The sequence below is a fragment of the Neomonachus schauinslandi genome, chromosome 5, assembly GCF_002201575.2.
Source record: "Neomonachus schauinslandi chromosome 5, ASM220157v2, whole genome shotgun sequence".
In the NCBI taxonomy this organism is placed as follows: Eukaryota; Metazoa; Chordata; class Mammalia; order Carnivora; family Phocidae; genus Neomonachus; species Neomonachus schauinslandi.
Window position 1 is genome coordinate 129,167,585 of NC_058407.1, and position 72,089 is coordinate 129,239,673.

Sequence of the window (72,089 nt, forward strand, 5' to 3'; positions counted from 1 at the left end):
CTTAAAGAAGATTGCTATTAATTCACAGTTTTCTTTCTTTCTTTTTTTTTTTTTTTAAGTAGTGGGATGGGTTTTTTTCTTTTTCTTTTTTGGTCTTTGATTTTTGTTTTTTGGGGGTTTTTGTTTTGTTTTTTGTTTTTTGTTTTTTGTTTTGGCTTATGCTCTCTCCCTCACTTTTGTTCTACATCTTTTGTCTCATTTTGTTTCATCGTGCATCTGTTTTTCAGTTTCTTGCTCTGGTGACAAATTTTAATTTATATTTATTTTTTATTTCCAGAGTATTTATTCTATTTGTACCCACTGACTCCCCAGCCAGGATGGTGATTGTTATACAGTAGTTTACTTTTAAAAGAAATAAGACTGCTCAAGCAGCTAATACGGGAAGATGTATCACCAGCCTGAATAATTGTGACAACCATAGACCGTATCAGTGTCTGTTTGTTTGCACAATACCCTCCTGCATTAAGAAAGCCGTCCCAGCTGTCTTGGGCTCCAGAGCCACCCATTTCATCACTTGACACTGCGGCAGATGTTATGGATTGATAACAGACTTCACTTCATTCACTCCACATCTAAGATTACCTCTGGAAAAAAAAAAATCTAATACATTATAACCCTCCCAGCCATTTGTTAAAAAAAGAAAAGAAAAGGAAGATCAGCAATTTACTCCCCCTTTTTAGCATTAAATTGTGTTTTTTTTTTTTCTCTTTGAATGCACATATTATTTAAAAATGGCCATTTAACACATTCATCGCATGGTTTTCTGTAGGCAGGAATATCAGTGGAGACGAGAATGTAATGATTTAATTGAATTAGGACCAGATCAGATTTAGGGTTGATGACTCACATTCCCATTATATAAGAAAGATGCTCTTTGCCTTTAATGATAGAGATATGTGCTGCATTCACAGGTTTGTTAGAAAGAAGTGCTTCTTGGTTTCTGGAAAACTGAAAAAAAAGAGCTCAGTCTGGGATTGAAAGGGAGGTATAAAATCTGTATTAAGTTGAACAGATTTCTCCGCTAAGCAGCAGATTCTCCTCTTTAGTTTGGGAAATTTAAGAATTTCTGTAAACGTAACACAAATAGGATTGACCATTGCTTAAAGATCACTCAATGAAACAGACTTAAAAGTGGGCATTTCCTACACTCAAAGAGATTTTATGGAAAAACGTGGATAAAAATAAATAAAAAACGTACAGTGGGCCTTTTTCTTAGATGTGAAAATGCTTTGTGCACGAATAGCATGATTTTATTGTTCAGGGTGCAGAATAGCATGGGATTGAAGTGCATTTAGAAATTAAGTGTGGCAGGAGAGGGTACGCGGATCAAGGACACCGCGTTGACTCCCAGCCTTGAACTGGCGTGTGGAGCTTCAGGTCTGTACTGTACATTCAGGTGATGTCACTGTTTTATTACCTCTCTTTCTACCCTAAAATTAGCTCCTCAGGGGCCACTGTGAGTGTGCAGATCTGGCCCGTACCCATACACTACTGCCCATAGGCAAGGTCAACAAATCCAGAAGCAGGCAGAGGTGCTCAGAGCATGGCAGCCCCAGAAGAAGAGGGATGGAGAGTGGACGCCATATGACAGGAGAGCTTCCCTTAGAATGATCATTCCTGGGCACCTGGGTGGCTCAGTTGGTTAAGCATCTGCCTTCAGCTCAGGTCATGATCTCAGGGTCCTGGGATCAAGCCCCGCATCGGGCTCCCTGCTCAACGGGGAGTCTGCTTCTCCCTCTCCCTCTGTCCTCCCCCCCGCTCACGCTTGCTCTCTTTCTCTCAAATAAATAACTGAAAAATCTTAAAAAAAAAAATGATCATTCCTTTTCCTGCTCAGGTGTGTAGCATTTTAAAGTTCACAAAGGTCTTTTGTGTTTATTATGTCACTTTTGTTTGGATCCTTCAGAACACGAGAATGATGCACACAGGGCAGGTATCAACCTCCCGTCAATGGGGGGAAACTGAGTCTCGGAGATATTGGAAGACCAGTATAAGGTCTCTCAGCTGGTCAATGACAATGCCAGCCCACATCTTTCAGGGCCAATCATGCGCATTCCTTCTCCATTCTGGTGGGCTGTAAGTGAGAATGACAAACATCATTTAAACAAAATGCATTCACTACATCTCCCATTTCCCTGAGACTGGGATGAGGAACAAAGAACAGTTGCCCTGGTTGCTCTGTCTTTCTCCCTTGTCTCGCTGAGGCTCAGTCAGACACTGGCTGGGCTGATGGCAGTTCAGAGGCTCAGGCAGCCAATGGGGAGAAGGGACGTCTGCAAGCCCAGTTAGATGACAACCATAAGGTTCATGCACCACATCAGTCTAAGCCGATGCAAGAGATTTTTGTGCTGGCAGCTGAGTTTGGAATCCACACTCAACATAAAACATTAAACCATTAGTTAGAGGAGACTGGTCCTGGGAGTCTGAATGTGTGCAGGACAGATGAGCTTTTTGTTTATCTTGTTGATGTTGAATCTCTGAGTTGACTCAACTCATGATGTTGAATCATGAGTTCTGAACCTCATGTTGATGGGCTAGGAGAGACATTCTTCTGGTCAGGCCAGCCATCAGGTCTCCTAAAAGACGGATTATTTTAAATCTAGAAATACACAGCCTAGCCTTGCTGGGAGTATTTCCGATTTCAAGGACGGCGCTGGAGAAGAGTTGATCCCTGACACGAGAATCCCGCAAAACAGCATAGGAACTGAGGAGGCAGATCGACCACAGCTTTGATTCCGAGAGGTGCTGATCTCCTGGATGAGAGAATAGGAGATAGAAACACCGGGACCACAAATGGTTCTCTTCAGAGCAGCGCAGGTCAAGTTCAGAGTCTTTCCAGCGCTCAGGCTGAAGGAACTAGCAAGAGCCACGTGAATTCCAGGCTTCCCACCAAGTCATGGACTGAACACTGTGTCCTCCAAAATTCATATGTTGAACCCCTGCCCCCAATGCAATGATTCGTAGGTGGGGCCTCAAGGAGCTAATTCAAGTTAGTTGAGGTCCTGTGGGTGTGGGCCTCAAGATCGGATTGGTGCCCTTATAAGAGTTCCAAGGGCGCTGGCTTTCTCTCTGTGCTGTCGGCCATGTGAGGATACAAGGAGAAGCTCCCAGTCTGCACCACAGAAGAGGACCTTCCCCAGAACCTCCCTGGTCCAGAACTTCCAGCCTCCGGACCTGGGAGAAGCAAATGTCTGCTGTTCATAAGCCACCCAGTTTCTGTTAGAGCCACTTGTACAAAGTAGGACTGCAGTCTAGGCTTTCACAATCCTACAGCCAGGAAGAGGCTGGCAAGCCAAGTGGGAACATACACAGACGTAAAGTTGTCCAAAAGGAGGCAGCCCTGTGATCAGTTAGGGGAATCAATGACCTCTCAGGATGTAGATTCCAGGCACAAGCCCTATTTATGGAAACCAGGTTTACTAGGATCCTGCAACCAGTAGGGGCAGGAATCACAATGTGCTCCCAGTTGGGGTAAGGTCACTTTAGAAATCAGAGAAGGCTCATAATAAAAGTGGCAATTGTCAAGCTGATCCAAGGCTCTGTACCCTACAAACATAGTAGGAATCCTAGCATTTGTGCATTGCAAGCCAGAAAATATTTGCCGCCACATATCATCACTTCTGTATGACCAATGCTCTCACATTTTAACATCTTTGAAATGAGAGTACCTCTCAGAATAACTAGTGGTGTTTTTACTTTCTTTAATAACAAAACAGAATTGTGCTTGTTGCAATAGAAGGTGTCTAAAATGTGATCAAGTGATTATCAGGTGCCTGCTATTAAGTAAGTAACAAAAGAGAAAAGAAGAAGAAAAAGAAAGAAAAGAAAAAAAGAAAGAAAAACAAGGAAGGAAGGGAGGGAAGGAGGAAAGAAAGAAAGAAAGAAAGAAAGAAAGAAAGAAAGAAAGAAAGAAAGAAAGAAAGAAAGAAAGAAAGAAAGAAAGAAAGAAAGGAAGGAAGAAAGAAAGAAAGAAAGAAAGAAAGAGAAAGAAAGAAAGAAAAGAAAGAGGGAAGGAGGGAGGGAGGGAAAAAAAAAAGGAGAAAAGAAAAGAAAGAGAAAAGACGAAAAACAAAAAAAAAAAAACACCTCAAGTGAAATACCTAGATCCAGTAGAAAAGAATCAAGGACCTCTAATGACAATGGGTCAAAAAGGGAGACCCTTTTTATTACCTTAGGGTGATAATCAAATACAAATAAAAGGATTTTGCTAAAAGAATAATGCAGTATTTGAGTAAGATGGATACTTATAAATTGTCTCTCAATCTATAATTTGTACCCATAGGATTATTAGCATTGAAAAGCACATTTTCATTTCAATTATGCACAATGGAGGAAGGATACAAACTGGAGAGTGAGGGCAGACTAGAGACCCAGAGTGCTGGTGTTCATAGGAGAAGTATTTCAATCCGTTGAATATGAAGGTGGGTGGGAGCTCAAGAGGCATCACAGACACATTCTGTTTGAATATATCCTTATGTTAAGGGAAACTCAGCATGAAAACTTGTATTTGTTTTCTATCTGCTTCAGATGGCTTTTCTACTTTATAAAATTATGCGTGTTCCTGAAAAGTCCTATGCCACATCGATAAAATTTTAAAGACTGTGAGATTTAATAAGGCCTAGACAGATCTCTTTTGTAAAATGAATAAATGCTCTCTGTTTATCTATCCTATAAATTTGAGTTGCCAAGTTGATACACACCTACACTTAAAATGGTAATGATGGTGATGATATAAAACCACTAATTAGCTCTAGGCCTGTGATCAGTCTTGTATAGAACATATTCAAAGATAAAACCCTTGGCCTTAAGGAGTTTGCATTGTAAGACAGAGATAAAATAGAGCGAGAGTTTGCGCTCTCTCAAGATACCAGATCTGGAATGACTTGGAGATGAAAGTGAAAATATTTTCTGAGTTGGCTTGAGAGGAAGGCAGTCATATTTTCCTTTGTGTCATGAAAATCTAATGTTTAATCCTCCCAACTAAGTTCTAAGGTTTCCCATGCTCTTCTTAGGAACACTGTGATCTTTTCTTTCCTGCTCCCTTGCCAGTGAATGAACAGTGACAGCAAAGAGGGCTTCCCTCTCTGGGATTTTAGCGTTACCTACAAAGTCTCTGGTCCCTTTAGGGAGTGGCCTCATCTTCCCAACATATGAGTTGTGTCTTGTCCTGAGTGTGACACCATGATCATCCTTATTGCTGAAGAACTATAGGGGGGATATGCAGGTGGACTGAATTATTCTCATTGTTTTTGGTTTTGTTTTTTTCCTTGGGAGAAGGCAGATACTTGTTCTAGGAGAAACTGGGAGCTAAGGATCCTCATTTCCATATTATAGCCCAGAGGAAATGTTTTTCCATTTACTTCCTCCTCGATGTACACAGATCAAAACTGTTATGCTTTCTACTACTTGATATCATTCCACTATGTGAATGACCTGACTTATATGAGTGTGAGGGAGTTGAGAAAAATGCATAGACAAAGGAAAATTACAACCCTAGTTAAGGGTCTCCATGACCTAAGGTGGCTAGTAGATCCAACTGGATTGGAATGAAGAGTCAGATGGCAACTTTGACAAAAAAGAAAATGTAATAAAAGTGATCAAGTGGATGCATTTAGCCCCTCCTCCCCCCCTGCACACAATTACTTTTTGGAAAAGTAAAGAGACATTTTCAAGTTTAAAAAGTTTGTAGAGAAACTGGGGGAAAAAAGAAAAGATGTCTGTCAAGTTACAAGATAAAGTAAAATAAATCTTCACAACACAAAGCAAACACACAAGAAGCAAAAGAGATGGGGAGCATAAGGAAAAGAAAGTAATTTGGAAGAGAGGTCCAGGAAGTGCAGCACAGGAGTGAAGGGCTCATAAAGAAAAGCAAGTAAAATAGTACAGTCCAAGTTCTAATATGATAATATGCCTTTAGCAAAAAAAAAAAAAAATCAGAACTAAAAGCATGGAAACAGCACAAATACCCATTGTAGGAGAGTAGTGAACAACTTGAGATGTTCACTAAATGAAACATCATTCAACAATCAGAATAAATGAACTAAAGAAACACAGTAATTTAAATAACAGAAGCAATATAAGCTACAGATCTCTACATCATATGACATTCTTTTTATAAATGTAGAAAGACATAAAACTTTAAATACATATATTTGAAATAATGTATATTGATACAATAAAAGTTTATAAAAAGGGAGAGCAAGGAAAAAAAAACACAGATTCAAGATCATGCTGCCTTGGGTGGGGAGAAGTAGGGAGATGGGTTGATAAGAGAACAATGTCACTAAATACACATTAGTGCCAAGATCTTAGCTTTTATTTTTCATAGTAGTTTTGCAAGTTCTTCTTGCTTTGTTATTTTTTTTAAATAGACAATGTCAGTATGCTATGAAGCAAAGATAAAAATTAAGCTAATTTTTTGCAACTGACATCTCATTCCCCCCAAATTTTAATTTTTAAAAGATTTTTTAAAGATTTTATTTATTTATTTATTTGAGAGAAAGAGAGTGAGAGCAGAGGGGGAGAGTGAGAGAGAGAAGCAGACTACCTGCTGGGCAGGGAGCCCAATGCAGGGCTCATTCCCAGGACCCTGAGATCATGACCTGAGCCTAAGGCAGATGCTTGACCAACTGAGCCACCCAGACACCCCTCCCCCCAAATTTTTAAGTAAGAATTGGAATAGATTATATTAGCAAATGTAAATGAAAAAAGACATAGGGATTGGCAGAATATGAAAAGTCAGGAAATAGAATCCATGCTCAGAAGCATTAAAGAGGACCAAGAAGACAATCACATATGATAATTACCACCACTCACCATGACAATGGAATCATAAACTTTTGTGCACCAAACAACAAAGGAAAATACATATGGAAAGTAATCCTAAAGACTGATGGAGAATTTAACTATAAAAGTATAGAGGAAGATGGCAATGTTTTTCTTTTCAAATGAACAGATTAAAAAAAATGAGACAAGATTTAAATAATACTACCAACAAGCTCAACATAATAAATAATTACATAGAAGATAATGTAACAAGCAAAGAAAGAATATTTTTTTCTTAGGGCAAATGGAAGATTTGCAAGAATTGCTCATGTACTTAGGCTCCAAGAAAACTTCAATAAATTCCACAAAGTAGAGTTTAAGACCCACATGGCATGAATGTAATCCCAGATATAAGAAATAAACAACAAAAATAACTTAAAACTCTTAACTGCTTGGATTTGAAACAGGTCTCCAAAAGAATCCCCAGACAAAGAGGAAGTCACCAAATCACAAAATATTTTTTGGGAAAAAGTAATGGGAAAAGAATGCTTCACACCAATCTTGGCATCACACAAGAGCGTGCAAATAAATGAAGCCTATGGGATGTCAATGTCACCAAAGGAATCAATGTAAACTAAGTCTGGACATCAGTTAAGGGGTGGTTTAGTGGCAGTCCTGTCACTTGGTATTGCTTCAGGGGGAAAATTGTAGGAAAAGTTGTCAAGGTTCTAGAAAAAAAACCCAGCTTTTTAAAGCCATCCTCAGAAGTGTTTAAAACAGCTCAAAAGGAGAAACATGAGAACTGTTGGAGGAGAGCCTAGAAGACCTGAAGCCACCTTGGAAATGTGGGTGAGATGACAGGTCGCCGTAAAATGTTAGATCCCAGGATTCTGGGAACGACAGAAAACCTTTCATGGGCCAGGTTGTCATATCTCTCTGCATCTGCTGACTGCTATTTTTTTCAAAGCCTCCAGAGCATGACCACGAGATAGCAGAATGTTCACAATCTTTTTCTCTCTACTTTTCCTTCTTTTTAATGAACAGTGGGGCGGGGACAAGCTGGTTGGGAAGGGGACAATAACAAGAAACAAACAAGAAAAGCTGCACCATGGGAGGCTGTGTAAGAAGGAGATGCTTCCGTTTTTCAAAAAAAAATGTATATATATGCCTTCCCTTCATTTGCTGAACGCTACAGTTGAAGGACACTTGGAAAAGAAACTCCACTTTGACTATTTCGATCTGTAGCAGTTTCTTTTTTGATACCACTGCTGCGGAGGTGTATTGTTGCGTCTGATAAAAGGTTGTTATTGGAACAAAAAAATGTGTTTTTTTTCCTTCCCATGTAATATGTAATAAAACTACTCTATGAAGTCTCAATGAACTCTCTCAATTGAGAAAAATACAGACAATTTTCATTATAAGTGAATGTCTCCAATTCATTCCTTTTCTATGGAAGGAAGACATGCAGCAGTAACTTACTGTAGGCCACATTTCATAAGATATAATCTATTCCATTATTCTTGTGTATGTTTCATATGAAAAATGTTATGAAGTTTTCTCCCCTCACAAAAATACATATTCCCTTATCTCATTAAGCCCTATCTCACACAACACCCATTCCCCTTGCTGCTGCCCAGTCCCCACCCCCGCACCCCGCCAAGGTCTCCCCAGATTGCATTGCTATTTAAAAGGTATAAAAGAAATGCATGCATTTCCTCCACACACACTCCATTATTCAATTTAAAATCTCAGGCAAGTCTGGATGAAATCCTGAGAATGAAATGAACCTGGGTTTGGTTGACTGGTGAGATTTGGCATTATTTACCAAATGTTCTGGCTGGTGTTTCTTCCTTGTATGTAGAATGTAATATTTGTTTTTATCGATTGTAGTATTTTAGCCCAGAGATGACCACATGCTGGTCAGAGCTGCCTATTTTTCATTCCCATTCATCTAGTGCTGGGTACTCACATGAGAAAAGTCAACCTGAGAGAGTATTACAGCCCTGAAAACTGCATTTTATCCAATACATTCAATGTTTTTGTGCCCTTAGATTTTGTGTTTGATTATAAAATTAATGCATGTATATTTGTGAAAATCGAACACTTTAGAATACATAAACCAAAAATTAATGGTTTTCTACTTCATCTCTTTTCTACCAGTCAGTTCACTCCTATATATCCACTGTTAAAAGTTTGGCATGAATCCTTTACACATACACATGCGCATACACACACACACAAATATTCACATATAATTTGTATACTTTCTCTTCTAATAAAATAATATTGTACATGTTGATCTGCAAATAGAATTTCTGCTTAAAATTTATGAATTTGTATGTCACAACCTGTAGATCTATTTCCTTTTTTAAAATAGCTATATAGTTTTTTTGTGCTGAAAATCAGGGCGGCAATAAACATCATTTTACAAAAATATTTAACTGTTGGATTAACAAGTATGTATTTTTTTTCAAATTTTGATAAAGTATGCATTTTGAAATGAGATAAAATTTTACTTTAAAAATGTTTAAATGCCCTATAAAATTATACCAACTTACATTCTCTGATAACTACTCTCCTCACATTACCAATGAGTAAAGTAAAATTCTATTCCCTATGACTCACATAATATGGATTTCTTAGTGCCCTGGGCAAAAAAAATGTGGACTGCCTCCTTTTAATAAGCCCTGATGCAATGGATTTTAGTCATAGCTCTGCCGATTACTTACCTGCACATATGACAATGGACACATTACTTAATCTCAACGTCCATGTTGTTCTAATGAAGGTTGGAGCACACGTCCTAGGTACTCACAAAATTGCAATAAGTGTAAAAAGACAAACATGCAGAGACTATATAGTCAATTAAGAGTACAACCAATGGGCACCTGGGTGGCTCAGTCGGTTAAGCGTCTGCCTCCGGCTCTCAGGTCATGATCCCGGAGTCCCAGGATCGAGCCCCGCATCAGGCTTCCTGATCAGTGGGGAGTCTGCTTCTCCCTCTGTCCCTCACCCTGCTCTCTCTCTTTCTCAAATAAATAAACAAAATCTAAAAAAAAAAAAAAAAGAGTACAACCGAAAAAAACTCATCTAGCTACATGTAACACACATACCAACACACACACATAGAAATGAGATAATACATTATAAATAAGATCAAACGAGACCAAACTCATCAGTATCAGCTCACACGTATTAAGGGTGAGCTAAAGAAACTACATTCTGTTTTCTCATTATTCGCAATACTTAAAGATTTCACACCTTACCTGACATATGTTGGCCATTGAGACATGAAGGAGTGATAAAGTATATGTAAGAGTCAGTGACTGCACAGACCATAGTATAATTAAAAGGTTACAGCTGTGCTCATAAGTCAGGGTCATTTTCATGTGCAAAAGGCAGATGTTACTGATTTTATATGACAACCCCCTGATGCCTTAATGCATATGTTTACCTGGGAAACTTTGGTGCAGGAAATAAGATTTAAGAAAAAGACATATTTCAGTAAGGCAGGAGTTCGAGCCCCGTGTTGGGTGTAGTGATTACTTAAAAATAAAATCTTAAAGGGGCGCCTGGGTGGCTCAGTTGGTTAAGCAACTGCCTTTGGCTCAGGTCATGATCCTGGAGTCCTGGGATCAAGTCCCGGATCGGGCTCCCTGCTCGGCAGGGAGTCTACTTCTCCCTCTGACCCTCCCCCCTCTCATGCTCTCTCTCTCTCATTCTCTCTCTCTCTCAAATAAATAAAAAATAAAAAATCTTTTAAAAAAATAAAATCTTAAAAAAAGACATATTTGCTCTAGATAATAGTACCTAATAGATGTACTATTAATTAATATAGTGGCAGGAATGCTGTGCTTTGTGAAAGAAATATATTTATTTGTATATATGTATATAATAATTCCAGACACACACATGTGTATGCATGTACATAAAATAGAAGCCATGCTATAATTCAAGAACATTTTTATTTCACTCTTAACAATCTGGATTAACCCATAGAGACATAGTGGCGTGATTTAACCGCATTTACTTTTTCATGCTAATATCAAAATAGGTTCTCTAAATGTCAGTCAACTGATATCATTCTTACATTCCTATATTTACTTTGAAAATTTTTAAAACCTAGGTGCAGGAGCAAAATGAAGTGCTTTCTTTGAGGAATCAGAAAAATCATCAAGTTAGCTCTATTGTGTATAAGAAACTCAGTAGGCTTGGGAGACCACATAGCAGTCATATAATCCTGGTAATTGAGTATCTGATGAATGTTGCTCAGCCTCATCACTGAAAATCAGGACATACCATAAGCCAGTATGTGATAGTCAGCTAGTCAACAAATAAGTTGTGAATTTCCACACATGAAGTTCAAGACAAATATATTTACCTAGCAGCTTCCTTGAGAATCTGTTATTAATCTATACTGGGTAATAAGTCTGTGTTAATGACAATAATAATAGCAAATGCTTTAGTAGCACTTACTGTAAGCCATGCACAGCTAGGAGCATTATATGTACATTAATTAATTTAATTTTCCTGAAGTTTCTTACAGGTGAGGGAAAATGAGACACAGAGAGGTTAAACAGTCTTCTCAATGCCACACAGCAAGTAAGTGACAGTCCAGATTTAAACCCAAACCATCGGACCACAGGTCCTTGCTGTTATCCAGAACACCATATACTCTTTCTTCTGTGCCTTGACAGATAGGTCAATCCTTTCAACATGTAGGTGTTAGCTAGTACCAATTTTTCAGAGAAAACAGACATACAAATGTTGGAGAGAGACACAATTTAACTGCTTTCCAGGAAAACAGTTGAATGGCTTTTTTGTTTTTACCTCACAGTTCATTAATTAAGATCATCTTTAATATAAGGGTGGATTTGCTAACTTAGTTATTAATGATGAATTGATTTTGTTTCTGATGAATATTTACGTGATATCAGAATCTATATCCTTATTAGAGAAATACAATAAAAGCTTGGAAAACCCATAGTTTAATTTGTGCAGAAAATACTGTTATAAAGAAGGAGATGATTTATACAAAATATAACAGCAATTACTCATATGCTTAGAAATATAGTCCTCTTACTTGGTATAGACACAAATCTGGAACTGTGAGGCTTATCCATGTTAATTTCCTAATGTACCCTGCAGATACTCCTATTAGATTCAAGACATTCAAGAATATCTTCAGAGTTAAGGTCACTCATATCATTATCACTTATCTTGGTAAGCTTCTTTAGAGTGTATTTTATTATGATCCATCAAAGATTGATTATTGAACCATCAGATAGGTGCTCTACCAATTAGCCAAATATTTCTCTCTAATCCATTTGCAGAATAGAAAACAATAGAGAATCAATATGCTAGGCATTATGGGTAAGCAGCAATGTCTTATTTATCTGTGTGGTCTCTGCTGTAGCACCAATTATAAGACCACATCGTGAGTATCCATTCAGTAACAGTTGCCAAACTGCATTGTAAAAAGAGGAATTTAAGATAGGATCCTGAGTTTCAGAGTGTTTATAATTTATGTGAAGTGCCAAATTTATATGAAATAATAGAAAGAAGAACTGAATGGGAAAGAAAGAGAGGCAGAGGAATGCATTCGGACAGTCAGTCCATTAAATTGCACCACGTCACAGTCAAATCAGCAAATAGCAAATCTCTGTAAGAATCCAGAAGGCCAAAGTGTAAGGCTTTCCCCCCAAAACTTCTTTTTTTTTAAGTTTTTTTTTTTTTTTTAAGATTTTATTTATTTATTTGACAGAGAGAGACACAGCGAGAGAGGGAACACAAGCAGGGAGAGTGAGAGTGGGAGAAGCAGGCTTCCCGCTGAGCAGGGAGCCTGATGCAGGGCTCAATCCCAGGACCCCGGGATCATGACCTGAGCCAAAGGCAGATGCTTATCGACTGAGCCACCCAGGCACCCCTGCCCCCCAAATTTCTTGTCTGAAATAAAGGAAACAGTGACCAGACCTGTAGATTTGAGCTCTTGCATCTTCCTCCTCTTATAGAAATTAGGGAAGAAAAGCAAGTGTACAGCGACTGGGGTCTTAATCATTGGCTCAGATCCTGTGACACACTTCATCCTAAGCCACCCTGTCAACTGTGGCATTCCTTGTCAATTGACACTCTCATATTTCTCAGCTCCATCAATGCACCATATATCTCTTTGGGTTAGTTCTTAACTCTGTTCTTTTCTTCTCACGCCATTGAAAAAATAAATGCCACTCACATGTTCACATATCCTAGGAAACAATCATGTTCAAGGTCAAAATGAAGTGAAATCACTTACATCTCTCTCTCTTTCTCTCTCTCTCTTTCTCTCTCTCCCCCCAGTTTTATAATTGAGCCCCATGAGTTCTCCTTAGAGACTTGAGAGGAGTAATTTTTTCTAATTCCTTCTGTCACATAAATAACAATTCATAGGCCCACAGATATGTATTCAAATGTATGTATATATGTGAAAAGAGAGACAGTTTACTTGATGGTGTGTGTGTGTGTGTATGTGTGAGAGAGAGAGAGAGAGAGAAAATTTTGACATCAGGTATGGATTTACTGGGTAATTCTAACTGAATGTCTGGAATATCTAAATGACTTTTACCAGAGTTACATAATTCATTTAGGTATCATTTCATTTTTTCATGCTTAGACAAAGCCTAAGGATTAGGGTCATTCTCTAGCCAGAGAATTTTCTTCTGTGGGAGTTGTAAGAACACAGTAAGGCCACCCTCACCTCTGCCTGGGAAGAAACTGTGTTCTAAAATAAGCAAGTACTTTTAGAAAGGAGAACATGGTGCTTGCAGATTTTGTTAGAACTTTGTGTTTCAGTCAACAGCAACCTAAAGACATCAGTTTCACCTGTGTACACAAGAAGTTATAATCCTTGTCTCCCCCCCTTCCTTCCCTCTTTGCTCTCCCCTCAAGCCCATTCTACTCCAGTCTGCACCTCTACAGAATAGACTGAGTTTGTCATTTGGGGAGGGCAGAAACTATGTTTCATTCATACTTCTTTGAATCTCCCCAGCTTGAAATACAATAGGTGTGTAATCATTATGTGACCAAATGAAGACTTAGATAATCATATATAGCAATGGTTTTCTGTGAAAATGCATTGTGAAGAGCTTAGGAGTAGGTACAAATTTGGTTCAGAAGACAAAGGGACAGGAAGTCACAAGATAACATATTCCACTGTGGACCTTCATCCAGTCTAGTCTGACTCTTCACTTCACCCTCTGGCCTTGTGTTTGCTAATCCCATATATTCTACACACACGATCTCTTCTAATGCTAACAACTGTACTGCAGCTAGGAATTACTATCCACATTTCACTACCAACAAAGTGCCCAGTGGATGAATTGTACTCAAAAAAAGTATCCCTCTTATCCCGCCATTAGACAGTTTTCTATTTAATCCCAACTCAAAGTGATTTCTCTGCCCACACAGGATATGTCTCAGATGTTGTTGGTATTCTTTGCATTCCCATCCAGTATTGAAAATATCTCTTCTCACCGGTCCAAGAGGTTCCCCCACAAAAAGGAAAATTGGCCTGATGTCCCAGAGTTTTAAAGGCGTGTTTCCCCATGACCCTTGATTGTGGCAGAGATACTACTTAGATACATGGATGGATGGAGAGAAATTTGCGTAAGCATAATATGGGAGGATGGAGAGAGATGGACAAAGATTTCTAAACATTTCTTCCTACACCCAGGTCCCAGTATGACTGTGGCTCCCAGTTAGATGTGTGCTTGTATTGCTTTTTGACCTCATACATTGTCACGTGAATGGTTTAATTTATATTCCCATGGTTTCCATGGGTCAGAGAAGTAAAAGCTAAAGCAGTGAGTGACCCCACATTTCAATCTACTCCATTACTCTCCCTGTACAATTTAATTCAATTATTATTCCATGCCATAGTTAAACTTTACAGAAACTCTGAATTCACCCTGGAAACACCAAAGTCTAGTTTTCTGTTTGAAGAACAAACTAAATCCAGCAAGTTCAGGAGCATGCAATGTCCCCTTGGCTTTCATGTTTCATTATTCTACTAAACCTAATTGAGGCAAATGATTTTTATATCTCTTTATGACCTAAAGAATTGCATCTCTTCTTTGTTTCATTTTGTCAAAATGTACCTGGTAATTCAATATTTCAGATGTGGAATTTTAAGAAGATTATTCCCTACGTACAAATAATGTAGAATATTTTAAAACTTCACCATAGAGATTTTAACTTGAGGTGAATATTCAGGGTGAGTTAGTGTGTATGCAGTTCAAATTCACGCAGCTGTATGATGGTCTTGTGATGTAGAATACACCTCACCTGCTGGGCTCCCCATTCACCTTTTCATCCCTCTTCTGTGTAAGTAAAATTCTGTTGTACTTTTTCAAAATAATTCAAAGAAACTGCCATCTTTAATCAGAGATTAAAGAGATTAAATTACAGTTTTATTAGGCCAAAGGTATGGGGGAAAATCATTAAGGTGTTACTTAGCAACTGCAATTACTAATTTTTAAAGTTTGATGGTGTTTCATTCTGTTAGGACACATTAACAGTCTGTAATGAATTCTATTATTAACTTTCTAACTTTCAGCTTTCTTAAGAGGCAACTCTTTACTTACAAAGGAGTCTCCTGTGGCAGGAGTGAACAAAGACATAAGTAAATCCAATTCTTAAACTTTCATATATACCTGACTTCAAACTGGACCCATTGACCATTATCTAAATATATTAAACAAAATACCCAGAAATAAATCAAAATTCTATGTTTGATTAATTTATGATGAAGAATATACAATGGGGAAAAAGAGTCTCTTCAATAAACAGTGTTGGGAAAACTGGACATCTACATGCAAAAGAAGGAAACTGGACCACTTTCTCACACCATTGCCTAAATGTAAAACCTGAAACCATAAAAGTTCTAGAAGAAAATACAGGCAGCAATTTCTTTGACATCAGCTATAGCAACATTTTTCTGGATATGTCTCCTGAGGCAAGGGAAACAAAAGCAAAAATAAACTACTGGGACCTCACCAAAATAAATTTTTGCACAGAGAAGGAAACCATCAACAAAACAAAAAGCAACCTATGGAATCAGAGAATATATTTGCAAATGACATATCCCATAAGGGATGAATATAATAAATATATAAAGACCTTATATAACAACACCAAAAATAATGATAATGATAATCATCATCAGATTAAAATGGGCAGAGGACATGAATAGACATTTCTCCATAGAAGACATACAGAGGGCCAACAGCCGCATGAAAAGATGCTCAACATCATTTATCATCAGGGAAATGCAATTGAAAACAACAGTGCAATGAGATATCACCTCGCACCTGTCAGAATGGTGAGAATAAAAAAGACAAGAAACAACAAGTGTTGGCAAGGATGTGGAGGAAAGGGTGCACTGTTGGTGAGAACGTAAGCTGGTGCAGTCACTCTGGAAAACAGTATGGAGGTTCCTCAAAAAGTTAAAAATAGAACTACTGTATGATCCAGTAGTTCCACTACAATGTATGTATTCAAAGAAAACAAAAACGGTAATTCAAAAAGAAATACGCACCCCTATGTTTATTGCAGCATCATTACAACAGCCAAGATTTGGAAGCAACACAAGTGTCTATGGATAGATAAATGGATTAAAAAAAAGATGTGGTATATACATTAAAGACATATAGATATAGACAGAGAAAGACAAATACCATATGATCACACCTATATGTGGACTCTAAAAGAACAAAACAAACGAATAAAACAAAAAGCAGAAACAGACCCATAAATATAAAAAACAAACCAATGGTTGCCAGAGGAGGAGGGGTGGAAAATACAGGCTTCCAGTTATGGAATGAGTAGGTCATAGGAATAAAAGACACAATATATGGAGTATAATCAATGACACTGTGATAGCTTTGCCTGGTGACAGATGGTAGCTACAGTTGTGGAGAGCATAGTATAATGTATAAACTTGTGGAGTGACTGTGTTGTACACCTGGAACTGATGCAACATTGTGTGTCAACTAGACTTCGATAAGAAAAAAAATTAAACAAAATGAACTGTTTAAGTATTGAACTAGTGTGAGAAAAACATGCAATAACCTAAGTGATATACATTTTCATGGATTTTTACATATGAAGTATGCTGGCTCCCTATCATCTAGTCTGTAATTCCTACATATTAGTCAACTCCCAACTTATTTTCTGCTGCAAATAGATTTATATTTAATAGACATAGTAATATTTGTGTAGCACCAGATTTACATATCTAAAATTGCCTAACGATTTCAGATAAACATATCAAATATATTTATCATTATTTTCTGGAAAAGTAAGAATTAAATTATTTGAGCAAATTACCAATCTTCATCTTTTTAAAAGACCAGCCTTAAGTCTTTGCTTTTTTTTTAAAGTTGTGATCTAGCTGAGCATTGTGAAAATAGCATAAAATTTTATGAGTTTTTAACATGGTTTCTAGGATAAGACATTTATTTTCTTTCTGATGGTACAAGATAAAGTACATTTATTAATAGCATTCATCTTTACTTCTACATTTGAAAATATGTAAACCTTAGCACATAACTGGAATTTCTTCTGTAACCCTTATAAATGTTAGCTAAAGAGACTTGCATTTTCTATCTCTGAAAAACCATTTTTAAGTTGTTGACTTTTCTTGTTTGCTATCTTATAATCTTACCTCCCTTCAAAAAACTTAATATATCTTAGTGATTTGGCATAAAGCACAGCTATAAAAATACCATACAGCTACTTTACATTGATTTTTTTTTCCCTCTAAAAAATCTGGTCAATTTTAGGGCCACAAATATTGAGAATATTATAGTAAAAAAAGTTAAGTATCACAAAATATAAATGAATGAACCAATCCTTAAGGAATGATATGTAATGAGAAGCCTGTAATTCTCAGCAGGCATCAGGAACCAAATGCAGTAACAGGAACAAGGAAGAAATTCTGTCCTTAGAAAAAATAATTATTCAAATAATTTTAATCTGTCAGTTTAGTCCTTTGTGTGGTAAAACTGTCAGTAATCTAATAACTACTGAATTAGATTGTTGTAGAAGTTTGTAAAACTCTGATGGTGATGAGTACCGTATGTATGAAAAATAATACTTAAAGGCTTTAAAAGTCACTGAAGACTTGTCTCTTCCATAAAGATCTTCTGGACATTTATATTATTCATCATATATCTCATTCTGAGATATATGATGAATAATCCTTTCCTGATACTTATTTATTACCATCTTTATTATGTAATTTATATGTATTTCTGTTACTGACATACACCAAAAATTACGTATTTGTATTTGGACTCCCAATTTTTATCATATAGCTTTAAATCCTATAATTTTATCATTCCATAGTAGTTTTTTAATGTAATTCATTCTTGTCCTCCATGAATATTTCTAACATCTCTAATAACATTTCCACATATTTTTTTTTAAGATTTTATTTATTTATTTGACAGAGAGAGACACAGCGAGAGAGGGAACACAGGCAGGGGGAGTGGGAGAGGGAGAAGCAGGCTTCCCGCCGAGCGGGGAGCCCGATGCAGGGCTTGAACCCAGGACCCTGGGATCATGACCTGAGCCGAAGGCAGATGCTTAATGACTGAGCCACCCAGGCGCCCCAACATTTCCACATATTAACCACATACATAAAGCACCCCAAAAATAGCCATGACCACTTCAAAGAGTTACTGCCTGATCAGGAAGACACACTTTGGGTTAGGAAGGCAATAATGGAATGTAGAATATGTTTATGTTAACACAGAGGAATATAGGAAATATTCTGCATATTCAGAAGGCAACATGATTCCTTGTATTGAGATAAGCAGGAAATAAAGTGGCTTCTGATTTATATTTTAAAAAGAAAATAACAATCTGGTCATGTAGAAATATTTAAAATTTAGGACCAAACAGGTAAAACAGAAGCAACCCTAAGCTTAGACATGTGGATGCCGGGACAGCAAATAATTTGGTTTAAGAATTAGGTCTTAGTAAAGGGAGAGTAAGGTGATAGAGTGCAGCAACTCAGAATGGGTGAGATTTTAAAACTTCTTACGTATGAAGATAAGAAATCTGGATTTATTTGAAGGCCAGCAGATAGCCAAGTGTTAGCTCTTTGTGCTTCTGCTGACTCTTTAAAGCTATCTGCTTTTTTGAGGGTAAAACTATAATTTTATACCCTCCATGAAGTTTGCACATAGCACTCATATACTTGGGATCCAATAATTCTGATCTTCCTCCAGTAATGTAGCTAAAATGGCTGGGGTCTTAAGGATACCAAGCCCAAGGCTAGCACACAGTATTAAGCAATAATTGTCAGGTCAAACCTCCAGTAGTTGGTATGCCTGCCAAAGATTTATCTAAATATATCCAGCCACTTTGCCCTACAAGTTAGCTTAGAAATCTTGATAGAGCAGGCTCTCTGGAAGATTGTTATTTCCTTTCTGACTTGCACAAAGCAGAATTTACTCTGAGAATGGCCTTTCACCTAGTATCTTGATATATCTACTTCTGAAACTAGGAAGTCAGTGACATGTAGAAATATGTTTTTCCCTTAAATGACAGTATGGCATTACTTAAAAATCAGAACAAAACAACTAAGTAGCCTTGCTCTTTATTTCTTTTTTATCTCTTCATCCATTCAATGTTAATTGAACATCTGCATATACATTGAAGTGACAGGATTACCACAAAGAATATGTTGGCCTCCAGGAGCTCCAGTCTGATGGACAGTAGACAGGATGAAACAGTTATAATAAATTGCAAGCAGTGCCAAAACAGATATGACATCCTTGCCGAAAGCCCAAAGAAAGTAGTTCCTACTTCTCACTGCATTTTGTATTTTAGAGAATGCTGATCCAATGCCTTTTATTTTTTCCCTTTTTTTTTTCTTCTTTTAATGATAATAATAAACAGGTCAAAGCAATTCATTCATATAAACTCCCTAATCTCTGAGTTAGTAGGGCAACAGCAATAACCATGCAGGTTCAAAACCCTTTCTGTTAAAATATAAGGTCACGTAGGGATTCAAAAGGAAACCTATATTGTCTATGCCCCGCCCCCAACCTTTCCTCTCTGTCAGTGAGATTTTACACACTGTGGTCTATGCCTTTATAATGGGCATTTGCATCAGACAAGAAAAGTGTGGGTTTATTAGCAACCTGCATTATGAATTCTGACTGCCAATGTCTATACTGTTGGGCACAGTAGTTTATACAACTGTTACTATGCATTTGCTGCAGATTTAACATACTTCATTATTTTAATGTCTGAGTCCTTGTAAAGTCTATCGTAGAATTAGCAGTCCTAAAGCAATAAGAATTTAAGTGACTTTTCCTAGGTCAAAAGGAAGTCTTTATGAAAGTGAAATTCAAAATCTTAATTCCTCTATCAGAAAATGAAGTGAAACTCAAAATTTCTAAGATTTTCCCTCATGTGTATTTCCCTACATACGAGTTTTTTTTTGTTTTTTTTTTTTGTTTTTTTTTTATTAAACTGCAGGGAGAATTTGAGTTAGGACTATAATCTTTTGCTTATTCCACGTGAGCGATCCCTAGAATTGGCAAATTCCTAATATCATGATTTTTCTTTTCTCATTGACCCTATTTGTGTGGGTCTAACACACCTTTCCACGGTTAAAAAGATAACAACTACAGAAGCTGACACACAGACTTGGAGAGATCCTTATCTCTTCTGTGGTAATATGATTCCACTGTGTGACCACCACTCTGGGAACCTTACCTCAAACCCACATATCAACAAGATACTGGATCTTGAATAACAAATGAAGGAAATGAGAGTGAAAAGCGGAGAAAGCATTCTCTTCTCTTCAATAATAGAAAATCGCTCCTCTAGAGAGGCCTGCCCTCTGTGAGCCCATGGTCCCCTATGGACCATCCCCTTTAATTTTGAGAAATGCTTTAGTTCACTGTTTCTCTCAGCAGTCAAGGTCACTTCAGAGAGACAATCTATGATCGCACGCTCTTCTGGCTACACCTTTCTGCCTTGCCATTCTAGCCAAGTCATGGGGGCAAAGCTGCTCAGAAACAGATGGGCTGCCACGTAGGGGGCTCCCCAAACCTTCCACCTTGTTAGGCGCAATTCAGGGAGTCTGTTCTCTCCTCTCAGCTCTTCTGTCTACTCTCTAACACTATTCTTTTTAACTTCCTTTTCTTTCCTGCTCTGAGAAGTTATGATTTAAGAGTGTGGAAATAGAGAAAAAGCACTCTCTGCAAAGTTTTACAGTATTTCATTGAGATTTTTCAAGCTGACTAACATAAAAGAGCTAGGAATTTATGGGTGGAATGTAGGCTCAAGTCAAAGCAAACTTAAATCCACATAGTGGTGTAAAAATAATAGTGCTCTCTAGATTCTAGCTTGACAGCATGGGATTAACATTATCACATTTCTATATGAAGAACTTAGTTCTTCAATTAAATAATAAAATTAATTAGCTCTTTAAAGGAAAAGTGACTGTAGGACAGATCAAAGCATTAAAACTTTTTGAATTTTTCTAGATAATTAAATTCCAATTTTCTAAACACATTCCATGCTTCCTATGGTAAGCTAGCATTTTATTATCAAGTAGTGTTAATACAGGTGAGTTCTAATCCAGAATTAATTTACTTAACATATCAGATTCCTGGGCATACTATCATTAATCTAATTAAAAGAAAGCTAGCTTTAGACATGAACCTATATCATAAAAGCGGGGTTTGGACTATAGGGAACATTTCTGTTTATGGCTCATGTATCTGTTCATGGCATTCCATGGACTGAAGTTCTAATGAGACATCATTTCTTCCATGTTAGGTTTCATGTTGCCTGAATCATTGAAATAATTTATAGTGTAGTTAAAGGACAGCCATACTAAATAAAATTTTTTTTTGACACAGGATCCTAGGAAAGTATATGCAAGCACCTAATATGCAATGTCAAGGCAACAAAAATAAACAAAGAGGAATATTTATTTGTAGTCACATGTTTAGCCTTTGATATATGGTATACTGGAACCATATATTTTCTATGAAATTTCTCCATCCATACACAGATAGCCTTTCTACTGCTAGTCCTGGTAGATGGAATTCTTCCCCTTAAAATATATGGCAATTTTTACACCTTTTTAAAGGAACTACTGAAAAGTATCATCCTATTAGGAATAGTTATGGAAGGGTGGAAAAAATACGGCTGGAAAAGACAAATCAGTATCCTTGAGCTTTTATCCTCATATTCTCTCCTTTTCTCTCATGACATAAATATTACATAGCATCTGTTAGTTTTCACTGGGAATGTGAAGGTAGAAGATATGGTTTTAAGAAAAATACTATTCCCAAAAGAAAGTACCGAGAAGCAATGTAAAGCCAGTCAAGGCAGGAGTCAGTACGTGATTTCCAAACCCAACATACGGAAGTCATTGCAAATAGAATGTATATAGTCATGAACAAGGGAGGTAACCTATGATGCTCAATGCATTCGCAAAACATATTATGCCAGTTGTGTAAAGGGAAATTTAATATACATTAAACTTTTCTAAAGAAAGCAGGTATAAAATCCATTTTTATTTTTTATAATGTATTTTTGATGGGACAGGGAGAGGAGATTTAAAAAAAAAAGATGTGAAATTGGAAAAATGAAGTGATCATTAAGAAGCTTTATCTTACTTTAGACTTGTCGTTTCCACTGAAGTGTAAATAAACGTGAGACATATGGCTCAGGTTAAGAGGTCACAGGAAAACAAATTTAAAGTCTTAAGGCTAAAGTCTTCAAGGCAAAAATCTTGTTGAGTTCTATGGAATTCAAAATCCTATAAAAAAGTTTTAAAAATCTGAAGGGGGCATAGAGGCAGATCACAAAAAAGCATGTTCCAGATTCCCCGTCACTGCCTGGGTGTACATAGGGGAAGGCGTTTCTGTCATTTCCTCCCAGGCCACTGGAATTTTCTGTTTGCCAGTGCTGATGGGGATCATCCGGGGGGTCAAATGGCTAGAGTCTGGGGAGCAAAAGTAGCATGTGGTAGTAGATGCTAGAGCCCCAGTCAGGCCTGACTGCATGCCATGGTTAAGAGTTTGGATTTTGTTCTGATGCAGTGGGAGCCCACTCTGGGTTTTAAGCTGGGAGGGGTGTGCGGAGAGCAACATGATTCAGTTTGCATTTTAAGAATATGGATCTTGGTGCAATGGGAGAAGTCATTAGAATGGGATAGGTTTGGAAGCTAAATGACCACTTAGGAATCTGTTTCATAGACCCTACCACAGATGCTGGGTCCTCGGAACAGGTGACAGGGAGAAGGGAAGAGAGATGTGAGACTGGAAACACAGGGATGACTTCTGGATTGGATGTAAGCGATGAAGCACAAGAGGATACAAAGATGAATCCTAGATTCTGGCTTGCGTTTCTGCCTGGGTGGTAATGCCCTTTATTGAGACGAGAGTCCCGTTGGGTAGGTGCACAGGTATGAGGACAAAAGATCAAGGAATGTGTTTGAATGTGCTCATTGGAAATGACTATGGATAATAAAAGAACAGCTAATATTATCATGTGCCTTATCATGTGCCAGTCTGAGTTTTCATCAGTTTGAATTAACATATTTATACTTACAATAACTTTGCTAAGAGTCCTATCCCCATTTTACAGATTAGAAAAGTGAAACCTAAAGACATGAAATGAAACACTCCAACGTCACACCACAAGGACGTGGCGAAACCGGAATTCACACCTGTGAGATCTGACCCCCGAATCCTTGTTTTTAAATATTTTATGTATACCACCTCTCCGTTTACCACATGATTTAGATAAGTAAACAATTCTATGTACGAGTTTGAAATTCAGAAGAGAAGGCTGTGCTGCAGACATAAATTTGGGGGCCATAATTATGAGGCCAGTTTCAGTGGAGCAATGACAACAATGTGCATTCTGGGTGGAAAGATGAGGACATAGATGCAGCAGCGTCCACGGATAATCCAACAAGTCCATCCCAGAAGGACAGCAAGGGAATGAGCTTTCTTGAAGGGCTGTGGGTATCAGGGAGGTTTTGTATTGATTTTGTTATTGGTGTCTGTTTTTAAAGTGGACAGAGCATATTTTGTATGTGAATGAGAACAATTGAGTGGAATAGAAGAGGTGTGATCTAGATGACAAAGAATAATTGAAGGAGCAAACCACTCCAAACAGCGTGCAGGTGGAGACAAGACTGAGGGCTTCTGGGTGAAGTTCGGATCTAATTGCTTTTACTTATTTATTTTAACAATGAAGGAAGCAAGTCTATAAATTGAGAGAATGGTGTGAAAGACAGATGGGATGAGATGAGAGGTAAAGAGATGAGAGGTAGGACTCTGTTTTGGCCCCACTCTCTTTACGGTGTGATTCAAGAGATCACAGTTCCTGAGATGTCATCGTGGTGATAGAATTGTATTCCACACAGTGAACACAGATACACAGACCCCCCACACACACACACACCACAATATCACAGCATGGTGAGAAGCATGGCATATTGTTACCTGTATAATGCACCACAGAAAAGCCAAAAAAATAATTTCTTAAAAGATTATCAAATTGTACTTTAAAAAAGGAGGGTTAATAACTTTTAAACACTGCAGGTCTGGCAAATCAGGTTTTTCCTGCAGCTCTAGGTACAGTATCACTGACTGAAAAATGAAAAGAACTTTCCCATCATAGAGTCCTTTCTTTTACTTTCCTCTTTCCAAAGATTTCTATCCTGTGGAGCAGAATGGATCCATTCACTTCTCAGGGTTTCCTGGAGAAGGCTTGCCTCAGCCCCCCAATGTCTCTAAGAATAATGGTGTCCCCCATGCTTTTATTCTCTAAATACATGTAGTTAGCTATCCTGGAATATTATTAGCAAAGATCTACTGGCACTATTCACCCTTCATCACCACACTAAAAATTATAAAAGGTTGATATGAGTTCTTATGATCTTACCACCTCCTGTATGCCAAGTTTGATTATCCTTGACTAGGTCACTGGGGCCTCTTGTGCATCCATATGAGCACAGGTGTGTGCAGAAAAGCACAGCTATGTTGTTTCTAAGTGGCATTGTTCAGTTTAGTGATTGCCTGGTGTGTGTGTGTGTATGTGTGTGTGTGTGTGTGTGTGAGAGAGAGAGAGAGAGAGATACATGGTAAGAGATATTTTGATTGATACTTCAACAGTGTCATGATAATCGCACTTGAAAAATATACATGGAGCTCATTATCTGGTTTTTAAAAGAAAGCAAAAAACCAACAAATCAGTTCTAATACCAGAAAAATCGACAGCTTAGAATGAGGCATGTTCAAAACTTCTCTTCATTAATTTATCCCTTTATTTGTTCGAGAATATCTTTTGGATTCTCAACAGCATTCATATTTCCTTGAATAACTTATATTATTTTAATGAATGAATAAGAGACATTTAATCATTCATTCTTTCAAGAATAGTTTGTGGAACACTTTTATGAGGCATTTATTTCCTGGGCAGGGTTTGTGGACAATTTATATTTCCACATGAATCGGATATAAACTCTGCCTCCAAATATTAACCAAAATGACAAGAGATGCTCAAAAATAATTTTAATAAGTCAAAATAAAAACACATCTACGACCATATCTTTCATCTGTTTGTTTTAGAATGTAGCTAATGCACTGAACTCTATGTCAAATGACCCATCTTGATTCCAGCTTCCACAGACTTAAAACTTCACTAAGGAGACAGTTTCTTTCTACCAATACATCCAGTTCTGACACAGTTTCTGAGAGCTGTCTTGTAATATCCAGAAGAAATTTTAGTTGTTCTCATTTATTATTTTAGGGAAACAGTCAATGAGTTGACCCTTTCAGACCTATTTTGCCTCTAGGGATAAAAGATAGAAACAGGATTTCCTCTTGATCTTGGGATCAAGCCCACCCTTCAGCTCCAATAACTGGTTTCCTGCCTTCTTTTTAGCCATGGATTCCTTTTCTCTTTGTCTTTTCATATTTTCTACAACCACCTAACTGTGGATGACTCAAGATGCTTGTAATTTCTATTCTCATGTCTATACCTCTGACCGCTTTTCAAGGAAACCACTCAGCCTTCCCATTGGTGCTACTCCTGACTGATGACAGGGGACTCTTAATGCTATTGCTCAACAGTTTCATTCTATGTTCTGGTTCAAAGTCCTCTGACATCTTCCTTATCATTGATGACAACCCTGACCTATCCTCCTGAAGGTAGCCTGATGGTCTGTCCCCTCTTACTCTCAGCCAACCATCTTCCCCTGTATTAGAACTACTCCAAATCTATCCCCACTGTTAATGATGAACTATGTAATAGAAAAAAATCTATAATAAAGGGAACTCTGCTAAAATCTCCCCCCGACACATATGCCTTGGTATTTCTATTTATTCTTAACTCTTTTCCCATCTGGGTGGAAGGCATGTTCTTACACTTGAAGTCTTACCATTTATTTTCTTGTCTCCTCCTCTAAATATGACTCCACCAATTACTTTGACTTACCCCCTTGCCAAACCTGTGTAAATACCTCTCACCTCTAAATCAAACTTTCTTAAACCTGTCTCCCTTTTAGCTGTGTCTCCGACTAATTTCTACATCATTTTTCATGTCTCAGATTTGTGACTTCTGTCCTGGGAAGTGTCACCTGACTTCTCTCTGCTCTCTCTAGAGAGACTCTGTTTCTCTCCCTCCTTCTCGATTTTCCAACTACCTCTGCTCACCCTATTACACTGAAATGATCAGGTTTTGTATCTGTATCCTTAGATAGTCCATGAATTATTAGAGAATGAGTATTCATTATTGGGTACCCATTTTTCAGTCTAAAGCACAGGACAGAAGGCATTAGTTAAGTTCTTATTAAATTGAGCTACACAATTCCCTGTGATTATTTTAAAATTTTTTCAAATGCCCAAGCTAAAACAAAGCTGAAATTGCTCTCATCCTTGTTGGTTTTATTTTCAACATTACATCAACCCCCAAGGGAAATAATTGATCCAGGGAAGCAGAAGTGACATAGCCAGAGAGAATGTCCCAACTTCAAGTAAGGAGGAAAATGAAGGAAAAGAGGAAAAACGTGTGGAAAGACATGTGTTTGAGAAATGCAAAAGTTGTAATCAAGAATTAATTTCCAAGATAAAATATTGGACACCCGAGAACTTAATCAAATAAAGACCCTAAATAGATAGAAACAGGTCAGGACCAATATGATGGGCAATTGGAATACATTTAAGGTCCAGTTACCTGAACACAAGATTAAGCCTCAAGATTAAAATAGAATTGCCCCCTTATTTGTGGTTGTTATTGTGAGTGGTACCATTATCCACCTAGTTTCCCCAACCAGGACTATGAATTCTTATATTTTCCCCACCTGTCCTCCTATATCTGATCAACTATCACATCCTATGAATCTAAATATTCCTTTTCTCCAACCCATGCTGCCACTTGAATTCAACACATATTTTATGACAACATGAAAATTTCTTGCCTAATCTCCCTCCCTCAGCTAATTCTCTCCACTGCTTCTAGAAAGGTCCTTCTAACACATACGTACAATTGTGCTCAGAAAATTCCAGCAGCAGCTCCCTAAAACCTTGTGTGTGTGTGTGTGTGTGTGTGTGTAAAATCTAAACTCTCCATAGTGACAAGCAAGATCCTTCATAATTTGACCCAGCATACTATTTGGACCCACCTCTTATCATTTCTGATCAAGTACCAGGCTCCAAATTGTACCGAGACACTTGCTGTCTCCAAAATACATTATAGGTACTCAAGCTTTCTTTCTTTTGTTCTTAATGTTCTCTCTGCATAGAATGGCTTTTCCATCTTTATCTATCCAAAAGGTTTTTAACTCAATATCAAAGTCTCCATTCAAGTTTACCACTTTCTTTAGACCTTAAATCCCAAGTGAGATGCTATATTCACTATGTTCCCTTTGACTCTTTTACATTGCCCCATGACACCACTTGGCACACTCTATTCCATTGGCCCTTCCTGTGTGTCTCCCAGACTAGATTACATGTCCTTTGAGGTTAGGGGCTCCCAAACAGTACAAGTCTATGTCTACAATGTGATTATTATTCTTGAAGAATTTCTTCTTGAAGAAAGAATGAAGGAAAGAATGAATGAATGTCTTGATAAACCTGATTCCTTTTGCATTAGAATTTTTTCCCCTCTTTCTATGAGTTCTCAGTGACAAAAGATTGATACCCAAGGCTCTACCTAGAGATTGGGCCCATTGTCTCTGTTGTTAGATACCTTTCTGGGGATAACCATTTGTCTCTCTAGATTTCTACCTATTGATTTATCCTTTAGACTCTTCCCAACTCCAGAAATAGACAGCCAGTCTAAATGGGCAGGATACTTTCCCTATATTTTCTTCTTAAGCTAGACTTCATTCCAATTCCTCTTACTTCATCCAGCCCCAAGTAACTTCCCATGTCTATTTCTCAGATCTGAGTGACCTCCTGACTATCCTCTCTCACTACCACTGTTACTTATGGTCATCACTTTAACGAGATTTTCATTCTACTGCTTCATAATGCTTTTGAATGGAAAATAGTCCAAAGAAGTAGCACTACTTTTCACACTCCCTAGTTGCTTCCCTACTAATTCAGTGGGAAGAGAAGAAATGCTCTCATTTCCTCGCTGCATCCCCCTTCCAAATGTAAAGATTCTTTCCTTGACTCCAAATACTTGTTTAACCAGTTCTTGTGCTGTTTGTGATAATTTGTGGAATGACAGCCCGGAACACAAGATGGAAAGCTTTCCAAACTGTTCTCCTGGAAAGATGCCAAAAAGGGGAAGGGTGGTAGTCCATTAAAATAATATAGTGCTGTGCTATTTAGGCAATAGTATCAATGCTGGACAGAGAAGCTAACTGGGTGTGAGGGTATATAAACAAACTGGATCAAATGTCAAAGTTATATTTAGGGATAGAATTTTTAAATATATATCCGTATTATTATTTTTGCTCTTTAAAGTAACATGTGGAATTAATCATTTGAATTATTATGACTAAGAGGAGAATAATCACAAATAGAGAATAAGATGAGTTCCTTTAACCCCTTTTAGGAAGTTAAGAAAAATATTTCATAGTTGCAGTGTAATAGAGTACATGTGGACTGGTAAATGCTAAATAATCAGTATTAAAAATCTGACATACACAATAGACTGGTTTGAATTCTCAATTAATGGCTATAGATAGCATATGTGAACAACTATCTGAAGCATTAACATGACATGAGATCCACTCATATGAAACAAAATCTCTGGCCCTTTTTTCTGATGGTAACAGAAGCTATAGGGATTTGTTATGCTGGGTGGATCCAGCAATTTTTTTAAAGAATAAATAATTTAAAGAAATGTTCTGGGAATGACAAATTTCAGCTAACTTTGTGTGTGTGTCTATTTTTTTAATATAAAAAATTTCCAACACTGTTCCTATGCCTGGTATTTGATTTAGTGGTGAGTAGAGACTTTTTTCCCTCTTCCCTTCTGTCCCCTTCTTTCTTCCTTTCTTTCTTTCTTTCTTTCTTTCTTTCTCTCTCTCTCCTTCACTCCTTCGTTTGTTCATTCCTTCCTTCCTTCCTTTATGAACTTCCATGTCATGAAGTTCCTGATAAGTATTTGGTTCTTATATTTTAGGTAGGGCTTTCCCCAGTCAAAGATAACTTAATTCCAACTCTTCTGATTGTGTGGAAATAAATTTCATTCCATAGTAGAAACCACTGAAAAATAATTCTGGAATAGTCTTTAGAGGAAATGTTCTATTTTTTTCTTTATCTGCTGCCATTGCCCTGCTAAATTCTGGTATTACTCTGCTTAGCTGTACTAAAACTTAAGCCCAGTTTGATTGTTTTATCTACTCATTCATGCAATGAAATCATCCCATTTATAGAAAATAAGATATGTCAATCATTAGGCACATATAGATGTTTTCCCCTGCAATATCAACCAGTAAATTACCACTGTACTTTGATAAGTTTATTTAGGATACCTATCCATTTCTACAAATGTCAAGAATCAAAATGCAAATTTAGATATTAATATGTACTTTAAAAAACTTACATAAGCAGAATTAGTATTAGCTTTCTATCCAAAAAAGCTGGATTTGAAAATACTTTTGATTCTTTTCAAACTGTCTGCATGTACTGTGGAATAGCGAATTTCTGAGATCTTCTTTCAAAGACCAATGTGAAGAAGAATGAAGCATTGAAAGGCTTGTTTTCAAATTAGAAAAAATATGTTGGCTTTATAAATTAGAAAAAAAGTATATGTGTTTTCTGAGTCTGAACTCTGTTCTAAATTTCTACCATAGATGTCATTAGCTATTATGACTCAGGTAAATGTTTGTCTTTTTCATAAGCTTTTTGGCAAATATCTAGCACTGGATTCCATATTAATACAGAGAAGAAAGTTTGTGTTTGTTTGGGAGGACAGGTATTTGTTTCATGGAGCCCCAAATAGAACCTTAAGTAGAGATCATAAAATTTTGAAATGACTTTGTTTGACAAACTTCCAACATGCTATATAGTAAAGGAGAGAATAGTTTGAGTTAATGTATTTTTTTAAAAATACGGACAGCTGTATCAAATCTAAATATTCCCAAACATTAACTTTGTTTAAACACTCTAAAAAAATTAATGTCAATAAATAAGAAAAACAAAGCTTTAATGTTGTGGGTGCATATCTCCATCCATCTTTCTTTGTTAAAGTTCCAAATACTACTATTAAAATAAAAAATATTCATTTGCCAAAGAAGACTATTTTGGTAAGTACACAGAGACATAAATCTTTGGTGAGAAAGAAGTAATAAGGCACGGAATTGACTTTGTGGGTGAAAAGGGATGAAACTTTTTTTTTTTTTAATTTCCTGTATAAGTGTTCCAATGACAAATTTTAAATGATGATTACTCCTCAGGAGGGGTCTGGTAATCTTTGCTCCCATACTTTGTCTCCTTAAACTATATTTCACAATGACATATCTTAAAACCTAGAATTCCAGTGGAAGTTAGTCTAAGTTTACTTATTTTTTTGTACTAAACTCTTTCAACTGCCACACACTTATTAGACCTACATTAAAGTAGATCAAATATGATAAACTTCTCTAGTACTCTTCTTTAATAATTAAGTTGTAATGAAATTGATTATGTAAATAAGTAAGGATTACAAAATCAATTCACCTTTAATATTTAAAAACTGACTAGGTATTGTAAAACTTCAAAGTACATAGCAGATTTTTAAATTTAGGCAATGTGATCTCATTTGAAATATGCTACTGTATTCATCATTTCATATGATCCATGACTTGATATTTGTGATGGATATAAACAGCTATGAGCTGTGCAATCTTCATGTATATATGTGGGTGGGTGAAAGCTGGAGCTTACTGCTCAATAAAGGATGTATGATTCATGTTATGCTACCTACCAAAGTTAAGTAGCATTTTTGGTGCATAACCCCAAACCATGATAGTTTGGTAACTTTGGTTTACCATAATTTTCATAAGCTCAAAAACAAAAAAGCATTGTCGTACTGTTATTTTACATCAGTGTTCAATGAACAGTTTGACCCACTTCTATTATTGTCAGAATATTCTTACTTGACTTCCTAGCTAATAACCACTAATGTTTCTGCAGACACAAAACAGTTTATGGCAGACAATTAGAAAGAATTCAAAGGACAGAGTAAGGGGACAAAGAGGAGAAATACATGTTTCCAAGAGAGGATTTTAATTCAAAAATTGAATTAAAACGCTGTTGGAGGTACAGCGTTTTGGACAACTGTGAGACATGCAGGTGGAGATGTCAGGTCAAGAGTTGGATATATGGGTATGAGTCTCTGGGAGTGAGTAACAGGGTGTGGTCAGAATGTGAGCCCTAGGAAATGCATAACATTAGCCAGGGGGCATGTAGATTGAGAAGAGAGATGGTTATGGAACAGGACTGTGGGAAATGGCAATATTTTAAGAGATAGTGAGAGGATCATCTAACCAAGGACCCTATCACATGTTTTCATAGCATGATTTAGTCCTCATTTATAAGACTTAACCAGATCTGAAATTAATGTTTTACAAGCCAGACTATAAAATTCATGAAGAAGGGGATCGTGTGTGTCTGATCCAGGGCTATATTCTCAGTGCTCTGAATGGTGTCTGGCATGTAGAAGAGCTTAATAAGTGTTTCTGAATGAGTGAGTAAATTAATGAATTTGTAAATAAGTGTATGAATGATAGATGAGTGAATGAATGCCAGCATGGAGTAACAGTCACGGCGAGGATGATGATGTGTCTGTAGAATATGAAACATAAATTCCTAAGTGACTCGGGCAAGAGAAATTTTGTTGACTTACGAGGCATACACTAATGGTCTTCAGAATTGCTGTATACTATATGTAAATGGCAGATCCGTGTGTTTCTATCAATGATGTGTTGGAGGTGTTGATTTTAGATGGTTAAGAATTTTCACATTATCTAACAGTGGCCCATATGGCTGTTTTATAATATGACAAAATGGTTACATTATACCTGAAATACTGAGCACACCAAAGTATGAGATGTAATTCTTATATGCTATGGGGAGCTGTGCTATAAATTAGTAAGAACCCAAGAGCCTTGGGTCAATGTGGCCGCAAGATCTTTGTAGTACAGTCTGTAAAATATTGAGGCCTAGATGACAACATTCTATCTTGCTAACAAATCCATGAGGTTTGCCAATAAACCATTTTACAGATATGGAGAAAGAAGTATATAAAGACGGGATGACACTCAGAGGGAGCACACAACTCTTGTGGCTGAGTGAGAATGTTTCACAATCATATCCTGATCCCAATCCAGTGTTCTTTCTACCATGTGATACCATCCCTAATAGATTGAAATAAAAAAGGAATTCATTTCTCCAGTCCCTCTGTGACTATGAACTACACCAGTGATACTTAATTTTTAAAGTACTCCATTTTTATATACACTAAAAAATATAAATTGTTGAATAGAATAAAATGAAGAGAAACCTAGATACTTTCATACCTACTTGATATCATCATAATTATTATCTACCCACAGATACATAGTGATTTGTTATTTATACAGAGGATGCAACTATATTGCATACTGCACTTACCTTCTTCTGTAATTTTTTATTGACTTACAAATTTCATCTTTAATGGAGTGGAATTTTCTAATGTGATCATTGTAATGAACAGCTATTTCAATAATTTACAAAGCTGTGACGTTGATATTCGGCAATGATATATACATATTGTGGGTATCTGGATAGCAGAGATGATGTCCTTTTTTTTTTCTTCAAAATATTATTTAAGGTACCTAGATACATGTTTATTGAATTTTAGATGAACTGTTGGTCCAATTCAATTTTGTTATAGAATTGAAGGGTTACCCCTACCATCCTCTCATCATTCCTTCTTGCACATTTGGGAAATTGGTAACTTTTCTTTTCCTCATCTATCACTCTTTTAAAAAATAGAAATGATGAATCCTTCCATGAATCTGCTGAGAATGATTTTGTGAACAGAAGATATATATGGGGTATATAGTGAAGAAAGATAAATTCATATTACTTGAAATATTTGAAAATCAGATTTCCTTCATAATAATATTCTCTTATAGCATAATAGTATGCTATTATAATATGCTTATTTATATTTAATGACTATTAATAGGATTGGGTCTACCATCTTGTTCTTTGTTATCTACTCATTCATCTGTCCTCTTCTTTCTTTTAGATTAACTAAGTAATATTCATGATTTCATTTTATTCCATTTTTTTGGCTTAGTTTTTTCTTTTTTTTTCTTTAGGGTTTGTACAGAGTTAACTTATCATAATCAATCTTTAAAATATTATACCATTTCAGGGGCTCCTGGGTGGCTCAGTCAGTTGGGCAGCTGACTTGATTTCAGCTCAGATCATGATCTCAGGGTCATGAGATCCAGCCCTGTGTCAGGCTCCCCACTCAGCACAGAGTCTGCTTGAGATTCCCTCTAAAATCCTTTAAAATAAAAGAATATTATACCATTTCACATATAATACAAGATACAACAATACACTTCTATTTCTTCCTTCCTGGTCCTTGTGAATTTGACTCCTACCTATGTTATATACCTCCATTACAGTATTATTATTTTTGTTTTAAACAATCAATTGACTTTTAAAGAGATTTAAATAAGGAAAAGAATGTATTAAACTTACTTGCGTATTTACCAATTTTCTGTTCCTGTGTCCCTCTGTACTGATTGTCTTCTACGCTGAATACTTTTAAGATTTTTCTCTTTATGGTTGGTTTTAAGCAATTTTATCATGTGCCTTTGTGTAGTTTCCTTCATGTATCCTGTGTCTGGGGTTCATTGAGCTTCTTAGATTTGTGTATCTTTCTGTTGCCATTTTCTCTCTTCTTCTTCTCAGACTCCAAATACAGGTGCATTAAGTCACTTTAAATAGTCTACATTTTACTAAGGTTGTGTTTATTTTTTAATCCTTTTCTCACAGTGTTTCACTTCAAGTTCACAAACATTTTTCTGCAGTGTCTAATCTGTTGTTAATCCCATCTGTAATGGTTTCTGTCACTGCTATAACAAATTACCACAAACAGTCTCTTAAAACAGCACAAATTTATAATCTTATATTTTTGTACTTCTCAAGTCCAACATGGGTCCACTAGGCTGAAAATGGAGGTGTTGGCCAGGTTGCATTCCCTTAGAAAGGCTCTAAGAGACACATTTTTTTTTGTCTTTTGCAACTTCTACAGACCATATATATTCCTTGGCTTTTGGTCCCTTCTTCCTTGAAAGCCAGCAACCATAGAAAAGATCTGGCCTGCCTTCACAGTCACATCTCTCCTCTGATTTTCTTCTTCTGCCTGCCTCTTTCCTGTTTAAGGACCACTGTGATCACATTGGACTCATCCAGATAATCTAGGATGGACTCCCCATATCAAGACCTTTAGCTTAGTCTCATCTGTAAACTCCTCCCTGTCATGAGGTTACAAATTCACAAGCTCTGGAGACTGAGATGTGGACATCTTTAGGGAGCCGTTATTTTGCACACCACACCATCCTGTGTATTTTGTAACATCATTTTCAGCCCTACAAGATTGATTTGAATTTTTTCAATATCTATTATGTCTCAGTTTGTCCCCTGCCTTCTTATACATATGAGATATAGTTACAATAGTTGTTCTAATGTCTTTATTATCATCTGTGTCATTCCTATTTCCATTTCTATTGATTGACTTTTTTTTTTTCCTCCTCATATTGGACCTTATTTTCCTGTTTCCTTGAATACCTGGTAATTTTGACTGGGTTCCAGAAACTGTGAATTTTATCTTGTTTAATGCTAGATATTTGTGTGTTCTTATAAAAATACAGAGCTTTGGGGGTGCCTGAGTAGCTCAGTTAGTTAAGTGTCTGCCTTCGGCACAGGTCATGATCCCAGCTTCCTGGGATTGAGCCCCACATTGGGCTCCCTGCTCCCCTCCCTCTTTCTCTGCCCCTTGCCCCCACTTGTGCTCTCTCTCTCAAAAATAAATAAATAAAATCTTTATTTAAAAAATACTGAGCTTTGTCCTGGGAAACAAATAAGTCACTTGAAAACAGTTTGAACCTTTCAAGGCTTGCCTTGAACCATTTTTAGGTGTACCAGAGAAGCCTTTTCTAGAACCAAGGTGTTCCCCTCTATGGAGACAAGACCCTTCTGAGTACTCTAACCAATGTCCTTTGAATTACAAAGTGCTTTCACTCTGGATGACTGGAAGAAAAATTATTATTATTATTATTATTATTATTATTATTTTAGTGTTTCTTTGCCCACCTTTGGGTAGACGCCCCCCCATGCTTGCACACTGATCTGCTCTGGGCTGATGCCCTCAGGGAGACCTCCAGAGCTTTCTTGCTGTGTGTGCCTCTTCCCATCATTCTTCCAGGAAGACCACCAGGCTCACCCACTTCCTCCTTCCTGCACAGCAGCCTGGACGCTCTTGCCAGACAGTCACCTGAGGTAACCTTTGGGCTCACTTCATTTGTTTCTTCTCTCTCATGAATCACTGCCCTGTACTACCTCACATCTATGTCTGAAAAAAAACAATTTTCTTGTATTTTGTCTGTTTTTGTTTTTCAGTTCATTCAAGCTGACTGGTAAACTCAATCTCTGATCCTGCATCTTGGCTGAAAGTAGAAGTCCTTCTGTCTTTTCATTTCAGTAGAAGGGAGCTCATTTTATTTTATTTATTTATTTTTAAAGATTTTATTTATTTATTTGAGAGAGAGAATGAGATAGAGAGAGCATGAGAGGGGGGAGGGTCAGAGGGAGAAGCAGACTCCCTGCTGAGCAGGGAGCCCGATGCGGGACTCGATCCCAGGACTCCAGGATCATGACCTGAGCCGAAGGCAGTCGCTTAACCAACTGAGCCACCCAGGCGCCCCTGAAGGGAGCTCATTTTAAAGATACTGGACATACCATAGCCTGGGAACCCTCTGAAGGAAAGGGTCACTGTGTACATACTATTTAGTGTCTTATGAGGATTTGATCCTGCATCATGTAAATTTAATAACTTCACATATTGGTACAGATTTATTTTTTTAGTTATAAATTCAAACTTAAAAGGAATGGCTATCAGGAAGATAATATGATGGAGAGCACTGTGTGGGATGGGAGTATTGATCTTAGAAATATTTGGATGCTGTTACTTTAAAGAGAAGCAGTGCGGTTGACCTGTTTGGCGCTGGGGAAACAGGAAGGAGGGGCTGCGGCCGGAACGGTGCCAGGGAGCTGGGAATTAGGACAGCTGCCCTTTTTGTTTAAACTGCCACCGGCCTTGCCAACACGTGTGAGCCTCTCACAAATCATGCAAATTTCAGGTTCTTTATGATGCCACGTTTGATTCATGCAGGCAGTGTGAGGGAGAGGAAACACTTGTGCATGCATGCATGTGCGCGCGCGCGCGCGCACACACACACACACACACACACACACACACACACACAATTGCAAGATTTGGCAAGGATTTGGCAGCTGCTAAATCATGCGAAAAGAGAGCGTAGCTGCTCTCCCCCCGCTGAGCCTGATGGCCCAAGGAAAGAGGACACTTTACGTTTCTCCTGCCAAAGGGAAGCAGAATTAGGGAAACGAATGACCTAGGCTGACCAGCTGTTCTGCCCTATTGAGGATCCTGGAAATCCTCTCCTCCAGGATGTCTTTCCCTGACCATGGCAACACTCATTGATTTTCCTCTTCCAAATGCCTTTAGCACTTCGAGTCTGTCCCACACAGTTTAGGACACAGCTAGCTTGTCTTTTTTTTTTTTTTTTGGTAGGTATTTCCTGTTGAGAAGTATGATCTCTTCAGTCAGACTGAGTGCCCCCTCAGGACAGGACTTCTGGGTGACACGTTTATTTTTTGTTTATTTTTTTTAAAGATTTTATTTATTTATTTGACAGAGAGAGAGATAGTGAGAGCAGGAACAGAAGCAGGGGGAGTGGAAGAGAGAGAAGCAGGCTTCCTGTGGAGCAGGGAGCCCGATGTGGGACTCGATCCCAGGACCCCGGGACCATGACCTGAGCCGAAGGCAGACGCCCAACGACTGAGCCACCCAGGCACCCTGGGTGACACGTTTATGATGTCCCTGCACCCCAACTACCGCCCTGATGGTGTGCTCCCACTTCAAGATGAGTGTCGGTTGTGTTCCAACCCCTTTTCCTAGAGGTGATCTGTGTATGTGCTCGTGACTCCTGACTAATATCATCATCATCATCGTTGTCGTCCTGGCAGTTAGGGTGCTGGGCTGGAGGAGAAGGAAGTGACAAGGAGCCACAAATAAGCAGCCTCTGACAGCCTGTCCCTGACACTAGGTCATAAATCAGACTGCAGTGAAGGGAAAGCTCAGCTCAGTTCCCATCCTCCCTCTCTCTCCATTCCTTCCTGTCACATCCGCCTTTACCAGATCAAGTGTTTTATAACCATGGATAACGCATACTCATTGTTAGGTAAGCATTTGGGCCACATTCCTGTGGGGTCTGCACTTCAAGCAAGAGTTCAACACGAATCCAATTTAGAAAGGGTTGGAGTAAGCCCAGGTGACTTCATAGTTAATTCGGAATCTGCACAGTCAACGAATGCCCAAAAATAAAAGGAAGCGAGCTGATTTGATTGAGGACAAGCCAGGTGATCCACATAAAGGACAACATTTGGAAGAAAACTCTTACCATCTCTCAAACTTGGAAAGGGGAGGAAAATCCCATAAAGCCCCCAAAAACAAAGAAATAAAGGGGAGTTGTTTTTCATTGGGTATAAAGTTTTGATTATGCAAGATGAATAAGCTCTAGAGGTCAGTGGTACAACATAGTGCTTATAGTGAAGAATGCTATATTGTGCACTTAAAAATTTTGTTAAGGTAGATTTCATTTTAAGTGCTTTTACCATACACAAATACACACACACGAGAAAAAGTAGAAACCACGAAGAGGCCTAAGGAAACTTTGGAAGATAGATCTATTCCCTGGACTGTAGTGATGGTTTCGTGGAGGTATGCATATGCCCAAACTCATCAAATTGTGTTAAATATGTGCAGGGTTTTTTGCATATCAATTATACCTCAATCAGTCTGTTAAATGTGTGTGTATGTATAAAGATTTATAACATTTGATCATTTTAGTTTCAGAGACCATGGAATCCCTTTCCAAAAAAACAGTAATCACCATAATAATCATAGTAATAATGAAAATTCGATCATTTAAAAGCATATTAATGCTTATTATTAAGCATATTAATGATTACTCTGGACATCACAGAGTGTTTACTTTTTCCTTTTTTCTTCTAGGATGTATAAATAAGGAGTGGTTGAGAGCAGAAGGAAATACAAAAACAGACTAAGAGGATGATAGCCACTCTTTCTGTTGCTAGTGTTGTCCTTTTTCACTCCAGTGTCATGATAGGGAAGGAGCTGTCCATCTCTCTGCGAGTCTGTTAGAGGGACTCAAAAGAGATTCAGTTGCCTTTGAAATTTACCCCCATCCTGGCTGGAACTGAGCCGTCAGGGGTCAATATAAGCCTGCTACAGCGTGGCAGCTAAAATTCATTCCTGGTCTTCCTAATTGCCAATGGATTTTTTTTTTAATTTCATTCATTTTAAAACCAATTGTTGTACACAGGAACCAAGAATAATGGTCTTTGCTCGTTCTTCATCAATTATAATGACCAAGCAAACATTGTTGAAGTTTTTAGAAATAGTGCTTCCAACGTGGCCCTATGTTTTGGATCATACCAAAGCTCCCCGTATTTGCTCAGTGTCTTTCAATACCATAAAAATATGTTAACTTTTTAATAGAAAAAACGCTGATCAAAAACAAGGGAACAGATCATCGTAGCTAAATCTATTCAATTTTCCAAATTCAAGGTAATTTTAATGAATACTTATCCCCATCCACCTGGGAATAAAATTTTAGATTTCAGTCATCTTAATAAACACTGATATATATTTTTTTGCCATTAAAAATTATACCACTTGAAGCTCTAGTCTGGTAGTTGCAGGTCGAGGTAGTATATGTAATTAATTTAAATATTCCACTGAGAAAAGCTGCTTGAATCTGTATTGCCGGATTTCAAGTTTTTATCTTACTCTTCATATAAAATCTAATTGTGAGTGCCTGTCCCTCAGAAAATACTTCCTGTTTGGAAGTTTGGACAAGCCATCTTCTGTTCGTGGTCTGTTCACACAACACAGTGAAGTAAAAGGAGTTACACTCTGAAATGGGACCATCCTCACGATTTTTACTGGATCTGTTTGGTCCTGAATCATGATTAGGTGGTAAATTATAAACCCTCCACTGTTCTCGACAAACAAAGTGGTGTTGGAAAGGGCACCCATGGAGCCTCTCGCTCAGAGCCCAGCAGGACTTCTCTCTGATGCAGGTTGTTGTGACTACAGGAGCGGTAACTTCAAAGCTGGTTTTCCCCCGCTTTTATTGGAGCGATCCCCTTATCAGCGTCTGGAAGATTTCTTCTCCTGAAGCCCAGGTGTTCAGTAATCAACACAACGAAAAGTCATCTGACATTTCCTCTCATATATGCAACATAGATATGCGGAGATGATTTTCCTTCTGCCCACCTGTGGTTTCATCCATCTGCAATGTAAAATATCTGCGGACACAGGCCCATCAACATCCCCATCTCATCCTGAAGGCAGAACGTCCTCAGTACCATTTCATAAAATAATTTACTCCCTAGCTCATTTTGCTTTCTGGAAAGCACACACACACACACACAATCCTGAATTTACAGGTAATTTTTGCAAGATTCTCAAAAATAATCCATGCCACTCTTTGTTTTAAAATGGAACTTTAAAGAGTTCTCTGTAATTTTGATCTCTGCTTTGACTTTTGCAACAAAAAGAAGCAATCTTTTGGGTTTATTTATTTATTTTTTTAAATGTGGTAATAACATTTAACCTGAGTTAACTATAGGCACAGTATCGTACTGCAGATCTCTAGAACTTATGTATTGTGTATAACTGAAACTTTACACCCGTTGAACCCCAACTCCTCATTTCTTCCAACTACCAGCCTCTGGTAGCTACTGTTCTACTCTCGAATTTAACTCTTTTAGATACCTCACGTAAGTGGAATTATGCATTCATCATCCTTCTATGCCTTACTTCAGTTAGTGTACTATCCTCCAGCTCATCCATGTTGGCACATGGGGCAGGATTTTCTTCTTTTTCTGTGGCTGAAGAATATCCCGTTGGATATATGTATCACATTTTCCTTATCTATTCATCCATCGATGGACATTAAGGTTGTTCACATACCTCAGCCACTTTGAATGATGCTGCAGTGAAGGTGAGACTGCAAATACCTCTTGAAGATCTTGATTCCATGTTTTTTGGATGTGGACCCGGAAGCAGGGTAGCTGGAAGTAAGCAGTATTGTGTAGTGGAAATAATTCTCTGTGCTTTCTCTGAAAAATCTCAGTCAGTTTCCTTGGAGAAACCATAGTTATTTGCTAAGATTGTTTTTAATTTATTTTCTTATGTGATGATTTGGTGAGCTATCAGGAAATTCAATATTAGAAGTAGACTATGGGACAGTGTCCCAATAAAATAAATGTTCATAATTCATTCCACTAGTTCTTATTTGTACTTCTTCCTTCCTCTCTCTCTCTCTCTCTCTCTGTACCCAAGTATCACACTCACATATTTGGTTGCCCCAGCATGGCAAATATTTACAATGGACAATGGAACATATCATAATGGTAACAATGAAAAAATATTTAAGAAATATAAGCAAAAGAGGCACTGAGAACATCAGTATATTGAAGTGAACTATGCCTTGTGTATAGACTGTTAGCTAGGGTTAATTAACCAAATTGATCCTTTTACCTTGTGAGAAACATTTAAATATATGAGTTATTAAGACATTTCTTCTTGGGGAACCTGGGTGGCTCAGTCAGTTAAGCCGGGACTGTTGGGTTCAGCTCAGGTCATGATCTCAGGGTCGTGAGATGAAACCCTGCTTCAGGCTCTGCCCTCAGTGTGGAGTCTGCTTGAGATCCTCTCTCTCTCCCTCTGCCTCTCCCCGCTGCACTCTCTTTCTCTAAAAATAAATAAATAAGTCTTTAAAAAAAAAAGGTTTCTCCTTTTTTTCTCTATTTTTTTTATTATGTTATGTTAATCACCATACATTACATTATTCGTTTTTGATGTAGTGTTCCATGATTCATTGTTTGCATATAACACCCAGTGCTCCATGCAGAACATGCTCTCCTTAATACCCATCACTGGGCTAACCCATCCCCCCACCCCCCTCCCCTCTAGAACCCTCAGTTTGTTTCTCAGAGTCCATAGTCTCTCATGGTTCGTCTCCCCCTCCGATTTCCCCCGCTTCATTCAAAAAAAGGTTTCTTCTTGAAGATGGCCTCTCAGACACACTTCTGTATCTTGAATGACTCCTGAAACCCCCATTATAATGATAGTAAAGGAATAAAGTAGGTGTAGAAAATAACTGAAAAAAAATCTTTCATAGCATTTTCAGAACGATATGAGAAGACACACATACACGCAAAGAAAAAGAGCAAATGGAAGAGGATGGGGTGCTGTGAAAAAGGAGCTCATAGAAATTAAATCACCAAACAAAAACTTCAGACACAGATTTGGAAGATAAATGCAAGAAACTTAAAATAGGAAGCAGAGTCTGAGAATACAAGATGAGATACAGATGAACTTTCCAGGAGACCCACCCTTACACTGCTAAGAATTCTAAGAAGAAAGCAGAGAAAATGCATGTTAAAAAAATTATCAATGAAATAATAAATATTGCTAGAGCAGAAAAGAAACTTGAGAATTTGAATTGCAAGGTCCCACTGAATACCAATTTGGATGAGTTGAATGGATCCATATCATGTTAGTGTGAACCAACTGGTAGACCACTGAGAAGGTCAGTGATATACAGCAGCACATCCTAATATATTACCCAGTAAGATGATAAATAATTAGGTAAGGAAAGGAGGCCTATAGTCACATATAACATAAAAAAACAGGTTAATTATCGTATATAATATGCTTCAAAATGGTAATTTACGTGTCTGTGGTCATTTTACTTCAATTGAAAATGCCTACCTTTACCTAAAATAGTGATTAACAGTTTACATAAAACTTTAAAAAGAGTTGTTGGCACAACAAATCCATTTTTTCTTAAATTCCTCATTGTGAAACACTAACATTTTCATGCATACACACTTTATATTAAAAGTAGCAAAATTTTTTCTTCAAATATATATGATATCTATATTATATACTGTGTGTATATATATATATAATATTTAACAAATGGAACACTGAATTTAGTAATAGCTTTTAAAGTACATTCTGAGGGCAGCTGGGTGGCTCAGTCATTAAAAGTCTGCCTTCAGCTCAGGTCATGATCCCAGGGTCCTGGGATCGAGCCCCGCAACGGGCTCCCTGCTCCCCAGGAAGCCTGCTTTTCCCTCTCCCACTCCCACTGCTTGTGTTCACTGTCGCTCTGTCTCTCTCTGTCAAATAAATAAATAAAATCTTAATAAAATAATAAAATAAAAAAATAAAGTACATTCTGAAATTCAGTTTCTTCATCTGTAAAATGGGCAGAATTATACCTATAACATATGGTGACTTTTGGAAATAATTGCACTAATACACACAACGTGGCACAGAGTAAATGCCTGGCACAGAGTAATTGCTCAGTGAGCGTTAGGTACTTTTGATATGACATGGGAAAAGCAGTTGTAGAGGATATGGTGGTGGTGAAAAACAGAACCTTAAAGTATGTAAGACAAATAAAAACAGAATACGTGAGGGCGCCTGGGTGGCTCAGTTGGTTAAGCGACTGCCTTTGGCTCAGGTCATGATCCCGGGGTCCTGGGATTGAGTCCCGCATCGGGCTCCCTGCTCCGCGGGAAGCCTGGTTCTCCCTCTCCCACTCCCCCTGCTTGTGTTCCCTCTCTCGCTGTGTCTCTCTCTGTCAAAACAAATAAATAAAATCTTTAAAAAAAACTGGCTGATTATAAAGAACAAGACTGGGCATCGTGAAGGACACTGTTTTTACCATTAAGTCCTTTTGTACTATTTGTAAACATATTCATGTATAGGTAAAATTAAGTCTTTGAAAATTTACTTCCATTGTATGCATTTACTGATTCTGGATCTCTTAGGTTGGTGCACAATAGACAGTGAGTAAACACTTGTTGATGAATCGATTATGAAGGAATAATCTGGAGAATCTTAATTATCTATCTCACTCTCACCATTGACTTTCAATATAAATTTTTACTATGCTTTGAGAGCTTAGATTAGCAAACTTTTCATACTGCCACAAGAAGTTAATTATTTTCTTCTTTACATCTATAATCAAAATGCTGAATTAGAAAAAAATTAAAATATGATCCATTCATTTCAGGCAACACGTATTTTGTTTTGCTTCAGAATCTACATCATCCTTCATTTTCCTCTATCTTTTAGAAAGCTTTCTGTGATTAAAAAAAAGTACATTAGGGGCGCCTGGGTGGCTCAGTCATTAAGCGTCTGCCTTCGGCTCAGGTCATGATCCCAGGGTCCTGGGATCGAGCCCCACATCGGGCTCCCTCCTTAGCAGAAAGCCTGTTTCTCCCTCTCACACTCCCCCTGCTTGTGTTCCCTCTCTCGCTGTCTCTCTCTCTGCCAAATAAATAAATAAAAAATCTAAAAAAAAAAAAGTACATTACATGGCTGGAAATGTGATCTTCGTCTCGGGTCGTGCCATATCCTGCCACCAGGTTCTGGTTTGTCATTAGGTCACTCGCTAGTTTTGCACATGATTTGGAGAATTAAGGGTAAGGCTCTTCTGATTACTTACCTCAAAGGAATATAGTAAAATTCTGCAACAGACCTGAGAGGGGAAGAAGGGAACTTCGGTCTTGTCTTCATCATTTACCAAAGAGATCGAACTAAAAGTTAGTGTCTTCCTTCTCATTGGAGATGGGTGCAGGGAAGAGTCATTATATTTATTCGAAACAGTCCTCGTGGGCTTTCACTGAAGTAAGCATACACAAGGGACTTGGAAATTGTCAAGTACTCCCTAACAGCAATATTTAGCCCAGACCTAAAAGAAGCAATGCCAACTAGTATTCTGCTTGGAAAAGATATAGTAGTAAAATTTGAAAAGAAAAGTCATAATAGTAATTATCATACAATATCAAACCAAGACTATCCCATCTGTTATCTAATTGGGAACAATGAAGAATATGAAATATAAGAGAGATTAAAAAGTTTAAAGTTTTCATAAACTTGGTTAGGTAACCCATGTGGTATTTTGGCTACCCATAGTTAATCTTATAGATAAAACCAGAGGTCACATTCAATGAGTCTGGGGAGAAAACAGTAAGCCTAAAGTAGAAGTTGATTAACCCATGCTTATTGATCCTAGAATTATAAAGAAAGCTTAGAAAAATTAACTCACCAAGGAATATTGTGTCTCTGTGATAATGTACATTTATGGGTACAGAGCACCTTAATGCAATGCATTTTTAAAAAGTATGGTTCCAGGCTACGGTTTTTATAGATAAAATAAACCGATTGTGGCAACATCCTTAATCAGAAAATATTCTAAAGGCCTTGTCTCGAAGAATAATTTTGAAGAGCAAAATGAGGGGAAAAAAAACTGGGCTTGGAGAAAAAGTAAAATCGCAGTTTGCTACCTGTCCTTCGACCCAAAAAGGAAAATGCATTCCTGCATTTAACCTATATCTTAGATTGTGTTCCTGAATGATACTCTGGCTTTTGCTGCAACATCTGCCAAATCAAACTTTAACTATTTACAGTTTTCTTTCCCCACCTTGAAATCCCAATAACGACTCTTTTCCTGGGGGTAGGAGAGAGAGGTGAGGCTGTAAAAGCTATCTTAAAATGAGCATTTTATTTATGCTGTTTTTATTGAACCTAGGAAAGGTTGGAAGTGTTGAAAACTATTCAGGACCTCATGCCATCTGCTCTTATTTCATATGTTTCCTCATATGAGTTGGAACAAAGGAGTGGGCTGGATGGAATTAAAGAATGTATATAAAAAAAAAGAAAGTAGTGATCAAACGGTACTGATAAGGCAAGCCAGTGTGCTCCTGGGTGATGTGTGTATTCAACTCCAGGCTGACTCCTCTTATGCTAATACAGCCAATTTCCTCTTTTATTTCATTTCTGGAGCCTGAATCTGTGATCTCTGATAAGGTTCCCAAGGATACCGCCTTCACTCACAAACCAGGAGGGGGTAGGGGAGTGGGTGATGGAGATGTGTAACTCGGGGAGAGCACTAGTGGATGAATAATTTAAAGCTCCGCCCGGAGATTTGAGGCAAAATGCAGAGATAAGACACACCACAGGGTCTTCTCTGTTTATTCAGAGCTTCATCTTCCAATGACAGCTGACCTCCAAGGTCAAGGGTATGATAGGAAATGGAACCAACAGTGGGAAAAGGTACTGCGCATCCCAGAAGAAAGTAATGATTTACTTTGTGTCAAATGAAACATTGATCTTTTTATTTAACTACTTTTTTGTTGTTCTCCATTGATGGAAAACCTGTGATTGAGGGAACTTTGCATAAACCGCAGTATATCCCCGTGATGTTCAGACACTCTCCTGAGCTCTTTCTCAGGTTGACGTGTTTTAATTCTCTGTTTAATAAGGGAATTTTAAAGGTCAGAATCAACTTGGATTGAGGACCGAAAGTGGGCATGACTTAAGACCTCGAGTGACAAACACACTATCTGGATTCAAAGGCAGTTTGATCTCTAGTTTCTCTTGGGCAAACGATATGTTTCCTTAGCTTCCTACCTTTTTAACTTTGTACCAAAAGAGGCTCCGCGTTTTTCCCTCATTACATTTTTCTGGAGCCTAACATAATCCCTTTTGCGGCATAACACAACATTACATACGTTGAACCTAATCAAATCTTTCTGTTCTTACTAGTTGACTGCCTAAATCCCTGAATCTAATAACTCCTTGCAGTTGGGAAAATTTGAAGCCATTTGTCCTGGCTGAAACCATGTTGTTAGTTTTAGGATCTTACAAATTCTGACAGTAAGACACGCACCTACGAAAACCCTGCTCCCCATTATCAAAACCGTCTGCTGCGTCGCTCCTATTTGTTTCAATAGAATACAACCATGACCTCTGCGGGGAGAGAGGCAATGTCAAATGTTTCCAAGGGCTGGTTTACATTTCCCTCATCGTCTTAAACTGCTGTTTCTGCTTTTCTCTGTTTGACTGTTACCCATGTTTTCATTCCTGAGCAATCATACCTTTTATCTTTTTTAGATAAACATGAAAACATACTAAGGTCACTGCTGGGTGAGAGGTAAGATGTGCGTGACTGCCACCCAGCCTTACTGAAACTTTTTTTTTTTTTCCCCTCCCTTTCTTGACAAACACCCTTGAGGGTTCCAGTGGAGTGAGACAAGTTACAAGCATGATTCACAGGCTGGCCACATCCAGTGCCCATACAGGTTGTCCTTCCAAGGGCCCCATTAATGTGGCGCCAGCCTTCTTGGTTTTCAGTATGCACTTCTCCCGTGTCCCCTTTTCTTTCTTTCGTTTTTTTTCTTTCAACATTCTTGTTTTTATATTTAGAATCTATCAAAGCAAAATGCAAGGTGAGCTACCTTCTATTGCTTCCTGGGTGCATTGCATGCTTTTCTGCCAAGGCTTAAAAGAAAACCGTCCCCATTATTCTTGGCCTAGCCTTTTCTTTTTCTTCATCTTCCCCCTCCTTTTTTTTTTCCCCCCTTTTCTTTTCTTGTTTTTGAGTAGTAGGAAGAGCAATGGGAGAGCACACACACACACAAACTGGAACCCAAGCTAAAGTGAACCTCAGAGCCTCTGATCACAGTGGGCCCCGGACCACTGGCATAAATGAAGCTAAAACACAACTTTTCTGCTGCTGATGGAATGTGGGCCTTCCAGTTAGCCCCATGCAGCCCTCTTTCACTGACCTAGAAATCAGATACACAGCTTCATTTTGACATTGAGGGTCATTTTTAAAACAACAACGTTGAACTTTGATGAACCACTAGTGAAAATAGCAAGCGAGTTCCTCACTATATGCCCCTTTCATAGAGATTGTGGTCATATTAGCTTTTATATTTCAACAAGTTTCACATTATTGTAATCATTTGCAATAAACTGATAAAGAAAGTGCCCTTTTGCTAGATAATATTTACTATGTTATGTTTCTAAAATGTAGAGTGCCATACCACAGTGGGCTAAATATCACATAGATCCCCATGATATGTAGTATTCATTTGATTCTAAAAAAAAAAAATTCATTTGGGATTTGGTTTTTAAAATTACTGGCTTCCTAAGGGTGTGTTTCTACTCTTTTTTTGTTCCTAAATTATCATTGTATATAATTTCTTTTATTTTTCATCTTTAAAGTAGCTAGTGCTCAAATACGGAAGTTCAAGTTTTCAATTAAAAGTGATATTCAAATTGAAAGAAGACACCAAAAATAATACAGTTAGAAGCGTAGATAGACAAAACTGTAAGAAAAAGAGACTTCAGCCAAGAAACTCTTCTTCTCAAGTCAGTTTTTAGAACATAGATCTCCTGTTCAAAACATTAATTAGGACTTTGTCCATTTTCATAAATGTATCTATTAGTAATTATAACAAAGTAGACTTGGGGCAGACATTAAAGATACCCCAGGACGAACTTTTTAAGAGAATTAGTGACAAGGTCGATGCTAAAACCTTCATATCCAACCAGCCCAGTGGTCTCTCCACCCATTCTCAAATTACTTTTGATATGATTTCGTGAAAAACTGCCAATTATCCCACCTTGGGTCTGAAACAAGGCCAGAATTCACTCATGTTCTTAGACCCTTCAAATCCCAGAGCTTCTGATTTCTCTTTTCTAGAAACAACTCAACTGCTCCATTCAAAGCCCAACTTTGAAACGCTTAGGCCACATAATTCACTGGACAAGAGTGGGTCTCTTCGACAAATTGCTGAAGCATCAAGCCTTTACCTTTTCTCTTTTTTTTTTTCTTTTAAAATGTGTTAGTTCAAAAGTAATGTATTTGAGCAACAATAAGAGTTGATGTTGCTGATGACTGTGAGTACCCTCATGTAGGAATGGGCGAATGAGAGGAAAATGAGATAAATTATCTTATAGAACTTATAAACAGACATCTATGCTTATCTATAGGTGCCTGTTAATGCAAGATAATTCAATAAAAATAAAAGAAAGGAAAATGCATTTAAAATGGCAACAGGTATTATTGTTATAGAGAAGGCATTGAAAGTAAATCAGCATGGATGAACTAAATTCAAAAAATTATCGATGAGAATTTAAGCCCCTAGAGAATATTTCATTTAATTCATTTAAAATCTGAAGTCCCCGAGGCTCTGAGAAATTAATGGACTTGTCCAGGACAGCACAGCTGGTTTGCAGCAGAGTTGGAAACTGAACTCACATCCCCTTACTCTCTGATGCAAATGTACACGGGATCCCTATGTGGACCTTTCTCTATATTCCAGTGTCTGCTTGAAAATAGAAATGGATATTTTCCCTGCAATTTTTCCTGCAAAGGCCTTTTTCCGCAATGGTGTTTCAACATTCATCGAGTCTGATAATCTGTGCATGCCTCAGATTATCATAATTCCTCTTTTCTAGCCTCAAGTCAATGATCCTAAAGTAGGAAAATACTTAACTTTCAGTTTTAACAAAGAAACAAAGATGTTTCCCTATAACTTGGTATTATAAGGTCTTTGAATTTGTCTGTGGGTATGTTTTTTTTTTAATTTAAAATTTAAGTTAAATTTGGATATATCTTAATTATAAAAGAAGAACAAACACCAATCAAAATCAAGCACACAAACAAGCATCAAGCCTGTATTCTCCTTTGGTGTATAATTTGTTAACACCTACACATCACTATATGTCTCTGAGTTCTGACATGCTTTAGATATGGATTCAGATTTACTTAGGGCTATCAGTTGCTGTCGAGAAGATTCTTGGGCATCCAAGAAACCTCATTTGTAGGTTTCTTATGACAGAGGCATTTTTACTGAGTGTAATGGTGCAAAGCACTTTACTCCACCTATGGGAATATTGGCAATAGGGTGTTCAGTCATTAAATTAAGGAGAACCACATTCCTCTCGGCTCTTTCCTGTGGAAATGAATCTGGCCGTCTGTGTCATACCCTGTTTCACTTCCCTTGGGTGAATTAATCCATACCTAAAACCAAATCTGTGGGGGTTGTTTCCCTCTTATCTCTACTGTTTGGATTTTGCTTCAGATTTGGGAAATTGGTTTGATCTAAGAGCTTAACTTTCAAGGTCACTCTTTTTTCTACAGTACTCAACATTGCTAAAACATCAATCATGGTGCACGGTTTGCTTAAAATCTATAGTTCATTATTGATATTAATGCATTTTGATCACTTGTTATATGTTAGCATTATAGAATATTACTTGCATATAGTTTTATGAAATATTATTCCATATACAATTTAGGACTGAATTTATGTCTTTGTTCATTTTTGACAAACCTAAAAAAAATAGTCTGTACCATTTTGTTCTTTGTAAACTTCATCTAGTTTTTACATTTAGTTTTACTTGTATGTGTTAGGTAAAACGTTGATTTTAGAGGTCAACGAAGCTGGGAAAACACGCATTACCTTTAAATTCTGGAGGGTTTTGCATATGTTCACTCAGTTGAACTCTTCCACAAACAGCCAACTTCTTTCTCTCTCTCATAGGAAGAAAAAAATTTTAAATAAACATTTTTTTTCTGTCAGATTTGATTAGTTTCCTTCTTTAACTAGTCCTTTTGTGATATACATTTGCAAAGAAGAGAGAGACTAGCAGATGTTCATGGCTTTATTACTTAAAATAAAAAAATAATTATATTTCCTTTAAGCATAAATTCATATTATATTTTTCGGAATTAAGTTTTCGTAAGTTAAAATCAAGCTAGGAACTAAAACTGTAGCCTTCCATGAGTAGACATTTCCAATCTTTTTTTTTTTTTTGTCATGTTTGGAAGCACATGGCTTTAGAGAAATGTTTTTAATCTCCTTTTTTAAAAAAGCAAGTATGTTATAGCTACTTTTCATGAAATAGTATGAAAATGTCTTTCCGTCTAGTTATGTATGAGTCTAAGAAGGCAGCACCTTGACATGTCTTAACTATGACCTTAGTAGAGTTTCTCTTCATGATACTATTTCTCAATTTGTGAATCACATGACTCTTCCTATTTTTCCGACAGAAAATGCGTTAGTGCTGGTCAAGGTTGACAAGCTGGATGTGTATTTGTGAGGGGTCCTGTCAATTCTTAATTGGGAAATGATAATCCCCTGGGTCTGTGTGTGTTCTGTGACTAGGACTCATGTTTCATATTCACCTGCCCACCCAACCTGTCACCTGCCCCTCAGACTCACGTTTGGATGCCTTGGGTTTTACACAAGAAAGATACACAAAAATCAAGTGATACAATGATCAGAGGTGGAACTTGGTCTAAGAAAATATGAGTTTGCTCATCAGTTAGGAAAAACACCTGAGAGATTTGGAAAATTGATTTTAAATTGACCAGATAAGGTTTATTGAGTATAAATTAAATAGTGCTGTTTTTTTGAGTATTTTAAATATATTTTCAAAACTACTCGTACAAAAACTGTAAGATATTTTACAAGATGGTATCATGTTTTTGGACTAAGAGGAAAGTTTAGGTTTGCTAAACTTACAATCTAAGCTTTCCGGGGAAGATAACCATGAAGGGAGTTGTCATTGAAACAGTCAATGCTACTTTGGACATACCTTTAGAAAATTGTCACTGTTTTATCTTAAACATTACAGATAATTTCATGTAGCAACTGTTCTAACAAAATAAAACTATTTTGATAATATCTTCCCAAACTTGGTGTTTATCTACCAACTATGCCTTAAAGCAGTTAACTTTTGTGAGAACAGAAAAATGTGAAAATTCCTACTTAGGTACTTAGGAATAAGGAAATGCAGATCAAAACAATATAGTAGATAACCAGAAAATATTTTCATAGCAAAATACTAAATGATAATTTTTGAAGCACTGAAATGTCATGTATTGACAAATAAAACAATTTTCATGATTTTCCCCTTTTTAAAACATCCATAAAGGAGAAATCACATGTATAACCTTGCATTTTACATAAGAAGACAGCAAAGGGAGAGACCGGGCTCTCCCTGTGCCTATGTACTGGGTATTTGCTAAAGCAATACAACTTTATTCAACATGTTTTATTTTGAAAAACTTTACCTGCCAAATTATAGAGTTAGACAAATAATTAGAAGAAGAGAAAAGAGAAGGAGATAGCATTTTAAAGACCAAACATTTAAAATACAGAACGTGAGTGCCTAATTCAGGGTTTGTTTAAATGTTACTGATCCTAACATTCTGAACTAATATAAGGGGCATAAAATGCTAGATATTAAAAAGAACAGAAATAATAACAAACTGTTGGCCAATATTACTTTCATCCTTTTTCTCTGTGCCAGTGATTTTTTTTTTTTACACACCCCAATGCCTTATTGAGTCAGTGTCATATCCTGTGTCATTGCATGATACCTTTTTTTTTATTTGGTTCCACGGGATGCAAGACTGACATTCTGATTGCACAGAGAAGATAGGGATTCATAACAAAGGGCTCAAAATTAGGGTGTTTCTTCCCCCTATCAGTATTGCAATTACAGATGACACTCGGTTTTCAGAACAAAATTATCTGTAGTTTAATTTGATTCTGTAACACGTTTAGAGGCTGAAATTTAAGTTCACTGATAAAGTAACTTCTTGTGGATGAAACTTCAAGAGATGAAGAGAGATAAAATGCCCAGGGCAATATCAACACAAAGCAGGTACGACTGACATAGATCTCAGGGTGGAACAGAGACAGGGATGAGGAGCTATTTTCAAGTCTCGTCCTTGGGATCTCACTCCCCTTCCTTAACATGGCGTTGGCCACATTTTCTTGTTTATGTGGTAATGCATTTGTGCTTGTCCAGAACAAATTTTAATGATGCCTCCTTAAGGTAATGGTGTAGCACATTATTCTCCACTACTGATTATGGAAAGATGGATTGCAGAAGCAGGTGGAGAAAGCCAGGTGGGATTTGAGTGACTCAATAATTCTATCCTAATTGAGTAGCCAACCTCTGACCCTCAAATCAGTCAAGGAAGGACAAAGTGGACCATCAAGACTCCCTAGACCCTGAGCACGAAAGCCCTTTGCACTGAGTCCTCAAAGGGCAGGTGAATATTGAGGGAGCAAAGTTGGGAAGATCTTCAAAGAATTGTCAAATAAGCCACTGCCTTTCTTATTATTTTTTTGTCTAGATTCTGGCCTTTAGGACTCTATGAAATTCACCCTCAACTTGTGTCTACAAATAAACTGAATCCAACCATTACAAAGAAGAAAACAGCACTCTCGAAAGTATAGTGATTCTTCCTTTGATTGCTGTTTTGTTGTTGTTGAGTTTTTCTGCCTCCTAAAGCCACTTTACATTTGTACAGCCCTGTAGAGCATTGAGGAGTGGTCATCGTCACACTTATTTCATCATGGTGATTTTCAAAACATCTTTGTAAAACCATGAAAGTGATATAATAATTCCCACATAGGGAATGGAAGCAGGCAGGCAACGGAGGCTTAGAAGATTAGATCATTTCTCACAAGGTTTTCTGACTCTGATCCAGTGCCTTTTCATTTCTCAGCCGTGTCCTTGACCAGATGATCTTGGCTTTCTCTATTTTCTGCCTTGGAGATCTTACTGCTTCCAAGCTCCGTCCTGACTTAGAGTACCACTCATTTGCTGGTCAATAGTCAGCTACTTTTGACCACACATTGAGTTACGTCACTTGTCCTCTAACTGCTGTGCAGACCGTAAGCGTAGTCAAACAGGTGTGTCTTAAATAACTTATATCTTCATCAGTACTTTGCCAACAGTGGATATTAAATCTATGTACTAGCACACACTGCTGCTGTACTCAATGGTCATCATAAAATAAGTGCTGGCCTTAAGAGGTTTAACTAGACATGTCCACCAGGTAGGATTTGTAACTGCAGAAGTTACCATGTCTCTCATGCCATCATGAATGTAGACTGAGGGAGTATACTCAGACTTCAAAGGAGGTGAAGCTGTATTTCCCAGTATAAACCAAGCTTAGGGTAACATTTAAAAAAAAATTAAAACTTTAAGACTGTAGAAATCTTATGAATCCATTCTTAAGGAATAAGACATCCACAACCAAATACATTTAAAACTGGAATTAAAAAAAAAAAAGATGGGTCTTCAGGCTTTGTAAAAATGCAACTTACCACATAAAGAGGTAGAAGGTTAATATCCAACTGCTTGCATGGCTGTCTTCCTTATTACCATTCAAGTTACATTTGTTTCAGGGCACCTAGCTGGCTCAGTGGGTAGAGCATGTGACCCTTCATCTCAGAGTTGTGAGTTCGAGCCTCACATTGGGTGTAGAGATTACTTAAAGATAAAATGTTAAAAAAAAGAAACTACACTTTTTTCAACCAATTTCCTTCTACTCACATGATTCCTCCCTACCTTCCAATTTTTTTTTTCCTTCACTAATTCTTCACTGAAATTCAGTCTAAGTCCCATCTCCTCCAACTGGCTTGTCTTTTCTCACACATAGTTCATAGCAAACATTTTCTCACTTTGCGTTCCCATGGCACTGATTAGTATTTATGTTGTACTCGCTTCATTCTGCCTCCGTGTTCAGTGTACATCTTCCATCCCTTACAATACAGTCTACTTCCCCAGAGATTTCAGTTAATTTTTATTCCTAAAGACTTGGGTCAGTGTGATGGCTGGAGTAGACACTTCACAAATGCTTGATGGATTAATGCATGTGCACATGAATGGACCAATAAGGAACAACCACATAGAAAAATATTTGCATGGAGGAAAAAAAACGTAAAGATTCAAGTTGGAGAAATGAGTGTTATTAATTATCTCAGCACTGACTGGGTTGCATTAAGATGAGGAGGCTGGTGTGTGTTAGGATCTGGTAAAGGATTGTTTCCTAATTCAATATACGCATCAGCAAACGAGGAAGGAGACTCTGCTTAATTTGTGATGAAGTATTGAAAGGGACATGGCTGGATGTCTAAAGATAGGGAAATCCTGCTCTATGAACTCACAAACTCTTTAGTTTGCTAAAAAGGATTAGTGTTGCGGAGAAAGAGATGTAGAAAGTACAAGGTTTCCACTTATATCTGGGGAGTTAGGTATACAAACAAAATAATTTCCAATCAGAGGAGTTTTATGCTCTCCCTTTTCGTGAATCCATTCAAAAGCGAGAGACAATTGCAAATTATTTCTACTTCAACTTACTACCCAACACTACCAATGCATGTTTGTATTAACAAAGAAAAACATAAAGTTTACCAAAAACAAAAACAAAAAACAAAGTGTTAGACGTAAGGGTGGTTTGTGTTTGCAATGAGAAGGAAATAAAGCTAACAGTTCATTTCAATCAGCTTCAGTATCTTCATCACGCATTCGTTAATGGTCCTGTTAGGTTCCGTATGGAGTAAATTATGAAGCCATGACCCTCATTACTATGCGTTTATAATTAAAATATGAAACTAACAAGCTGATGCCAAATTTGCAAAGTTAAACAGTGAACAAATACAAAAGGTGAAGTGCTTAAATGCATAAGTGCATTCTGAGCAATGATGATTGACACGGTAACAGCAGAAGTTGTATTTTTAGTTGGTGAGGTCAAGTGGAAATCACTACCTTTCTCCCCAGGAGTCAAGGAAAGTTGTATTTGTGGTTTGACACCTACTCCTGCCAGATGTCTAAGTAACTCCGTGTGAAATTGGGAAAAAACTCCCTTCAAAGACGCTCTGATACCTCAGTGGTGTGTAGTGGTCACGAGGAAGATTGGTGCAGGGAACGAAGCAGGAAACCTCTCCAAAGTCATGGCAGGAGAAGGCTTTCTTTCAGATTGGGTGCTCCTGGACAGCCTATGGCTCTTATCACTGGTCCGTCCATACTCAGGGAAGGAATCTCATACCTTTTTTGTAAATCCTCAAAGCCATTTCTCAAGATGATGTGGTTATATCCATTTCATTTCAGAAGAGCATAATTGAATCTACATCTCCATCCTATGTCTTCTTTTTCTTGCCCTGCACCGAACCCCTTGTTGTTGGAGGATGGCTAATATCTCAATATTTCAAAATCTAAGTACATTTTTTTTCTAATCAGAACAAATTCATGTGTGAGTAAAGCTCAACATCTGCTGTTCTTAGTCAAGATCACTATGTCTTTTGGGCACAGTGTGCTGGCTGTACTAGTTAAACTTATTAGCTAAAACAAATTTCATTTCAATATAGATATATGGCAGATTAGTCCAGGGTCAGTTTAACATATGAAAGATGATTCCAGTTTCCATTTAAATAGAAACACATTATGAGAAAGTCCACTTTTGAGCTATTAGTGAGGAAACATCAAAGTCCCAAAATACTGCATTTGGAATTTAGTGTATAAAACCATTTTAATTTCTCAGAGCCACACCAATTCCCTTTCTAGCTCACATGCAACATCCTCTTATTTGGGTCCAGATTTTGTAAGGAAATTAAAGTGCCATACTGGGAATAGGCCATATCAGGAGAAATAGATGCAATGAATGTCTCCAGATAAAAGACAATTAAGGATATTAAATTGATTAAAGTAGATCAAAGGGAGTTAAAATAAAAGGGATAAAGAAAAACAATATTCCCAAGGACAAATAATTTGGGAGTGAGTCATGATCGCCCTGGAGGGAGGAAAGTGGGTGGTTCCATGATAACAGAGCTTGACATTGCCAAAACTCAAACGAATGTGCTGCACACTGTTCCAAATAAGTTAGAAATCTGACCTTGATGCTGCTTATTTCTCTTGATATCCCTAAGTAGATGGGTGCTGTTATCTCTCGCCGCTCCCTCCCCCCTTTCTCTCTCGCCCCCTGCCACACACAGACAGTGTTCCTAAAGCAAAAGGAAGTTGAAAGTCATACAGAAAGTTGGTGCAGGAAATGGGACTAGAAACCATGTCACGATGGAGACTAATCTATGTCTACGCTAAGAAAAATGGAGGGAACTTTTGTTATTAGCAGTAGATACAGATTTTATTGTTAGGCCCATAGCCACATGAAACTGTCCCACATTGGGATGTTCAGAGACTACGTGTCAATTACAAAGACCAGTCCACTCGTGGTCAGCAATCTCAATTTCCATCGAAGTTCCCCCCTACTGTTAACAGTACATTAGTGGCCACTGGTGTCATTATTATTATTTGCAAGGGGATTACTGCTGGGTAATGACCCAATTACACGAACAAGTGGCTACTGCCCACAGGAAGCTCTGTGAAAAGGGACAGTGTGAGAATCAAGAACGATCCCTTGGGCCCGGATCCAGTAGACATGGTGCTACCTGGAAAGTGTCTTGTTCCAGTCACTGCTCTCCCTGATCAGGAGTCCCTCCATGCCCCTTGCGCTACGGCCCCAAGGCGTGCTATCTGTTCTGTGGAGCCCATGCCCCTGAAGCTGGGACACATTGTTCTATGGAGGTCTTCCATGTACCCTCCTGGTGGTACGGTTGGTTGAATTTTGGTGTTTCAATGAGGCTGAGAGGGAATTCTAGACACTTGGGCTTTGTGGTCACGTGCCCTGGGAGGAGGGGAGAGGAACTGCTGTCCTAGTTACTCCCGTAGAGCACATTGGTGTGGCGGGTCAAAATACGGCAAGTTCCTGGGAAAATAGTTGCCTTTCAGATCTGAACAATATCATTTAAGAGAAAAGCCATGATGACTTTAGAATCTATGTTTTTACATATTCATACCCTTGGAAGAAAGATTTCTTCGTACAGGAGGATGCCATGGATATCTTCAGTGTGCACATCAGTGGTAGACATGCCTAGCAGTTACTTCGAGGGAAGTATGTTCTAATCGCACTATAAAATTTTCAACTTTGCTCTACCAAGCAGCCTTGGATCTGCCAGAACCACCTATGTGCAGTCAGTCAGCAAATCCATTGTTTTTTTTCCAACCACCATTTATTTGGGCGTTCTTCCATAGAGGTACTTAAAATTTAACACCCATTATAAACCATAACTCTTGAGGTAAATATTTTCTTCAAATCACTTAGGAAGAAATAGAGCTTTAGAATATACAGATAGTTCATGGAAAGACTAGGGTTTAAGCCCAGCACCATCTTATTTCTTAAGGTGAGCTGCCCTCGAATGGGTGAGACTATAAGGAACCATATTAGAAGTGCCAGACTAAGTTATTCTTGTGTTCTTGCGCAGAATAAATGCCCCTTGCAATAATACTTCAATAATTTGAAGTAACAAGACACACTCTTACCTCTCCAGTCCCTACTTGTTCTTAGTCACACGTCTTGCCCTCCATCCTACTTCCTCCCTTGTCTTTTGCTCAATACACCTTTCCCCAGCTGTCTTGAAAGTTACTCACGTTCAGCTGCTCTCTGCCTTCATCACTACCACACTTGACCTGTCGACCACCATGGACACAGCTATAGATCTAGAGGTGTGCTATCCTTTTGGTTAGTGCTGAGGTTGAAATTTTAGTGAGCCAAGCTTTTGGGGTTTGAAAACAGGTACAGAGTTGGTCCCCTCATAGTGGCTTTAAGTCCCAGGATTCTCACTAATGCCCGAGGGCCAGTAGGGGTTTGTAATCTTTCTCTGTGATCAACTTCAGTTTACACTTTACACCCTTTTGCAAGAGATTGATTTATCAAATCCATGCAGCCCTTTGGCTCCATTCTGGCATAAATTCAGTTTTTGATTTAACTGATTGCTTTCCTAAAGTTTGGAGCTTTAGCAAGAAAACCTCAAAAAGGTGTCTTCATGTCTCCGTTATCTCTAATCCCTAAAAGAGTCCCTGACCTGAGAAGTTGCTTGGTAGATTTTGGTGACTGAATATATTAAGCTGTGAGCCATCTACCTTCAGTCCCTGGACTGCTGTGGGATTCTTACAGAACCTTGCACTTTAGGGTTCTTGATTTCCATAGTCCTCCCCAACGTGCCTACAAACTAAACCAGTGGAGCTATTCATATGTTACAGCATCCACCCAGGCTTCAAGGTTTTCTGATTAAAAGCAACACACCACCACCTCTTTCTGTGGTTTCATAACTGACAGCCTCAGGAACGGACAAGGAGAGCCCCACTTCCTATTTTAAGGAAGCATCAGCTTTTCAGAGATATTTTAGTGAACCAAGATCTTTACAGAAGCAAAAGGTTCAAGTGTTATTTTCTGACAAAATTTTTTTTAAATAAAAGTACTCTTGAAGAGCTAAGGTTGTATCAATATGTTTGTGAGTGTTAATTGAATATAAATGTCTTTGGGGAAAGGTGAAGAAGGTAGAGGATTAATAATGAGTGGAGGGGAGGGAAGGAAAGTAGAGGTTTGCACCAGAAGTCTCTAAATGGCAAATATCAAGTGGCATGTGTAGAACGGGGCGACGTCAGAAAAAGTCTGATATGCTGGAACAAGTCAGCCGTCGGTAGACAGTGTTGAATGTTTAATTCTGTTATTACTACTACCACCATGATTACCCGACTGTCGCTGTTAGTACTTCTGCCGCCACCACGGTGGCTGGCTGGCAAGATGGTGGGCACACTGCTCAGTGCTATATTCATCTTCTCCTATCATGCTCACGATGCGTGGATTATTAGCGGCATTTTGCAAAGGGAGTTCCTGGAGCTCTCCTAAAGTCACAAACCTGGAAGCTATCAAGCTGGAATTTGAATTTAGTTTGTCCAGAAAGTGAGGGCTCTTTCTACTGCACCAGAAAAATTACACAGGTGACATTTTTACCCCGGTTTTCACTTTGTCAGTTATTTTCCCCTCTACTTTGCCAAAATACAGCACAGCGCTTTTTGATTTTCTTTCCCCCTTTTTAACTTCATCTTCCATCTTACCAAAACTTAACTTCAGACGATATGAAATCAGTTTTACTCTGCATATGTTTCAAAAACACAAATGAGGGGGCGCCTGGGTGGCTCAGTCGGTTAGCGGCTGCCTTCGGCTCAGGTCATGATCCCAGGGTCCTGGGATCAAGTCCCGCATTGGGCTCCCTGCTCTGCGGGGAGCCTGCTTCTCCCTCTCCATCTGCCTGCTTCTTTGTCTACTTGTGCTCTCTCTCTCTATCTCTCTGTCAAATAAATAAATAAAATCTTTAAAAAAAAAAAAACACAAATGAGTCCACGGGGCGCCTGGGTGGCTCAGCCAGTTAAGCGACGCACTCTTGATTTCAGCTCAGGTCATGATCTCAGGGCTGTGAGATCGAGCCCTGCGACCAGCTCCATGCGCTGGGCATGTAGCCTGTTTGAGAGTCTCTCTCTCTCTGGCCCTCCCCCATCTCTCATGCTCTCTTTCTCTCTCTCTCTCTCTCTCTCTCTCTCTAAAACACTCTAGTCCATGTGTATATTCAGATAATGAATCAACAAGTAGAAAGAACATAGGATTTAGAGTTGTAAGACTCCGGTTAAAAAACTCTAAACCTCATATTATTTCAAGTAAAAGCCTCCCTAGCCCCAGCTTCTGTATTTGTACAGTGGGGCCAAATGCATTTGCTCTGCCTGCCACATGGGGGATTGCAAGGAAAAAAAATGAAATCCCATCTATGAAAGTGATATTTTATTGGACAGGGCTATGCAAGGTAATTTTACATGGGCTTATTTAAAGATTTAATGACTAATTATGGGTTGAAAGGCTTTGACTTTATTTATTGAATCTCAGTCACGAATGAAGAGGTGAGGAAAGTATCTTAGGTCAAAGGAGTCATTTCTGATACTTGGAATCAGAACAAGTAGCTATTGGCCTCTGCTGGGTATGCTGTTAATTAGGCGGAACGAGAATGCTTGGAGCAAGGACTGTGGCAGTTGTCATGTTCCAATGCTCACACTCTGCCAGGTCAGCATGAGGCTGAGCCTAAGGGTGGCCCTCACTGCCACATGTGGTTGGGTGTCCTGAGGGCCAGCAGGTTAGTGCTCTGCTCCTTTAACTGAGAAACTGGGTAAGAACACATCTGAGCAGAGTTCTCTAACTGTTGAGAGGATAAGAGCTGTAGAGGCTGTTGGAAGGGGTGCTCGCAACACTAATAAGTTAAAAGTGACTTTCAGAAGCGTTTCTACTTTAGGACTCATCATTTGGGGACTTCCGTTACAGCAGATGAATCATGGCCTAGGATATAAAAAAAAGTGCAACTCATTTTCTTTGAATGAAGCGTATTTAGAATCATCTGCAGGATAGTGTCTGCAGTGTTTTGGCTGCAGTCAGTCACTCCACAGAGACCCAGAGATGCTCTTGCGACCATGGGCACGAGTGCATACCTTATGCGCACCGGGGGGGGGGGGGGAGGGCAAGTAGTGTAAGGAGCAGCATAGAAATAAACATAAAGAGAGCAACAACAACAAAAAGGTGATCCTGAAAACACTCAAGATAGGTAAGTAGGAGCACGATATCCCAGTGGCGATCTCACCAAATCGTCGCACTACCTTCAGGTTACAAGAGCATCAGTCTCAATTATAATGTGTGAACACAAGCAGAGGAATTTTAGCAAAGGAATTCCCAGGGTTTCTACTTCATGTTCTGATTCAAAATCAAAATAAAGAAAGATGGGTCTTTGTAAAAATGATGTGAGTATAAGAAACGCTAAATATTGGAATTCTGGTATTTTTTGTTTGTTTGTTTCCTCCCCTGTTTGTTGTCCCAATTATCCACCGTAAGCTCCTTGAGGCCAGGGTCCATTTCAGACTTGTACCTGTATGCAGAATCATCTGGCTCTCTGCACCTCACCACATAAATGATATAGTCTTTTAAAGGCCCTCATGGCATCTTGTAACTCATTTTTCAGAGTTGCTTTTTACATATGTTTGTATGATTACTTGGGGACCATCTCTCTATCGGATGGCATAAGCCATTATACCAAGAGATCACATTGTTCTTTCTCATCACTGTATCACATCGCTCTGTTTAATATTTTTATATAATAAGCTTTGTTGGCCATTTCACAGAAAGACCCATGATATGAAAGTTAGCTCACACTGGGGAGCCTGGGTGGCTCAGTCAGTTAAGCGGCCGATTGGTGATTTTGGCTCAGGTCATGATCTCAGGGTCATTAGATCGAGCCCGGAGTCGGGCTCCGTGCTCAGCAGGGAGTCTGCTTCTCTCTCTCTGCCCCTCCTCCTGCTCATGCATGCTCTCTCTCTCTAAAAAAAACAAACCTTTAAAAAAAAAAAGAAGCTCACATAAGCGAATTAAGCGGTGACAATACGTTTGCACATGCTAGCATGAGAGATGTCCTTTTGCTCTGAGATGGCCTTCTCAAGCTCACATGTGTTGGAAACGTTGTGAGTTGTCTACCTAGAGCCATTTCCATCCCCTATTAAGAGAATGATGATTTTGTTTGAAGAGGCAATGAACTACATTCTTTTAGGCACTTAGATTATCTAGTAACTACGGCTGTCCGTGTGACACAGTCTCATGTCCAGTACGATGTGGGCACAAGTGTACGGAAAGGCTGTCCCTCCAGAAACAGAGAGACTAAGTCTTTATTCAAAGAAACCTCACCAGTCATTTGCTCTGGTTTTGTCGTCTGCTCGAAACATGGACTTCAGGCTTGGAGACAAAGGAGTCATTTTACGACCGTGAACGGCAGCATGAGGGCAGAGAATTACGTATTAAGGAAGTCAGAGGAGAGAGATGGAAAGAGCGTGGGTGTCTGATGCTATCAATGAGCCACCGTACCAGCTCTGGACCGCCGCCCCTACACTCCCCGTTTATGTCTGGAATACATTTCTCTCTCTTCAAATACATTTCTTTCTCTTTGTGTGACTATGCTCAGGCCTTGTGTCGCCAAATGAATGAATAGAACAACTAACCTAATAGACTTTGTAGACTTTGGTGTAAAGTCATGACATTTTAAGCAATCCCATTGACTAACACACCAAATTAACAAAATAATTCTTACCACTTACAATAATTATGCATTTTGGTGAAATAAACTTCACAGTGTTTTCTCAAGATTTTTATCTAATTTAAAAACATACTTGTGTCCATTAAAAACATTTTCTTTCCCATCTCTTCAGACTGCATATCCAGGTGGAATTTTCTGTGTAATTGGCAGATTTTTTACTTTTTAGATTCTTTAACTGCAGGATCCAGAAATATACAACTTATGCACTAAGTGCATTAAGTTGGTAGAAATTGATGCCTTCATTAGGAAGTAAATATGCATATCTGTGCTGTATTCTACAGATACAGAAGTTGCAACTGCAAGAGAAATATGTACACAGTTACAACACGATAAATCTCTTTATTATGACTACGGCTCTCCATCCATAACTTTCATTTATATGGAGAAACTTTTAGACTCTCAAGATAACCAAATCTGGATCAGAAATGAAAGGAAAAACATAAACACTACTCTTATCAGAAAAAAAGGATAAGGACAGCTACAAACAGTGCACAATCAGATTAGCAGTATTTTCTAGGAAATAAATGAAAATGCCTGTAAAACAGTGGAAACTTGGAGCCCACTCTCGTTTCCCAGTCCCCCTGACCCTGTCTAACTCCTCTCCCCTCTCCCGCACCCTGGCGCATTGCAACACCTCTGCTGACTTTGCCACAAACAGAAGAAGCAAGTTGTTTACTGGCATCCGAAGCGATCCTGGCAGCACCTAGCACCCATTCTCCAGGCTTTCAAATGTGTAGCATCGATGTACGCTGGATATGTCAGCGCTGAGAAAGTGGGAGGCAGAGTCATGAAGTTATGATGCGTGAAATTGGAACAGACTTGGAGAAGAAAGGGCAGGGGCAGCGTGATAAACTTGGTGTTGCATTCCCTGGCCCCAGAATTCTCCCTCCTTCTCCACATTCAATTCTTCTTTCTAGCCATTTAAAATCCTGCCTGTACTCCAGTCTGGTATGTCTAGTCTGTGTCACCACAGGACTTGAGCTCACCAGTAACGGCGACCATGATAACGTACACCACTCTTTGAACATCTAACCATATTCCACATACTTCATACTTGTGATTTTCAATCCTCATGAACTTTCATGGGAGATTTATTCCTTTTCTATTAACCCACAAATTTATCAACTTAAAACAACTTGTATTTATTATCCTATAGTTTCTGTGGGTCAAGAGTCCAGGCAAGCTTTCAGTGAGCTCTTTGCTCAGGGTCTTGCAAGACCACAGTTAAGGTGTGGGTCAGGCTGCCTTCACAGCATAGCTCTTTGCTTCTTCAAAGACTGAGGAGAGTGTTTCTCTACTCAGGAAGGACGCCGTCTCTGTTTTGAGGTCTTTCACCTGATTAAGTCTGACCCACCTTAGATGATTTCCTTTTTTATTAACTCTGAATCAACTAATATGGGACCTCGATCACATCTGCAAAATCCTTCCACCTTTACCATACAACATAACCTAATTATACAGTAATGCTCCTCATATTCACAGCCCTCCCCATCCCATACACACTCAAAAGGAGGGGATCATACAGTTTTCCAGGTGGTAAGAATCTGGCATTCTCTCTACCACAGTCCACCTTCTCAACCCCAAGATGTACATTTCTTCCTTATGCAAAATACATCCAAGTCAATCTGTGAGGTACATCTCCTCAGGCAGAGTTCTTTCCCTCTAAGGAAACAAGATATGTGTCCCCTACATATTATTATTAGTAGTAATAGTAGTAGTATTTTCAGTGTACAAATCAAAGATATGAAACCCAAGGAAAGATGAGCGTCTCAACACACAGAACTCTGAAGTCATCAAAGCCCAAGTTTATAAGTTAATTCTTGCCATCGCCTCAAGGTATCACTCCACACAGTTTTGCTTTTCTCATTTGCAATCACTGTCCCTTTTTACAAACACTCAAGAAGAAAACATACCGCCAGTGACTATAAGAGGAGATGGAAATGGCTAGCTCACTCCTGGTAATTTGTTATCATTCTTTGAATGAACATAAGTAGAAATATTTTAAAATCCTTCAATATTTAGAAATATTTTAACATATGTTAAATGGTGTATAACTTTGAGAATTTTACAAAAAAAAAAAAAAAAACCTATTTCTTTAGTCTATACACTTCTTCATGTAATCCCAGCAGCAGCTTTTATCAAAATAGTACCCCTGGATATATAAACACTTCATGAACTCAGCTGCAGTTTAGTGAAGGACAGTTCTTAAATTCTATCTCTGATCATGTCGTCTGCTTGACTGGGACTGACATTCAGACACATTTTGATTCATTAGTGCTAACTTAGGCAAATGATAATTATGGTGGTTATTTCTGGGGTCCTCAGCATTGAGGGTTGTCTCCAATGGGCCACAGAAAATCCCAGGGCCTCAGTCACTTCACTGCATCTGTTGGAAAAGTAGACATTAAAAGTTTTATCAAATGCATTGAAAACCTCCAAAGGGAATAATGATACATATTACTGAAGTCACCTCTTTTTGATTATCACCTTCTGAGATGTTATTTATATGAGCTAATGTAGCATTCACTGTGTCTAAATAAAAAGCTTATTTCAAAATATAGGATGTGCATTATTTTAGTCTGTCCCTTTGTATCACATCTCACACTTTTCTATTTTGTATGTAAGGTATGAATTTCTTCCTTGCACAAAGGGAGACAGACTTTCAGTTGTAATTTAAAAACTAAGGTCTGGTTTCTCACTGACTGAATCTATGTGTTCTATCATAGAATTTTACATGAAATAAAATGGATGACTAAATTAAATGCATTCTAAGGAACAAAAGTGACATTGATACCAATTTCTCAACCTATGTATTGGGGAATATGATTGAAAAAGTTCTTGCTAGTTTTAACTATTTCAATACCAGTTTACTTTTCAGGCCATTCCTGACTGGTGTGAGTGTGTGTACATATCTGCATATATGTTGATAGCATTGCATGCATATATAGATACGCACATATAGATATGTATACAGACATATATATACCACAATGATACTGAGTATCTTGAATCTAATACCTATTTATCCCTGAATCTTTTGGTTTGTAAAGTCACATTTCTAGTTTTCTATAATTTAATTGTATTTAATCATCACTACTAACCTTCTTCCATAGCCATTTCAATGACCTCGAAATTCTAAAATTTTCTGTCATTCCTTTTTTCTCTTTTAGTTAAAGGTTGGGGGGGATGGCCTGTTAAATAGGAAGCAATACAGATATGCTGCTCTAAGACACCCCTGCCCCCAAATTATAATAATATGATGTTTAAAATACCTTTTATTCAGAGTCAGGGCTATACCCTGCTTTCCCGCTATCAAACCAGAAAATCACCTATGGGCAGGTCCATTAGAGCAAGAAAATAAGAATCAGCGTTTCCAAGGCTAGTACTGCTGTACCAGGTGATAAAGCCCTTCAGAGCAGGAATCATGTCCCCTTAACCCAGTACAGAAAATATTTGGTGTACTTTGTAAACAAATAATCTAGATGATGGATGAGACTGCACTGTTAGGAATTTGTGTCATTAGAAGATGGGACCACAGCAGGACAAGACGAGAAGCTTAACTGTCATTGTTCCTCTTCTAGAAAAACACAGGCTTCTGCTAGTAACGAAGACGACATCCCAGGGCCTCTCCTGAATGAAAGTTTTTTTGTTTTCATTTTTTGTATTTTTTTTTTTTTTTGTCCAGAGACATTTATACGGGACCACTACTGCCTTGTGATGATGTCCACACCTCATCTATATGTGAGTTTAATCAAAAGATGAGAACTTTCTAGTTACTGAAACAGTACACATCACTCCATAGTCTTGTTTCAACAGTTTTACCTGAAAATACCTGCAGATTGGTTTCCACTGACTAGCTTGTTCCCTAATTAGCAGGCTTCTCCTGCAGGCAAACACCTGCACCGTCTTACATGCCGGCCCAGGCACGTGAGAGGAGAAAAGTCAACGTGTCCTTTGCAAAAAAGACCCCAAACACACTTTTTTTTTTTTATTGTTTTCACAACCGCATATGCAGATTTGATATATATTGAAAGTGAAAAGTGGGATCAAGCATTCTCGCATATTTCTTCCTGGAAAGTCAAAGGCAACCCAAATGCATTTCTCGAAAATCATTTAAAATATTAATAAAAAAATCAACTGCAGATTTGAAGAAATGAGTGGATTTTCCCCATTTGACAGCTTATCAGTAAGTTGTCTTTTAAAATGTTTTTTACCCGGGGAGTGTAACTCGGTGATGATAGACATGTATAATTCATAAAGGAAAATAGATTTAAATAAGCCTGCTCAGTAGTTCCGTGTGTGAAAATTCAACAAGCTCGTTTCTTTTCACTGTAACTGTAGTTACTTTTCCCCACGCAGGTTCCCCCATCCCACATTGTATTTACTTTTTGTATTTTGGATCATAATATAATTTGTTTCCAAATGTACATTTAAAGAAGGCAACTTTGAGTGACACAAGAACAGCACAGTAAATGAAAAGTAGGATGGTATTTTCATGTAAATCACATTTTATAAATATTTAAATTACTTTCTCTTGCAGAATAAAAGTGTATGAATACACTTTACATTTAAGCTACAAATTATGCTGAAGGAGTTTTACCTTGTAGAGTTATTGTTCACAACAATGTATATTAAATTTTTTCTGTTCTTACATAATTCGTCTAGACTTTTTACTGGCTGAGGTTTTGAGAAGGCCAGAGATAATCCATCTGAACCCGAGAAGAGTGTCATCACATGCAACAACTAAACGATCGTTTATTCATCCTCAAAATTTTAAAATTCGATACAGAGTGAATATCAAAGCCACATTTTTTTTGGAAGAGTGATTCCAAAATAGGTGACTTAGAAAAACACAATCTAATCTCACTAATTCTGATCCTGCTAATTTGGATTTTGCAATAATCTGAAGATGATAGATATACATCAGGGGAAAAAAGCAGTTATAATTTAAAAGGAAGAGCACCAACGCATCAAATCTAAGCATTTTGAATCCAAGGGAATGACATGGTGGTAAAATAAAATTATCATTTATTATGTGCTTAGTACATGTCAGGAATTGTGATAGGGTTAGAATATCACTTCTATGTCTATTCAAACGCTTATGGAGTAAATTATATTATCCAAATTTCTCATGATGAAACTACAGCCCACAGAGGTTGATTAATTTTCCACCGGTCAGTTGACTGAAAGTGATGAGGTCTGACCGACTAGAAAATATGTGCTTTTAATTAAAAATTATTTTAATATATTTGTTTTCAATTTTTGTTTTGAACTACTAAGTTTCCTATGTAAAAGGACTTTTGTGCGGCAAACATTTTATTAATTGATATAGATCTATTTTGAATTATCATTTTCCATTACTTAAATCTATGTCTATATTTTGGTTGCTAATACAAAATGTACTTAAAAGTAATAAGGTTAGAAAAGCTTAATCATTCTAATTTCTTCCCCATTTTGTTTAATTAGTAAGTTTCTACTATACTGAAGATATATCTCTAAAAATAATTTAAGAAGCAGAATAGTTATTAAATAAGTTTCATGTTCCATCATCCTAAATAAATTCTGCCCCAATTACTTAAAATTAGATTATTCTGCATCAAATTTGAAAAAAATAATAAACAGCAAACAGAATTTTATCTGAGCATGTATAATTATCATTTTCCTATCTCTAAGGCTCGGATGATAATTTATACTACGTAAGAAAACAAATAAATGTCTTTTAGCGGATAGATCAGTATGCAATAGAACTCATAATAAAGTTTCAGGAATAGTTAGTTTTCAAAGACTTCTTTAAAAAACTAAATTTTGAAAACTTTGTCCTTCCCCAAATACCCTCAGGGGGCTTTTTAGTTTTGTTTTGTTTTACCGATTGAGATATTAAGGTTTGGACAAAAGTATCCGATAGATAACAAACCCTGAATTTTCCGTGTTTTTTCCCTACAAAACCAGGCATCAAAATCAGTGAATTGGTGTTTGAAAATGACAATGTAATAAACTACTTTGATAAAACATGAGTAATTATCATTAGATTTCAAGCGCTGAAAAAAATAATTTTTTTCAGAAAACAAACTATGGTTATGAATATAACAGGTTCTAAATCGCCAAGACAACTATTGTCACCTCTGTTGAAAATCTTTGCAGGCTTTGCATTTGTATAGTAGTTTTTCAGGTGAAAGGTTTTGTTATTATAGATCTGTGCTGCTTTATATTTAACAAACTTGCTAACTTTCTAGTCAACAATGGTATGGTGATGAGACAGGAGAAACTAAACAATATTATGGCAGAGACCCAAAACAATAACAGCTTAAATAAAATAGAAGTTTCTTTCTTTTTCTGTCACATACAAGTTGAGCTTATGTGGCAACTCTGCTCTGCAAAAGTTCTGTGAGCCCAGACTCATTCTTCCTTGTTGCTCTACCATTTTAGGGAATTACCTTCATTTTCAAGGTCCAGGGTCATTACCAGGCCTACTTTCCAGACAGACAGAAGGGGGAAAAAGGAAGGAAATGTCTTTCCACTCCCTTAAAAGTTATGATTTGGAAGTTGTACTTTTGTTCCCTTCCGCATCCTATTGGCCAGAACTTAGTCACATACCCTACCTAGGGGCAAAGAGGTCTGGGAAATTTAGTCATTAACTAAATAGCCTTGTGTCCTGAATGTTCTATCATTACCTAAGAAGTGGTGAATGTGTAATTTAGCTGTCTCTGCCATATACGGTATTTATAATGAAAGAAACAATGCCCACCTAAAAAAGAACACACACTGCAGTTGGAAAGATGGTGGTATCACAATTGTAGGTTCAGAAAAAAAAAATGCATTGATGACATTTTTTTTAACTGTGTGTATGTGTTTTAATTAATAAACTAATCTTTAGAGCAGTTTTAGATTCACAGCAAAGTTGAGTGGAAGGTATAGAAAGTTCTCATATACTCTCTGCCCCTTACATTTGTATTTCCCTTTACTATGCTGTGTCGTTATATGTTTGTCCAAAAGCACAGAATGGACAACCCAAGAGTGAACCTTAATGTACACTATGGACTTAGGTTGATAACAGGTGTCAATGTAGGTTCATCACTTATAACAAATATGCCACTCTGTTGTAGGATGCTGGTAATGATGACACTTTCCAAATTAAGTAAGGTTACTTAATTTGCCAATCTCTTGCCTCTCAGCTCCAGATAAACTCTTCATTGCCCTGTTTGTGCCTCCTAACCATTTCTCCCCGCCAGCTAGCACTGTAAAGCTTCTTCGGCAAGGACACCAAAGGGAACCTGCCTGGAGGAGGAAGTGGTTCTTCGTCCCAGTTCCAGTGTGTGCTGTCTCTCCACAGGCTCCTGCAGTGTGTGGCAAGCAGCAGGGCATGACATCCCCTTGAGCACAATCTTCCCTGACACCCAGAGGCAGGATCCCCAGTGTACCTTTCCCACTGAGAGATTCCAAGTGAGTTTCGTGTGGTTACATCTCAATGGATGATTTCCCTCTGGTGCCTGAAAAGACGGATTGTTTGTGATCCCTGGTGGTCTGGAAATCTAGCAGACTTCTCCTCCATCCTCTGGGGCAGAGCCAGGCTCTCTCCAATGAGCAATGGATCTCAGCTCTGGCTACAGGGTCCTATTTTAGATTTGTTCTTTCCTTGGCTCCTCTATTTCAGCCTTAGTGGTAGAATCTGCTCTTCATATATTCTTGACTTATCTTTACTTCTTAGTCTCCAAACTTCTGCTACTCCAAACATCTGGTGTAGTTAATAAATTTGTATTTTACACATTCCTTGTTGAATTTACTGAGTAGATTCCCTTTCCTGGGTAGACACAATGAGGAAAGCCAGTCATACTAACACAATCGAAAGGGTTTCACCATCTCCTTTGTGAAATGTAAAAGGCAGTGGTGAAAACGGGGGCATTTATGGCATCCTTCTGTATCATTTTTGAGGTCTATGATCAATGTTAATGCTCAGATATTCTGAGGATTTGTCAGGAGAACATGCTATATGTATCAAACAAGATAGCAATGAATTGTTTATGTATTAAAACTTGGTGTGTCTGAAAGTGTTGAGAATTCGTGGGAATAGAACTAGTGTGGGTGTTTAAAAATCCAGTTGTTGTGCTTTGGTATTTTTCCTTCTTTATCAAGATCAGATAAAAAATAAGCCTTTAGAGTTCCTCCAAAAGTTGTGTTTCTTCTCCTACACTATACCATTTACACTTTAAGGGAAGAATATTCACATGCCATATAAGAAAAATGTTTCATTTTGATAGGAAATTACCCTGTTTTCTGCATGACTTCATAGGGATACATTGTTTTAAATAGGTTTGCTAGCTGCTCTGTATCTCCCTAGCCCAGATGGGATCTTTGAAAACTGTAGCTCTGGAAATGAATTTAGATATAAGACAGAAATTTGTTAACTGAGCTTTTAATTGGAGTGGAATACCAAGAAATATCATGGTATTAATTTTTTTCCCCCAAAGTACCATTTGGCTTAGGAGACTAAGAACAGATGTGCCAAGTCCTTGAAGTCAGGTGTATACTTTAGAAAAAGCATTTCTTCTATCCAGTTACCATTCTTCTTGTTCATCATGTGTGTATGTTCAATAAAACTCTGAAAAATCACTATTTATGGGCTTAAATGATTATTTTATAATCATTTCAAATATATATACATATATATATAAAGTAGAAACAATCTATTTTGGATTTACTAGCAATTTTTGCTTTTGTTTTTGGTAACTGACAAATCATTTTTTACTTCAATTCAATTTTGTGTATTTCTAAAACTGTCATCTGAATGCAGCTTTGGTAACATTATAGGTATGCTGCAAGAACTGCTAAAATGTAGAGAATTTTACTTTCAATGAGTAATGTTTCATTGGTCATTTGCAGAATGAATCATATTTATTTATATTCTTATTTTTTCTATATTTTGGACCAACCATCTTGAAGTTCTTAAAGGTTTCCTTTAGCAATTGTTAATAGACCAAATTTTCTATCGGAGAACATTATGTAAATTTAGGCAAATCTTCATTAACTTTAATCAGAACTGTATATAGGTAGCAGAAGTTTAAATTAAATGAATTTTGACAATGAGATAGTTGTATATGGAAATTTGGACATATTGATAACGTATTTTCCCAATAGGAACTTTTTCTTTTTAAATTTTCATATATCATACATATCACTTAAGTATTAAATTCCTTATTTATTTATTTATTTGAGAGAGAGAGAGAGAGAACGAGCTGGGAAGGGAAGAAAGAGACACAGAGGGAGGGGATCTCAAGCAGACTCTGCGCTGAGTGCAGAGCCCCATGCGGGGCTCAGTCTCACAACTCTGAGATCATGACCTGAGCCAAAATCAAGAGTCCATAGCTTAATTGACAAGCCACCCAGGCACCCCAACTATTAATTTCTTTTAAATGCAGCGTTCTTTTCTCTGAATTTGTTTTTTCTGATTTCAGATTCTGAACTATCTTTTCAAATTATTTCTCTTGCTTATATTTCACTTTGGTCTTTGACGTCAATAAGAACCATGGACATGTGAAGGGTAGGATCTGGGTAAGGAATTCTAGGAAGCTGCTTCAAGTGTAAACACAGTGAGAATCATGAAAGGGATGTCTACAACCAATTATAAATCCCAACATCTTCAGAGTATTGTTGCTAGGATGATTTATTTTTGTACATGTCTCCACATTATCTTGCGATCAGTAACCTCTCAATATATATTTGTGGAGTGGATGAAAATAGTCGAGATTTATGTATCTAGATCTTCCTCAACTTACG